We start from the raw sequence: 72089 nt of genomic DNA, 5'->3' as shown, positions 1-72089 counted from the left end.
CGTCAAGGCTGCCAGAACCGAGGCCCTCGCTAAGCAATTAAGCAAACAAGGGAAGGGGTATGAGGGGCTCGTTATAAATATGAAAGAAGCCAACAGCCACAGAAACCAAGGGGCACAGGGGATTTTTTTTTAATTTGTTTATTTATTTTGTGGTGTTGATCAATTTAGAATATTACTGAATATGTTATCGGTTAAAGCGAATTGATTAGAAAAGCAGAAGAAAAAACAACCACTGCCGCCGGTGGGATCCGAACCCACGACCTCCGAATTACGCGTCCGGTGCTCTACCTCTGAGCTACGGCGACGGCTGTCAAATCTTCTGTTTCGGGGGTATTTATGTTTTACAAGTAACCTAACTTTGAGAGTGTTCATCAGCGCCACCCACGTTCATAAGCGGCGGACGTAGAACGCCCTGAGTTACCGCAGGTGTGATATATATATATATATATATATATATATATATATATATATATATATATATATATATATATATATCACATAGAAATGTGAACGTTTTCATGAAATAAACTAATGTAATTTATAGGGCTGTAAGTATCTACTCTCCTCTGCGTTCCACCAGGGAACGGATAGGTCAAACACTGCGTATTTGGAATTTTTTCTTATACAAGGTATGTTAATAAGGAAGCAATAAAAGCAATAAAAGAACCAATTAGCTAAAATTAGATTTCGTAGTAGGTAAATTTCACGTTTAAAGTGTTTTACGTCAGGCTGTTAAAAAAATTAAGCGACGCTTGATTTCGTATTTCCATTCCTCATTATCCCACACACTCCCTGAAAAATGGTGGTTAGGTAACAATTTTTAGGCACGCAGTAGCTTTAAATATAGGAGAACAATGTTCAGGTGCACTAAAGTCCTCAGTTGCTGAAAGCAATAAAAAAAGAAAAGTTCTGTGTTAACGCAGACCTTAACTTTAATGCACCTTTTTTGGGTGTATTAAAAAGGCTTTGGCTCAATTATGTTGATGCAAAAAATGACAGCGTTTTATAAAATCCAATTGGAAAGCATAATCCGCGTTTCCGACTTTCTTGCGGCGCACGTACAGGCTTCAGTGTTGTGCGTGTTGAATTTAATTGGTCCTGCAGCTGTGTCTGCTAGCTACGAAAGCGCGCCTTTTGAAGAAACTTTGTGGTGACGATTGTGTGTCATTGCTGGCAGTGAGATTCATAATAAGGGTGTCTAGGTCCACATATTATTGGAAACTTGCTGATAGTGATTAGAGAATTGCTTGTACACGACAGGTAAGGAAGGTAAAGACCTGTCATGGAGGCACACTGGCTGCGGTGTTCTGCTACTTATCGCGAGGTTGTGGTTTCGAACTAAGCTGCGTCGGCCGTTTATCACTGGAGGCAAAAAAAAAATCGCTTCTGTACCACGATTTCTGGGCGGCCTAGAGAATTCCAAGTTGCCGACACTAATCTGGAGCCTCCCAGCCTTTCTCTTACGACGCACCTCCCGCCACTCCTTCCGCGTTCTCTGGTAAATTTGCATTGATTATTAACTTGGAAAATAAAGGAAAGAATTACGAAAACAGTGATGCAGGGATCTGACACCGATGAAATGGGGATAGAACAAGCGGCACAAATTAGTCATCAACGCGTACTGCAGCGATATAGCAGTATGCCAATACAGCCCCAAAAGCTGATGTGGCAGCTAAATAGACTTCCCTGCAAATGAAATAACAAGCACCATACGCTGCCGCGCGACACTGCAGCCACGTGGAAGGCATAGACAAAGCCTGCCTTTGTGATTGTTAAGAACTGCCAAACAAACAACTAAGCAAAAAATAAAAGAACAAATGAACGAAGGAACGAACAAAAGATGTGTGACAAGGTGAGTGAACAAATACTCACTCATGGCGCAGTTCATCTTTGCTTTCATCTGCAATGCGGTACGCCACAGGCGTCAGCCGCCTAAGATAAAGGACCGAAAATAATTTAAAAAGAAGAGGATGCTTACTTTTACTATACGGCCCCTATGGAGTGTTTTTCCGCGGCCAACAACTTTAACAACCACTACAGCTTCTTAAAAAACGCCGTCGCAGTCTTTTCTTCCGAGTACAGTTAACGGATGCAAATGCAGGCCCACTCTGCGACCCGATCGCCGAAGGGGAGAGATCAGGCGGCAGTGCTGGAAGGGATTCCTGTTTCGCTTCCACGCGTAACGAGAGTCGCGAGCCTTGAACGCAGGGCGCGCACTCGTTGCGGCTCAGGCAAGCGGTGGGCGCCGGGTGGCCGTGCGTGTTCTTCGAACGGGAGGAACAGCTTTCGCGGGTCCCCTCTTGTCGCAAGCGAAGCCTGGCTAAAACTTTCCATTACCGGAAACGCAGGCCCTTTATTCTAGTACGCACGTGCGCACACGGACGCGCCGGTATGTAATTCACTTACGCTGCGTTCCAGTGCGACAACGGACGCAGAGCCACTTTCCTCGCTTTCCGTCGCCTTTGCATCGGGCGAAGCTTTATATAGTTGCTGGCAGCTCAGTGCAAGGGTCGGCGTTCCTTTCCTTGGCGATTTGCGAAAGGCAGCCAACGTGCTGAAAGAGATGAAGGACCGCCTGCAGAACAAGGTGGTCGTAGGGGGGAGAGGTCGGAGGAGGAGGGCGCACCTGGGTCTCTACACTCGCGAACCGAGAAACGGACAAAGGGATGCGCAAGAGCTTGGCGATGACGGACGGCTGCGAAAAGACGGAGGGATGAAAGCAAAGGGTAGTTGCGTAGACCTGATCTTCTGTAGAGGCACTGATGGACGGTTGCAGGGAGGCAAGAAAGGATGACAGTGGCTTCGCGCCCCGTTGTACAAAGACGGTTGCGGAAACAGGGAGAGGAAGGAAACGCTCCGAGCAGCAGTCATTTCGCAATGTAGTGGCGTCACCGTCAAGCAAGCGCACGGCGCGAGCCTTACCTGGCGGAGGGAAACGCACCGCCACTGGGCAGGGTGAATAGAAATAAGCTGAGGTGACGGCGCGTCGATTTGGTCGCAGCCGGGATGACTGTATTCGCTGCACTTGCTCTTCCCTCATTATTTTATTTTCCAAATTCGGGTGAGCAAAAACCCATTTGTCCTCTCCAGGACATTTTCGGCTATCATAAAAATTGCTTGTAAGCCTACTATACGAAAGTGTTGCTGGGCAGAGGCAATATTCTTTCTCCTTTCTAAACGCTTGAGTGTAACTTCTGTGTCAAGAATAGGTAGATTTGTCTCCTCTATGCATTTGCATTTCCAAACACTTAACCATATCCTACTAATATGTAAATGACTCTTCTTTTCAATGCTGTCAAACAATGTGCTGTCTTGGGATCGGGCGAAGGTTAGAGGATGGCACTAAACCATATCATTTGCCTCACGTTTTGGAAGCCTTTGGAGCTTTTTTTGTCTCCTGAACAGCCATGTGCTTTCATAACTTCGCGTTACGCACGGCAAGCACATTTAGTGTGGTTGTTACTAGCTTTCCTTGATCCTTTGTAGGTCAGTGTACATGGATGTGCATTGTTACCTGGGCGCAAATAAGCCAACTTTAGCGAGTGATTCAACAAACGACTGAAATCACGTTGAGTGGAAGCAACGCTAGAAAGGTGAGCAGTTGAGATGAGAGATTCGGCATTGGGGCATGCAAGGCGCCTGAATTATGCTTATGTCCACTGGAAGTACGCGATCACCCGGGCACGTTCACTGCATTCCACCGCAGCATTTAAAAGTGCAAGGCTTGCTGCTTATCCCTTGCGCACCCTTTTCTAAGCGTACTTCGCCCCTATGGCTGCGAGATGCACACAATTCCAAAAGAGGCCACCGTATGGTTTTTTTTTTTTTTTCGCTCCCGAGCGGCTTTCAATACCGGTCTACGCAACTTTTTCCACCTAAATTGCAGTATACTGTGCGCACTGTCATGTATTCGCTCTCTTTCTCTGTTTATTTAGGAGGCGTCAATCACAGCACAGGATGACAGTGTCAATGACACTAAGAAGAAAGCATAAGAAATGCTTTTACATCATCATGAAGCAGTTCAAGTTTTCTGGAACAATTAAAATTCAGCGCGTGGCTAGTAGGTTAGTGTTTCATCCGTGTAACATTACAGCGGCGCAAAAATAATGGAAAAAACACCAAGAGAGAGAGAGCAAACATTTAATATCCAACAGAGAAGGTGCGCGCCCCATCACCCGCGGCCGCAGGCCGAGTATGTCAGGGGGAGACACCGCTTTGGATGCTGACCGGGATGTGAAGCTCTGATGTTTCTTCGTGTAGGTTGCGTTGTCTTCTTGTTACAATGGCACCGAGAAGGCAAGGCAGCTCTTGTTCGGAACGCCCGATAGCCTATTAGCAGTGCCTTAGCTAGTGCAGTGAGGCACTGCCCAGGTATTGGCTTAGTACACAAAGGCACGGATAAGAGAGTATCGGCACTTCGCTCGGAGCGTGAAACGCGATGTAAGAGGCACCACCTCCTCGTACATGCAAATCATATCGCTAAGGTGCATGGGCAATCTAGCAAATGCTTCAGAACTGAGCACAAAGTAGTCAGTTTATTTAGATGTATTGAAGGGCTAAACAAAGTGATCCTTTCATATTTTATCCACTCCCAAATGGACAGGCGAACCGAGTGACATTTAGGGCTTGTAGCCCCCTGTCTTTGTCTAATTTCGGAGCAGTGAGAAGTTCGACAATGGGAGTATCTTTCATGTCAGCGTAATTTGGACCTTTGTAACAGCGCCAAAACTTTCATGCCTCCTAAGTCTTTGACTCTTTAAAATCAGGATCAAAGCTGGAAAATATATGCTTATCCTACTTCGCACTGCCACGACGCGCAAGCCAGTAGGTAAGTCAAGTCGAACGGGAATGATAAGTTTTACGGTGGAGGCTGTTACGTGGCTCAAACCGCGGGACACATGCCGGCTCGCGCAGGTCTCCAGTTCTCCAGTTCGATGTTAGGGCTGCAGGTCAGTTCGATGCAGGCCTCTAGTTCGATTTTACCAAGACTACCATCTATCAGCGGTAGATGCAGCGCAGGGGAAAAGCAGTCGTGTTCGGGCCTCTCCGTGTTCTAGGTTGTGCTGAGGAAGCACGGTTTGTAGATAAAAGAGTGAAAAATGTAGAAATCAGTTCAGGTTGATGTACGACAGTGAGAGCTGGCCAAGTCTTACGATATGGAGAGGACGACGTCAGTACTCCGGAATCATCGAGCTGCGTAGAGCTGACACTCTCAGATGTGACGGGAAAGCCAGGGATCTTGTTGATGGACTAGCGCGACGTATCCGCTGCCTTCAGCTGTCGTTTAGTTTGTCATTACCGTGGTATCAAATTTCTGGCACTGATTTCAGTTCACCAAACGGTTTCGAGCTGTGAAGACTTCCAGAGTGAGCTATGACCTTCTCCCAATTGAAGAGAAATTCATAAAGGCCTAAAATAGGTGAAGCCTATAGGAAAATGTGCCCCCATTTTAGCATTCCTTTAAACAAGACGCAGACAGCGGCTCACAACCTTCCTAGTTTGCTCTGTGCGTCTGGCAGCGGAGAGTTGAGTTCTAGGCTTTCGCTGTATTTGCTGACTGCAACTCCACCCCTCTCCCACCCCTATCATCACCAAGGAAAAAATAACCTCCTCCCTTCAAGAACTCCATTCTGGCCATGGTCTGTTTCGCGTATACGGAGAAACCTCCCGGCGCGCTGAAATCGCAGTATATAAAATCAGTCAAAGGCTCCAATTCAAGTTCTGACCGGGGTTGGGGTAACTGCACAGCTCATTCGAACGACGCGGCTAATCTCATGCTCGACAGACATCGAGGCACGCCTCTTTTAAGTTTTATGCATTTATTTGATCTTTTAGTTTTGATGCCGCGGCTTTAGGCAGCGATTTCAGAGCAGCCACCACGGCGCGTACAGATTGGACCAAAGCGGCGTTCCTACCGACGGCCGAGTTAACAGCTCCCTACTTCGAACTGTGTACTCACGCTGTGGTGCCGCAGGGAATGCAGTTCGAAAGCTTGGCGAGAAGAGTGCGCTTCGGAAGAGAGGAAGAGGCGACACAGCAGCCAGAGAAGCTCAAGGGGGAACGCGGAAGCTTTCATGCTTCGTGCCGAAAGGAGCTAAGAAAACAAAAAGGACTTGAAGAGAGGGAAGGGGCGAATGCAGAGTGGCGTTGCCGCGCAGGGCGGAGCGACCCTTTGTGCTCAGTAATGAGTGCCCAGACGCCGAAGCTCGCGCACGCGAACGCGAGTTTGAGGCCGTAATCGAAAGCGCCTACGCCGCGAACACGCACCCTAGTCGAGCGCGCCGGCGTGCACGAAGAAGATATATACGGCAGTGGAGCGTAGAGCACCCCGCCTCCTAGATGTTTACGCCGACCGCTCCGCGACAAGTGCGAGGCTAGCGGGAGAAAACGGGTCTGAGAAATTACTTATCTAGTGCCACATGCGCGGGAATGTCGTCCGGCGACTGTGTTAATAAGAGGGCAGAGAATGCGGTTACGAACGCGGGTTACTTTTCGGGCATTTCTGGGTTTAACCCGGGACAAAGTTAACTCACACGCAGGGCTTGAATTTGCGAGGGAACTCTGCCGATACTAGAGAGATGAACTGAAAACGCTGATGGAGGAACACAAAAAAACTAGCCTCGGCTTCCGGGTGGCAGAGAATGAAAGTCTGTGGTCTTAGAATATCTGGAATCAACCCTTATAAAAATGGTCTATAGACAGTCTATACGCTTCTAACCTAACCTAACCTAACCTAACCTAACCTAACCTAACCTAACCTAACTGTATTGCATAAATAGATATTTGTTTTTTCTATTCATAGACTATATATTGTCTATAGACAAAAGTCTACTGAAGGCGCATGTCTATAAATCTATAGATTGTCTATAGGCTGTTTATAACATTTTTTTATTGCCTCTAGAATGTTCTTTAGGATTTGTCTACAGTCTATATACTTTACAGACAGAAGTCTATGTAAAGTCTATAGACTTTATAAAAACATTTATACAAAGGGAAACACTAGGAAACGTACCACAAATTCTGGCAAAGCGCATTTTTCAAATGAAAATAGTTTATGAGCAAACTTTTTTATATATTGTAAGGTTTCACACTATAACAATCATTATATCCGGAGTTCTCCCGTTGCACGTCGGCAGGCTTGCATTTTTTGGCTATTGACGCTTTTCCTATCGTCAAAAAAGTTCACCACTGGTTTTCTTTCTCAGTTTTAACTACTGGATGCGAGCAATCGACACACCTTATGAAGAACATTTTACTACGCATCGGGCGGATAGACCAGTACGTTCAATATTTCCAGAACAGTACCTTACAATATTCCACAGTTGCCTGCCAATTAAAAGTGATGCCCAAGAATCCTGGATTTTAAGAAATATTAAACGCATTGTGTATCATCAGCGTACTTATGCTATCTGAGAGCGGCTGATCGCTGGAGGAATTGTGCGTCTTGCACTTTGTGAGAGTGACGTACAGCGCTTGGCATGAATAGATTTTGTTGGACTCACGTTGCGGTAGGCATACAGAAGCGACTAAAGAATGACTTCATAAACTCGCCTTTCGTAAAGGGCAACTTGCTATAATTCGTGGTAGTATGTGAATAATGACGGCCGAGCAATAGGTCGCGAGTGGTGCGGAGGCTTTGAGTACGTAAGACCAGTGGCGTCTGATATCGCAGTGCTCGCCGCAAATGTCTAATATTCAGCATTAGGAAGAAAGCTGCTAGCGAAAGTGGGCGCTGTAGAACGCGAGACGAAATGGAAATCATCGGCGGCACGGAGATCGCCTCGGTTATCAGGCGAAATTCGGAGAGGAATGGGAAGCAAGGAGCTTCTGGCTTCCGGTGACAAAGGGCCCCAGCCGGGGTGAAAGATTGCAAGCAGGATGACGAGGGAAGCAGGAACGCGCTTACGTGAACGCGGGGTCCGGTTTCGCAACTTGTCGGGAGAGGAACTGGTCAAGGCCACGGGAAAGACGATTGGGTACACCTATGGGCGTGCTTTGTTGGCTGGTCTTCCTTTGAATGTCAGCAAGCGGAAAGGTCAAATCAGCCAGGGGAATTACGAGGAGGAGGCTTCCAATTTATCGCCAAGCACGGAATGAGTGCACTGGAAGATGTGACGACTTTTGTTTGCGATATGATGCCATGAAAAAAAAATCTAGAAGTCTAGTAGCGGTTAACAAGAGGCGTAAAGAGATGCACTGCAAAATAGATGAAGAAAATGTTTTGTTTTCTCAGAAAACTTAGAGCGAAAATTCAAATGGGATAGTCGCCGTAGGATGAGGTATGTACGTATAGGCGAAAATAAAGACTTGGTGAATTACCAAGAGAATTGTCTTTTGTTAAGAAGAAACTGGTATCTAGCCTATTTAATGCCGTTAAAATGCGGCTTTCTTGCATGCTATTTACTTTGAAAACACGGGGAAATGGAAAGAACGGGGGATGCGAGAAAGCATATAAGAATATTTGGAGCTCAATAGAAATAACTAAGTGCCAAGGTGCAATGATTAGTTGCGGCCAGTTACTTCAACAGTGTTATTTTAAGAACACATTTAAACAGCCTTGCTTTTACATTGTTTTGTTATGTGTAGCAGAAGCAGAAGCACTAGATAGAGCCAAAAAAAGCTCATACCGGAAGAAAAAGTGCTCTTACGCGTTGCGTGCGTTTCTTGACTATTCATGCAACTTGTTCGCTAAGATTGCTTTGCAATGCTTAGAAACTTGGCACGCAGAAAAGAGCACTGAAAAAAGACTGGAGAACCACGTCACTGGGGCTGTGAGCGACATGGTTTTCCAGTCTTCACGGGTGGAGGTCTTGACACCCTTGGATGCCTCCGTTGACAACAGAACACCTGTGAAGCGTCCCACATATAAGGAGCCGTGTGTCAGTGGAGATTCGGATGTGGCGCCTGGCGCTGAGGCGACAGTAAGGGTGAGTTCGAAAATGAGGGCGATGGCTGTCCTTAAAGTAGCGAACGCTCAGGCTGTTCTTCCTGCCCCGGCGGATTGAGTTCAGTATGCCAAGCAACTGGAATGGCGAGGGTTGCGTTGTTTGAGGCCGCTATCCTGAACGTGAGGGGCATGCGAGATCAACTAAAGCTCCTCTTGCAGCGATGGAGCCTCAGTCTAGCTGCCATGTACTAGACGAAGCTGTCTTCTGATGAAGAGACGGAAGTTGCTCTCAATACGTTTTAGCCCGTTTATTATACTGTCAGCCACGCAGTGGCCTCTGTGGAGGATGTTTTCTTTTTATAAACAGACCGGATGTTTCCGACCTTTCGCAAATTATAGATGGTGAGGGGTGCCTTATGTGCTGCTATTCACATAAGGCACCCCTCACCTATTCACATATCTGCTATTCACATATCAAACATTCACGGACAAACATTTTGATAATTGAAAAATTGTAAGATACTGTTATGGTAATGTTGAAGGTAATGGCCCATTCTACTGATATGTAGCAAAATCTTTCCTTTAAAACGTTTCCATCGATCGCATCGAACAGTTAAGACGGCCATAAAAAAACGAATTGGGAACGCTTTTGAAGATAGCCAAAACGTTAATAGAAAAAAAAGCAATACTGCCATCGGGTGATCAGTGGGCACATTGATTGTTATAGTGAAATCTTAGACTATATGAACAAATTGCTTTCATAAATGGTTTCCCGCTCAAAAATGCTTTTGTCCAGAATTGTTTTGTATAGGTGAACCGAACTGGGTGATTTGTGTATACAGGTATGCGCTTGTTAGACAGTGGCAAAGAGGGTTCTTTATGACTTTTTATAACGTTCTGCACGCGGATCGCCAAATCGTACTGCTTGGAGATTTAAGTTGTGTTTCCAATGATAAAGACCGAGTGCTACATATGCGTAATGACCCTAGTCCTGCTAATTTGTTCTGTGAACGCAACCTTGTTGACAATGGCCGACAGGGATAGCATACATTTCACGCATTTTCAATATTTCACGCATTTTCAATATTTTTGAACCAGTGGGTAACTAAAAACATTTACGCCCGAAGCTTATGTGACTTTTTACACGCAACCGGGCTTCATGCATTTCTGTAACTTATTCTACCTTTCGTTACTAACACCACGTTTTATGCCGCGCGACATACTCAGCGTCACAAATAATAACAATATTTCTCAAACGCTCGGCTTAACAGGATCTACGTGCCTGCGGGACTGATACCTAATTTGCATGGTAAGTGGGTGTGGCCGATTCTCTTTAATGATCATTACAAACTGTCTGCTCAGATAGGAAGGCACCGCCGCGGTGTTCTACATCCTCGGTTGGAGTTCTGAAAGCGGAATAATTGCCTCCCACTAGGATTAAATTTATCAGCGTGCAGTCTCTTCTTGTTTAAAGGATACATGGGGATCTCTCAGCCTTCCAGAGGTAGAATCTATTTTTGAACAGGAGGCTTAGAACTTGGAAATTGAAGCATCAGCACGAAACATATCTCTTAAGCGCCTTCACCTTTATGAGTTTGGACATACCTGAAATGACCTGCGTGAATTAGAAAGAATTAACCCGGGAGACTATGTTGATGTTATAAACAATATTAAAACACAGTTACAATAGCTTACTGCAGAAAAATATCAGGGGGCCTTGATTAGTTTTTGAACATGTAAGTTCCTTGAAAAACTGCTGTCTCGTCAGGCACTCAGTGACGAAAGGCCGGCCATTCTGTAAAAGGGCGTGTTGGATAATCGATGTGGTGGAAATACTTGTAGTGACATCCAGAATATTGTCGGGGTTACTATGACTATTATGCGCATCTGCAGCGGCCGCGTTTCGGTGGAGGGGAAATGCAAAAGGCGCCAGTGTGCTGCGCGATGTCAGTGCATGCTAAAGACCTCCAGGTGGTCGAAATTATTCTGGAACCCTCCACTACTGGACCTCTTTCTCTCTTTCCCCTTTCACTTCCACCTTCCTCCCTCTCCTTACTGCACGGTTGACGTGTCCATAGAGAAGTAAGAGAGTTACTACGCAATTTCCTTTCCTATAAAAAAAAAGTTACTAAAAAACCACTAATTATGCTCATTTCCTTGGAGGCAGTTGTAGCCAGACCTGTGGGCGAAACTTCAGTCGCTTCTATGATGGGTTTCTTGGAAGAGCCTCGACCTGTAATCGTAGGTCCAGTATGCTTGGACGAAGTCAGATCGGCTATTTCCGATCTACAGGGCCAGAAATTGCCTGGGCCGGATGGCTTGAGCAGCGAGCTCTAAAAAACGTTGGCTCCTTACCTGGCGTCAGTCTTGTTGAAAGGTTTCATAGTTGCTTGCAGTGCTGGCGTTTACACCAACTTTTTCTTCCGCTCATACCCTGCTAATTCCGAAAGTACAAATTAGAACTTGTTGATGATAATTGAAAGGTACTGTCCCGTATTATTGTGTAACGTAGGCTGCGAAATAATTGCGAAAATCCTTTCCTCCCGCTTGCCGCTAGTGGCATTGGACTATTAAGTCCAATGCCACTAGCGGCAAGCGGAAGGAAAGGATTTTCGCATCAAGGCCGCATCAAGCATGTGGTATTTCAGAACGGAGTATCGAAACTCATATACATATTGCTCATTTAGTGTTGGAGCCAGTAACAGATGAGGCCGGTCAGGTATCTCTAATTCAGATAGATCGCGTGAAGGCCGTTGATAAGGCGCGCGATTATTTTTTGTTTCCCGTCTTGGAACGTGAAAACACTTGAGATGCATTGCTTGAGGGTTTATGACTGCGGCACAAACAGCTTACAAGGTTGACGGTGAATGTGAAATTAGCAAACCCAAACTGTCTAAAGTCGCCTGTCCGGCAGGGTTGCCCATTCTAACCTCTGTAATCCGCATTATATCTCCAAACCCTTAGGCCTTTTAGGTAATCAGATCCACAGCTATTTGAAAATTCTCACTTGATCAATCTGAAATTAAGACTGTAGCCTACGCTGATGACGCTGCCCTCTTCTGTTCACATAAAAAGCACTGCGCTGGGAGCTTTGCACTCAACTGCGCAGTTCTGTGAAGTTTGTGGCGCGGCTCTAGATTTGTATATATCTAGTGTTATGGCTGGGTTTCTGCCGTTCGCAACATAATTTAGTGGTTATTGAGCTGGGATTCTTATTCGCTACAGGTCTCTGGGTTTCCCTTCACAAGGTCCCCAATAATGGGTCTTATCTAGAGTCACAAATTCTGTCTGTAAGGCATCGAATGCAGGCTCAGATGGGTCGGGAGTTCTAAATTTTTGCAGGGCCCTACTTTGCAAAACATTGGTTCCAAAGCTCGTCTATGTATTGCAAGTGATGCATTCTGCGAGAAAGAAGGTACAAGCGCTGCACAGACTTTTCGCAGCCGTTGTGTGGCGCTCTCAATGGAAGCCTATGCATCGCGACAATTTATTTCTTCCTCTATAATCTGGAGGTGCTCGCCTTGTTACCTTGTTTATTCACCAGCTTGTCTCATGGTTTTTGTTTTCAAAACTGGCTGCCACCCTCTTCTGCTAGCTGTGGTTAAAAGGCTGATTTTTTGCCCGTCTTATTTTTTTGCAGCGACTAGTCATGGCCGTGAAGGAGCTTTGTGAGGTTTCTTGGAGGAGGTAGCCGATACATGTAATTTCTTGACTGGTCGCCTTTCTTTGCGGTATTTGTTCGACCTGTCAAGAAGGCAAATGACAAAGGTACTAACAGAGCCTCTATTCCCTGTACCCGTGTATCGGCAGCCTTTATTTGGGTTTATGAACTCTAGTGTATTGAAGCGAGTTCAACGGATACATTTTCAAAGGATGTATATTGAATGGGCATGGAAGCACCAAAAGAATGAGACTCGCGCACGCTCTTCTTCGTCATGCCGTTGCTCGTCTATCCGGCTGCCGGCCGGGCGCACTGCCCAAGGGAATCCTATCACTGCGCTTGCAATCAACGCCACAGCTTCAGGAGTGTCCAGTGACGCCGTCGCACTCGGAGCCGACATTGAACTACAGCGTACAGATCCTTACATTTGGCTTTGCGTAATCATAGTCCACTGTATGATTTCCCACTCCTGCTTGGGCCTTTTTGGCTTGCATTGTTGTACAAATAAATAAATACAGCAACAAATGATTCTTCTGTCCACTGTCTGCTATGCTATGATTCCGCTATCTCGATAACATACTTCATTGGCGCCATAGTTTTAAAATGGAACTAAACATTAAAATGTAAATCTATGAGAGTTTGTCGGTCTAATGCAACTTGTCAATCTCATTTTCTACATAGTCATTTCCTTCAAGGGTAACATCGAACAGATACCTCGGTGTTTATATAATTAACACTGTCCTATAAATTACACATGGAATACACAGCATCTAAAGTGAACAAAACGCTGCGTTACCTTCAGGAAAACTTCTCCCTTGCTCCATCTTCACTAAAATCATTATTATACACCGTCTACGTGCGACCACAAATGAAATAAGCTTCATCTGTATGAGAATGAACAGGTCACATTGGCACAGATATTCGAAGCTGTGCAGAATCGCGCAGCTCGTTTCATTTTGGCTAACTACCATCGTAAAACTAGCGTGACCCAAATGGGCGCATATATAAACCTCATGCCACTAGCTACCCGCCGAAAGCACACCCCCTTTGCCTGTTCCTTATGATTTTCTACCATAATTCTCAACTTCGCTCCACTTAGATGCAACCATCACCCTTGATTTCTTATCTCCTTTACCACCAACGAAAGGTCGCAGTTGCCCATTGCAATGCAGTCGCATATGCGCAATCATATTTTCCACGAAACTGGAAAGATTGAAATCCCTACCCTCCTCATTAGCAACCATTAATGATACCATTGAATTAAAAAGCTTCGTGACATCTGTGATTACCTAATTACCACATTTGTATTTTTCAATATTTCATTTATTGTTCTCTTTCGGTTCACCTCTTGTTATTATCATTGTTCATTAAAATTTTTTATACTGTCCTAAAAGAAAACAAAAGGTCGCAGTAGCCCATTGCAATGCAGTCGCATATGCGCAATCATATTTTCCACGAAACTGCGGAGATTGAAATTCCCTACCCTCCTCATTAGCAAGAATTAATGATACCATTCAATATAAAAGCTTCGTGACTTCTGTGATTGCCTAATTACCACGTTTGTATCTTTGAATATTTTTTGCGAAATCAACACTACGCTAGTCGCCGAGCCATTTCGCGGAGCCGAGGAAAGGCCATACTGCGCATGCGCGAGGAGCAATCACGTCACACGGCGCACAGCTGGCGCGCCGCCGCCGTCGCTGCTCGGGTGACAAAGAGTGGCCACCACCGCCGCGCTCGCCAGTTGCGCATGCGCAGTAGCGGCGCATAGCTAGCGTGCTGGGGGAGCCGCCGTTGCCGCGCGCTCTCCATCGCCTCTCTCTCTCTTTTTCTAATCAGACCAGAAAAAAAAAGCTTGGTGCACGATGGGACTCAACCTAACATCCTTCTGTTCCGAAGACGAGCGTGCTAATGGCTGCGCTACTTCCTACGAACGCATATGTAGTTCTCCTTGCCTAGGACGCTAGAGAGTGTGTGCAGAAACGCGTCGAATCAGACGGATGCCTCCCAAATGCCCTCCAGTCTCTCCAGCATTTAAGACTCACAAACAATTGTATACTTGATTGACATCTGATCCACACATCAGTGACACAAGCAGCAACAGCGCTCTAAATGCTTTCGCCTGACCGGGGGGCACTTTAGGTCAACAAAGTGCCCCCCTGAATTTTCATTTATTGTTCTCTTTCGGTTCACCTCTTATTATTATTATCATTTTTCATTAAAAGTTTTTTATAATGTCCTAAAATGATTGTTAGCGTTAATGTTCTTGAACACAAAGTGGTTGATCGTTCTTTTTTTGTTATAAGCGGCCCTTCCTCTATTAAATGTGCTTTCTACCCTGAGGATATGTGATCAATACATACATATATAAATAAAATCTTCAGCAAAAACCTTCCTTCCTTTCTAAACTCAACAATTCGACTCAATTCATCAAGGGCAGGCTTCGCGCATAGGGGACCTTTGTGCTGTGGTAGATGAATTGCCGCCTTTGTAACCAACCAGAGATGATCGATCATTGCCTTATGTAATGGCCGTGATGCACCGGGCAATGAAAAAGGACATTGAGATCTCGCTTAACACAATAAAGTTCCCGCCTGTATTTAAAGATTCCAGGATTCCGTACGATCTGTTAGTGCTGATTTGATTTTTAGCTCGTGGAAGAGCCGCATGGTCTGTCACCGTGCAGTACCGCCTCTTTCAACTTGTCTGTCTAGAAAACACTGCGGCTTGGGGCGGGCTGTTCAAGGTGCGTACGATCGTCTTCCTGAATGGCCGCCGGTTCTTGACGCTTATATATGCTTACGCAATTTTGATATGCGAGTGGTGCGAAGTGTATGAAGGCATGGGAACATGTGTCGCCATTGCGGAATTGTACTCGTGTATGGAAGGGATTTGGCAGGTCAAGCGAGATTTATTTGCATACAGTAAAGAAAATAAAACTGCGGTGATTGCCGATTGTCTAAAGCCAAGACAAACGAAGCTGATACGTCCAAGATTTTTCGACAAAAATTGTGAGCATTGGAAAGTTGTAAGTTACTGGTTATTGAAATTTTGAGGGTAACGATGCATTATTTCGATGTGCAGCAAAAACTCTCATTCGGAGTTTTTCTATCGCTCGAATAGAGCAGTTAAGACTGCCGTAAAAAATCAATGGGGAAAGTTTTTGACGATCGCAAAAATGTTAATAGCAAACAAATACCACCCTGTGGACGGGAGATCTGAGGATATATTGATTGTTATAGTGAAATCTTACAACATGCGAAAAAAAATGCGCGGATAAACTCTTTCCCGTTCAAAAATGTTTTTGTCCAGAATTGTTGGGTATGCCTGCTCGCGCCGCCGCGGTTTCGAATCCCGATCGAGGACGTAAGCATGGTGCTTTTTTTTCTGTTCCAGGCTCTAGTGTGCACACATCGGACACCGAGTTTTCGATCACATAACCGTTGAAATCCCTGACACGTTAATAACGATCAAGAGAATGTTGGAGCTCAGTAGAACGGTTATTACAGTTGTTGTTTCTTAGGTTCTGGTGTTTTATAAATAAAAGAGGCTGTTGTGATCACCCAGCGTCCTTATATAGACATTTCAGGCGAGCCCATCCAGCTTGTGCTCTTAGGAAAACTGAATAGTGTAGGTCTTTTTGGGGCCTTGTTGGTGTTTGTCTAACAGCACAAGACGCATTTATTACTAAAAAAAAAATGGATTTAAAAATTTAACATAGATTTCCGCCATCAAATTCAAACTCGTAACGTAAGTATTGAGAAGGACTTCAAGGTCATCCTTTGTAAGTGGACTGCAGTGCAGTCTAGCCTCAGGGATCCGCGTGAAAATACTGCCTTAATGTCGCCGCAGTCTTCTAGCGAGAGCAGCGTTTGATGGCAATATGCCTATTGCTTTCTGTCGGAACTTTCTAGCTCATAGTAGTTTCCTTTTCATTGAAAGCAGCATGTTATCATAAGAACGCGGAAATGTGTAGATAAACGCCGACTTCTGTTTGTCCTCAGTGTCCCCGTAAACAATGCTCATGGGTCACCGTCAGTATGAAGCTGCTGCTTGGTCTACTGTACTGTAGTCAGTGACTAATATAAAGGGCTGATTAGAGCCAAGTATGTATTCGATCTTTTAGAACCTGGCAGCTAGTGGCACGTGGTAGGAAATTTATTTTTCGGTCCTTTACTTCTGTCCACAGAGTTGTTTTTCATAGAACGCGCGCAGAAGCACGCCGGATTCCTCATGTGGATCAGATACTTGCGATGCTATTGATTCATATACTTTCTTATAATTTATAAATTCTGTGATCTTGAAAGACAAGACCACAGAATGCGGGTGTGCACATTTGTACACTAACGCAAAAAGACAGAAAAAAAATTAAATACATCGCGTGAGGCGTAAGTAACAATAAAAGTACTCATTAGAAAATAATTTATTTGAGTGATGTCATCGCACACGACCATAACATAACAAACTGAATTAATTTACAATTGTCAATACAAATCCTCGAGTAGATCAGCAGTCAGAGAGCCGCCCCTAAATGAATATGAGCCTAAAACAATAAAGAATTCAGTGCTACCACATTATCAGCAAGGCTGATAAATTCTGTAACGGGTCCAGGAAAACATGAATATTTATAGGAGTTCTTCCTTGTTAATTGTTTTAATGCGATAAAATATACCATGCTGGTAGCACAATCATTAAATTGACTAGTATTTTTGATGTTTCAATATTTCAGTGTTCATGGATCAACAGGAGAGACTTTCAAGAAGGAAATGCAATTGCTGCAGTAACACAAGTAGGCATTTTTCTGTAAGAAGATCAGTAATGAATGTGTGACGACATGAATTCTAAATAAATCTCATTGCTTTACTACTAACTCTTTCTAATGCGTAAATACTATCCTTGTTTAGGGCTCCCGATCTCTACAGCATATTCTGAGGTTGGTCGGAAAGCAGCGTCACACAGCAAGGAAAGGTGTTGCCGGCGTAGCAAATCATAGCGTGTTTCAGGCGCAGCCACCATTATTTTTGTGCACGCTGTTCTGTGGCTCTACCCAGAGTTTTCCATTCTTTTCCTCATTAAGGTTGCCAGGTTTATACCGTCGCAAGAGAGCGTCACCCGTCAGCTGTTCAATCTGCAACGCTTATTGTGCGATGCCTGATCCTGTCATTGCCCAAGAGGGCTGGTGTCCGTGTAAGGTGTCATAGGTCGCCCAGCCGTCCATGCCTCTCATCACAGCCACGTGACATTACACGCGCCTCACTGCTCCGGAGCCATCAAGGGACACAAAGCGTTCGACGCTGTTCCACGTCATATAGCACCTTCGGAAGTGGTGTGCTAAATATAGCTGCTCTCCCTGGCAGGTAGACGAAACGATAGTGACACCGGACCTCGGGCTGTATACTGTAACGTGCAGTTTCGTTGACCTTTCATTTGTTCCTTTGTCGTTTGCATTGTCCGCCACGGCGTATACGTCGCCGGGAAGCAGTGAACAATGACCGAGGGACAAAACAGGCGAAAACGAAATGAAACGTTACAAAATGCCGCCACATACCTCTCACGGGTCATCACTGCACGAAACGTGCCGCATCTTGCATAACCACGCATGCCGGATCTTTCTTGAAGATACCTCCTTGTAGCTGAAAAGATGTCTGTAGGTGTTAGGGGGGATGAAAAGGGATATGTAAGCATCGATTTAGTGGAGCAACACCCTTCGCGGCGGCTACCCAACTACTCAAGGAGAAGGCATCTCCTGCGCCACTGACATTTGCAGTGGAGCACAATGCCCCGGGAACGCATTATTTTCATTTGCAGCAGTCGCTTTCACTTGAGGCTATACTCCGTTTCATACATAGCTGTCAACGCTGCAAAAGGTACGAAAGTAGTCCACTTCAAAAAACAAGCAAATTGTATCCGTCCGCCCCACGTCGTGGCTGAGTGGTACGAAGCGCGCGCCTGTCTGTTCATTTTACAAAGGGCCAATGTTCGACTCCCGGCTTGGCTGTTTTTTTTTCATTTCTTTTTATTTTTCTTATAATAATCATTAGGTAGAAAGTCGAAACTGTCAAACTCTAATGCCTACTTTGAAAAACACTGCCCTGTTTACTCGCGCTGTTTACTTGTTTCGAAGGGAAAAGGCAATGCATTGGCGACGGATGTGACTGCGAAGTGCTGTTCTCGGGCGTTCAGTGACTCTTTTGCATGCGGCACACAATAAATCATTAATTGTGTAGCGATAGAATTCAATGCGGCGTCGATTATTCGGAGCAGCCTCAGCTAGCGCCAACCCGGCATTGAATGGCGTACTCAGCGGCTTTAAAGTGAGCAGCGTCTGATTCGGGAGGTCTCTTCTTTGAGCTGTTGTCACAAGGAAGATTCTTTGAAGTGCTTCCGTTCACAGTAATGTTTTGCATTAGATGTCGGATTCGGTGTGTTATGGGTGTAAGCTAGTGCGGCGAGATGGGGATTGTTGAAAGCGGTGTATTTGGGCCCTGAGCAGAGATTCCGCTGCGCAGGCCATCGAGCGCAACACGTGGTGCCGTATGTTAGCGCCCTTGCCGCTGCAGTTGGCATTGTTATTGTGAGAAGCCGACGACGAGGTTCTATGGTTCATGAAGAGGGCGCACGAAGAGGTTGACGAAAGGAGACAACATGACCGGCCGGCCTAGCTGCGAAAACCTGATGCAGGAGGGGCCGGAAAAAACCCCAAAAACTAAGGCACTCTGTTTTGAAGAACATAGAAGAAAAAGCAATCTTTTTTGCAAAATGAAACACTTTGATCATCATACTATAATATAGACCAACATTTATTTTAATTTTAAGATCATTACTACTTTTACTTTTGATGCACTACATTGCGATGCGGGCGAGGAGCGCGAACAGGCGCCGCAGCCTTGGCCGCGTTGACTGCTATCTATGAAACGGAGTATAGAGGTTTAATTACGGGACATGCGTAGACGTTTAGCCGCCGCGATGGCTCAGTGGTTACGGCGCTCGGCTGCTGACCCGAAAGACGCGGGTTCGATCCCGGCCGTGGCGGCTGAATTTCGATGGAGGCGAAATACTAGAGGCCCGTGTACTGTGCGATGTCAGTGCACGTTAAAGAACCCCAGGTGGTCGAAATTACCGGAACCCTTCACAACGGTGTCCTTCATAGCCTGAGTCGCTTTGGGACGTTAAATCCCCATAAAGCAAACCAAAACTACTTTGAGGTTTACGGGACGGATGCTCCGTGGTGTTTTATCGATGACTTTGACTTTGAATCCATTAAACCTATGACAGGTTGTAGGTCGTGTACAAAAAAAAAAAAGAAGAATGGAGATAGTTTAGCTACGCGTTATTAACCACATGAAATCGGTTGATGTAAAATGAAGCATCTCGCGCATGCGGCCTGCCGAATAAACGTAGCGGTTGGGGATGAGGCGTAACGGAGATCATGCGTATTAAAAACAGCGCAGATAAGTAGGGCTGACGGGAATCGACCACGAGGGAGGCTCAGAAAAAATCTCAGTGATATCTGCTCCTGGGCGCATGTTTATGTAGACTATACTTTGATATTTGGCTGCCTCATTCCCAAGGAAGCGTTGAGGTTCGTTACGTATATCGAGTTAGTGAAAAGTTTCTGGCGTTAGTTTGTTGACAGCCTGGAGCATATCTAGCGGTAAGAAAGCGTTCGCTGGCGTCAGCGGTCCAAGAATCTATTTAAATACGTGTAGGCAATGTAAGAAGCGGATCCTGTGATTGCCGCCGCAGATGAGTCGAAAAAAAAAAAAAAGAGATCTCTCAAGCGCAACCGACAAGCTTCGCGAAGCGGTGCCATGGCTCTTCACTTATATTGGCGCATGATTTATACGGTTGTTATGACTGAGATGCTATTTCTTTTTTAAGGTACTCTTATTTCGTATGGAATGCTTCACCCAAAAAACCCGCGCTCTTTGGTGTTTTTCCGCATTACTCTGCATGACCTTTTGGGGAATTACGTAAATTACGAGTTCTGGTGACTCTTACTATGATTTAATTAATTACATGAGTTGGTAACAGCATGTTCCAAATGATGCGAGCAATGCGTGGCGCATCACACCACCATTAAGCGTGGCTAGGACGGTGTCGAAGCTGAATGTTTTCAGTAGAGGCAATCTCCCGTTCCAACTTCGGTCCAACCCTAAAATTTTGGTCAGCCTCGGAAAAAAAAAGGCAATTAATAAGGGCTATATAAAACCGCTTCTTGTCTCTATGACTCACTGAAAATTAATGATGAGAAACAATAAAAACATTTTTCTTTTCTTTTTTTGCAATGAAAGATCAAATGATCGCAGGACGAAACGATGAGTCTTGAAACAGAACAATAGAGCTCAGTATGCTTTTTGATATGCTTCAGAGGTATGCGCCCGGCAATGTGGCAGAAAATTTACGTTCTACGCGTGCTACTCCGCAGAAGCCCAACACCAGGTCAGAGGAAAGCTTGTACTCTGTGTATCACGGGTGATCGAACCCCGCATTTCCCGCATACGAGCGGATGCTCATAAACTAGTCCACCACTACAGTCGAGACATACGTATCTAAAAAAAAACGCAGCCAGTCAATACGAATAATTTATCATATATGTTCCCTAGATTCCAAAGCACAGAAGGTCTGCAGAAAGGCGTCCACTGTGTGTACGGGTGCTTAATGTTTCATGTGGCCTCTCTGAGGCTGAGGCCTTCATTGTCCCTAGGGTGACAATGAAGGGAAAAAGTGACAGCCGTATAGCATTCGGCTGTTGCTATTAGAAAACAGCTCACGAAATCCATATGGCCTTTTTAAATTACAAGGATTTTTCACCCCCTAAAAGAGCAGTGTTTTTTCGTGTGCACCATGTAAGCGGTGTGAAGCCATCCTTCCGAATAGCTGTATCCACAAGACGCACGAGCGCATCTTGCCGAGTTTTGCTGTAGACTTTCACGGTTGACTTAGGGACGTGCAGTTTTGTAGTCCAAGCAAGTGCTGTTGACCTACTCGTTTCTCAAAAACTGCTAAACGCGTGCGCAGTTTGGGGCCTCATCAGCCAAATCTTTCTCGCTGCCTTGAATTCATCCATAATTGTGCAGCAAGGTTTATTCATTCCGACTGCTCCTTTCATTCTAGTGTCACTGATCTGAATTCAAAACCTAATCTTCTATCCCTCGTTTCGCGGCGTAAAATAGCCAGACTGTGTTTTTTCATAAAATTTACTCCTCACCACTGGAAAACTGTGTCAACATGTCTAGCCCCCCCCCCCACCTTTCTAACCGTTTTAATCACAGTAAAGCAGTCTGTCCACCATCAGCACATACCACCGCGCATCTAAACGCTTTCTTCATCCACACAGCAAAGCACTGGAATCGCCTTCCTGCCGACGCAGTTCATCACTCTCATCCAGCCAACTTCTGGGCATTCATTAAAATACTCATGACTGACACTTCGATACACCGGGCTAGCGTGTCGTTCCTTGTAGCATGTGGGACCTCTTTTTACTCTCTGAATGTGAGATTGCTGGGAAAGTGCCTGTCCGGGTAGCCTGGAAGCGGCCGAAAGGCGTGTGGAAGTTCAAGCTTATGGTCTTACGTCACCTTATTCAGGCGCCCAGTATTTTTTAGCAAGAATATTCACTCATTTAGAATATGAATTGGACTGGACACATAATCGATTTCTAGCAGGGGGTGACGACCAGGAGCGAGACCTCGAGGGGCCGCCACGAAATTGTGCCGCAATGACCATACCACTATTTCTGCAATAAGCGTCTGCGTTGCTTTCTTCATTCACATGAAACCATCAAGCATTCTGAGGAAGAGTTCCTTCGCGCATTGCATGCTGATGTGGATAAATTGCTCGCACGTGTGCGGTATCAGTAGTGTTTGCGATTATTTAGGATTAATATTCCTCGTGAAAGAAAGATTACTGTTTGAAAGCCACTATGCGTTTGAAGAACGAAGTGACAAAATCCAGCTGCGGTCTTCCGAGCTGTTCAGCACTCTATGCTGGCATAAATAATAAGTTCGAACAGCGTGTATGTCTCGCAATATAATATGGAAGACTCTCATGGCATAACTCTTTTGGGCACCTTTTCTAATCAGGTATTCTGCTGGCAGATGCCAGAAACTCTGATCGCACACAGGTTTCAACCACACAATTACAACAACAAATTCAGTAATTATTCGTTAGCATCCAACCAATCACCGAGATACGGCAGCGAAGAAAACCTAAACATCTTTCTAAAAGCCTGAGCAGTTGAAGGAAAATTCGTCCGCGCCCGCGACTTGAACGTGTCACCACCGCCTCCCCAAGACAGTAGTCGTACCAAGTTACCTAAGGAGGGCGGCTAGAAGATGGCCAGGCGAGGACGAATTGATGAGAAATTCGAAGCTCTTGCAGCGCACGCCGCTCCCAGCCGGGCGCAATTATGCGGGAGCGCGTGAAACATGCGCCGCTGGGTGACGCGTTCCGGTAGGCGGTTACGCGCGCTGCCCGCCTGCGCGGTTTTGGTTTCTGTCGTTTGGGGGCCAGAATTCCTTGGACAGCAGTGGCGACGAGAATCAAATTTTCGAAGATCGACAAACTGATATGATATTACTGACGGCGAGCAACACACCTCAGAATAGTACAGGATTCTTGGACATCCATTTGAGTTTTCTGGCAACTGTAGAATATTGTAAAGTACTCTGTGGGAATATTGAAGTTAGTGCTCCAATCTTTCGATGTGTTCCGAAATCTTTCTTTTAAATCTTGTCCATCGCTCGTATCGAGTAGTTAAAACTGCCATTGAGAACCAGTGGAGAACGTTTTCGTGTTAATAGCAGAAAAATGGAAGCCTACAGGGTTCTTCAGAGCGAGCTGTTTAAATATTTCTAGACATAGGGTCGTCGAAATAGAAAGAAAATCGTTTCAAGAACAAATTTTCAGCCGTGCGGATGTCAGAAATTTTGGGAAACATGTTAATTAGCAAGATAATTACCAAAAGTGCGTTTATTAACTTTCCATGTAACACAGTCTGTTGGTTAGCACGAGTGGCGAGTTTCTAGCCACGCAAAAGACGGTGCCCTATCAATTTGTGAAATGAAGAAAAAGTCTTGGAAGCCCTGCAATGCGAAGAAATCTCGTGCTTTTTTTCTGCAAAAAAACAAAACAGAGAGCATGAGTGCGCAGGAAGTTGAGTGCAAGCGCTAGGTCCGCTGGTGATGCGTTGGTATGCCACCGTCTGCGGTGTTGTACCGCAGGCAAGTACGTACATGCTTTTTCAACGTTTATTGGTGCAAGAAAAGGATAGTCATCGCCAACTACGTTCAGTCTTGGTCAAAAGTCATAAGGCCCCAGCGTTCACCTGTAGCGAAATGAATGTCCCTAGAATGCTCTGTGTTGCGGATCATCCAAAACACAAGCCAAGCAGGAAGCTTCTCTGCGTCAAGAGGAAACCTTCTGGTAGCATTTCAAGGTCCTTCTGGCTTTAATAGTGTCGTAATGGCTCTATTATTGGGCTGAAGCGAAAAGCCTTTGGCCTTAAGACTTTTCAGTAAAACTGTACATCGCCATTGTTTTGAGAACGGTGATGTGAAACAAAGTGCGTGCCGCAGTTCCCATGACGTCTGCCAGGTCAGTGCATCCCTGTAGTGACTTCAAACCCACCCCGAAGAACACGGTAGAGCGGCCGAGCCTTCTGGCAGTCGACGCGGCTTCCACGCAGGTCGGGCCAGCTGAAGAAAGTTGGCGGCGAGGTAAGCAAGAACGTCTTTATGTACACTACTCACATCTATTTGGTACAAGAATTCGTCATCGGAGCCAACATTAAGACGGCTTCTCAAGACGGGACTCGCTCGGCGACGGTGGGCGAAGACCCGCTCTCTGCGCCTCTCTCCCCGCTCTTCGCTTCCCGACTCCGCTCTCGCCCTTATACTCTTGGCGGTGCACCACATTGCCTTTGGGCGGCGCCAGCCGGGATTTGTGACGCTCCGATTCTGCCGGGTTGCATCAGCCGTTTCCGCAGCTGCAGCGGGACGCCCGCCTGGAAAATGACTCCCGGGCGCTAAAGGATTGCAAAACCGGGCTCCACGCGCCCGCCGTGGCACGTCTCGGCGTGTTTTCACCACTGGTCGGGGCGTCGAGATGGGATGGGCTGTGGTGGCTACCACTGCGCCTGGGTTGAACAGGCAGCTGCAGGAACTCGTGTAAGAGCATCGCCCGGAACAACACGTTCAAATGGTGCGGACAGTTCGAACTGGGCGCCGTAAGCATTACCACACTACACTAGTGGACGTAGAAGCGTTTACACTGAACTTCACGTCCAAATCGTGCGCTCTGTTCCGACTTTGTGCGAAAAAAACACAAATTTCCTCGCGGAGCAGAGCTTTAGAGAAAGAGTTTTTCTTCGTTTCAAAAACCGATACGGCACCCTCTTGACAGCGGCCAGGATCTGGCCCTTAGCCTTAACCGTCACAATCCGCTAATTAGAATGTTAGTAAGCAAATGCTGCTAAATATTTAGCTATTCTATATGGTTTTCGGAACTGCAGACTTTTGCCGCGGTTTAGTTTTCTACTAGAAAAAGTTGGCTCGTCGTCGACTACCCTTTTTTATAAATTTCTGAGTGGTCGCTGAAGCAACCGGTATATGCGCACGCAAACGCGCACACGCACACACGCGCGCGTGCATGAACACACATAGACTTGGGATACGGCGTACAGAGGTAAGCGCAAAGCGCATTTGTATTGGTATTTTATTGCGCATGCCGGAATGCAAACCCCAGAATTGTACGAAGACGTATAGACGAGGACGCACACTAAGAGCTCACCCGCGCACTAAAGGGAACACCATTCCTCACGAGTATTTGCCCAAATACGACACTGAGGTAGCCGCCTGTTACTCGCACGCTTACAATCACCCCTTCAACTGCGACGTTAGCTCGGCGGCGGTGTAATCCGTGTGGTGAACGCTAAGTGGCGATTTCCATCTCGGTTGAAGCGGCCGCACTTTCATGAAGCCGAAATGCGAAAGCGCAACTTCCCCGAAATTGTGCTGCTAGCTAAGAAACCCAGGAGGTCAAAAATAAGTCACCCCTCCTGTACGGAGTGCCAAAAATAGCAAGGGGTTGTTATGATACGCAAAAATGTACACAAACGAAAATGCTCGTTCACGCACTAGCACATTGGGCTGCCGTCCGTAGGCAAACTCGTTTCAGGGAATGTTGCCTCGGTGACTGCAAATGTTACAAATCTTTTCATGTCAAAAATTGATCCTCATTGCCTTCATTTTTCTTATTCAAATTCGCCCTCGGAAGAAGGAAGCCTCTTTGCGTCACTGGCTGCATTCCGGAAGCAATTTACTGCTCCATAAAAGCAGCCCTCCGTGAACACTCCGCTTCCTTTCTACGGCCATAGCGGCGCAGTGGGTTCTTTATCTGGATTCCGCACTTTCTTTTAACGCTGGCTTTCACCGCTCCTTCCTTCAATTTTTTTTCTCTCCGTGCAAGGGTCGTTCCGGGCCCTTCCATCCTAGTGTCGCATCCATCTGGAGGTGCCGGCATTTTTGGCCGTTGTACACCGATGCGAAATGCCTCCCAGCAGCAGTGATAGTGCGAGCCACACACTGCTGGCGTTTGCTTGGTCGTTCGGACGTCGTAGCCTGTGGATCTATGGCACGGCGCCAGCGTTGGCGGCTGACTTGCCTCCCCTCTCCTACCTCTTCCTTCACTGCCACCATAACACCCTCTCCTCCCCCACACCACTGCCTCCTACACTATACGGCCTGACATGTCTGTATTTTGAGGCCCTGCGCTCTCGTGCGCGCTCCCGCTGCGCCCCCGCACGCCGCTTTTATGTCCTTTCACTTATTTTTTGTCGACGTGCGAACAACCACAATGGGCGAATGTTTTTCTTTTCGCTTTTCTCTTTATTTCTGAGCGAACTCATACGAAGCAAAAGTTCTCAAAAGATACAGGCAGTTTTCCTTCCTAACATGGTCTCCTTTCCTGCGTGGTATTTGTGGGGTCTGTAACTCTTCTTTTTGCATTTGTTGCCGAAATAGATCGCCTTTCGAGCTCTCCCCTAGAGCACGCCACACTTCCTGCCGACGTATTAGAAAAAGATCTCTTCAATGCAGATGCCGCGTCGTACTCCGTTGCTTCTTACGCCGCAGTGTAATGAGTTGGGATCAACGAACGAGCTGGCGCTGCTGACGCAGCTGTAACGAGGGTGCGCGGCGGTGCTTGGTGGCGACGGATGTCCTTAATGCTGGCTCAATTTCCCAACCAAAACTTGGCGCCTCACTTCGCTCACAAGTGGGATGCATATTTACTTTGACGGAGACGCGCTGCACTGGCAGATATGCCCGGAGTAATTATGCGGCCATTTGGTTCCTAATCAAACGGTCTTTCACAACGTCCGAAGGCCGGCGCTAATGACAGAAACGTTACACGCAAAGCACACATCTCGCTTTAATGAAGGAACGTCGCAGACACGTGCGAGTGTTCCCTCGTGTAGGCGCAGCGGGCAGAAAAAAAAAGAAACAGAAATGGAAACTTAATTCTGCCCTTTCACTGTTTCGCCCAGTCTGCGACAAGAATTGATGACAGCTGAAAAGAAAAGAAAGCTGTGTAGAAAATGAGGTTGCGTAAAAAACTCACTGTGATCTCCTCGCATTTTGCTTGGTGCTTGCTTGTGCCATTTGAAGGAAGAAGCCTTCCAGCATTGAGGCATTTGCCCAGTCCGGGAGGGACCCTCAGTCAGGGGATCCTGCAGAGGCTGCCGTCAGCCTGCTTGATTTAGATGTTACTGAATGAGTACTGCACGTGGAATGAAATCTAGTTGAGAGGGCGCGAGTGCACTGGATCTTGCAATGTATTTATTTGTCGATTAGTTCATCAAGCCTAAGCTCGAGCAAATTGCGCAACTTAGCAGCTTATGTGAGGGCGAAAATAAAATTATGCGGGCATTCTCTTATGCGACTCAAATGTAGTGAAGTTACACACAATTTAGTTCTTTGAGGTGCCCAGCTCAGACTACTTACCGACTTATGCCAACACCCCCCTATATCAATAATCCATGATTTCAGGCCTAACGGTAGCTTTTGAACGGATGGAATCAACGACATTTAGTCATTTAAGTGCGAAATATGTTGGTTACTTCAATGCAAGAAGTTCCAACACAGCGATGAACCTAATGTGAACTCAAAACTAAAAGGCAATAAAATGGCTATCGTTGAGGCGAGAAAAAATAAATTGCTCCATCGCGCCATCTACTGTAGCGCTTTTTATTCCGGCATTGATGGTATTTAGCCGGGCTTACAATTTACTGTTGAGGACAGAAGTTGCTTTGACACAAGAGTACGAACAGGGTCAAAAGTGCACTATCTCTAAATGAACGCTTTATGGACACTGTGTACTAACTATAAGAAGGGTTTTTAGTTCACTGATTGCACTGCTTTTAAGCACCCTAATGCTGGGGATAGAATAATGAATGCGGTCGCCATTCCGCACTTGCGAAGTTTAGGAATCGAAATGAAATTTAACCCTGTTCACAACATAGTGACTGCAGCGATGGCGTAGAGGTAGAGCATCCGCCTCGCGTGCAAGAGGGCCGGGGTTCGAATCCCGGCGCCACGCAATTCTCCACTGGCTTAAAAAAGAAACTCCGCATGTCGATGGAATTGTATGCTTGGAGTGCGGCCTGATTTCGGTGACCAGAACCGACAACGCACTTCCTGACCAGAACAGGATTTGACCACCCTGGTGTAGTACTTGGCCACAACCTGGTATGACAAACCAATTAACCCTCGGCCCTCAGTCCCCAGCGGCTGCGGAGCAACTGACCAAGGCGGCGGTCAGATCTGTGACGCAGCGGAGGTTGCTAAGAATCTCTGGCTCCGGACAGGCCGCCATTGGAAACTGAACCTGGCAACGTTTAACGCAAGAACCTTATCAAGTGAGGCTGGCTTAGCAGTGCTGTTGGAGGAATTAGCCGGTATTAAATGGGATGTCATAGGGCTTAGTGAGGTTAGGAGGACAGATGAGGCGTATACAGTACTAAAGGGCGGGCATGTATTGTGCTATCGTGGATTAGCAGATAGGCGAGAACTAGGTGTGGGATTCCTCATAAATCAGGATGTAGCTGGCAACATCGAGGAGTTTTACAGTATTAACGAGAGAGTGGCAGCTAATGTAATTAGGCTTAATAAGAGGTACAAGCTGAAGGTGGTGCAGGCCTACGCGCCTACATCAAGCCATGACGACCAGATAGTTGAAAGCTTCTATGAGGATGTGGAATCGGCAATGACCAAAGTAAAATCACAGTACACTGTACTGATGGGCGACTTTAATGCAAAAGTAGGTAAAAAACAGGCTGGAGACAAGGCGGTAGGTGACTATGGCATAGGTTCTAGGAACAGTAGGGGAGAGTTATTAGTAGAGTTCGCAGATAGAAATAATTTACGGATTATGAATAGCTTCTTCCGCAAACGAACAAACAGGAAGTGGACGTGGAAGAGCCCCAATGGTGAGACTAAAAATGAAATAGACTTCATACTGTGTGCTCAGCCTGGCATCGTAGAGGATGTGGAGGTCCTCGGTAAGGTCCGTTGTAACGACCACAGATTGGTAAGGTCTAGTATTAGTTTAGATTTGAAGAGGGAACGGAGGAAACTGGTGAAGCGAAAGGCTATTAACGAGTTAGCATTAAGAGGGAAGGTAGAGGAATTCAGAATGTCGCTGCAGAACAGATTTTCCGCTTTAACTGAAGAAGACGACCGTAGTGTTGAAACAATGAATGAAAATCTCACAGCTATTGTTACAGAGTGCGCCGCAGAAGTAGGTGGTAGTATGGTTCGAAAGGATACCAGCAAGCTATCTAAGGAGACTAAAGATCTGATTAAGAAACGCCAAAGCATGAGGACGTCTAACTCCACAGACAGGATAAAACTAGCAGAGCTATCGAAGTTAATAAATAAGCGCAAGGTAGCAGACATAAGAAAGTTTAACATGGAGAAAATCGAGCATGCTCTAAGGAACGGAGGTAGCATAAAATCAGTGAGGAGAAAACTGGGCATAGGTAAAAACCAGATGTATGCGCTAAAATACAAACAGGGCAATGCCATCAGCAATTTGGATAAGATAGTTGAATTAGCCGAAGAGTTCTACACAAATCTATACAGTATCGAATGTAATCATCTATTTACTGAGGAAGGCAGTCGAGCACAGCAATGGGACATCCCGCCAGTAACGAAGGAGGAAGTAAAGAAAGCCTTAGGAGCAATGCAGAGAGGGAAAGCAGCTGGTGAGGATCAGGCAACAGCAGATTTGTTGAAGGACGGAGGAGAGATTGTGCTACAAAAACTAGCCACCCTGTATACGCAATGCCTTCCCTTAGCGAAAAAGAGGATGTGCTTAAAATGCATTTCAAACATATTGTATTAATTTCATATTCATTTCCCATTTTTTTGTCCCTATGCTTAAACTGCAGTACGAATGCTTTCTAAGTATAATAGAAATAATATATTGAACGTTCTTTAAAATACGTGAAAAGTACATTTTTGCCTGCTTAGCATATTTATAATGCATTAAAGATATACCAAAAATATACATTAAATACATTAGATTACATTAGAAATACACAAAAAATATACATTTAATGCATTAAAAATATATTCACCTCGGCTTAAAAAATGTCTACTGGTCGGATTCACGGATGAGCCGTGTTAGTGCTTCAACTGCAGAACAAATTGTACAAGCGCAGTATCACCAATCACGATGTACATGTGATTATAAGGTCACGTGACGACATGGGAACGGTAAAGATACCTACCGAGCAGATGAGCTGCTCAGCGAACAACAAATGCTCCGACAAGCGCCATACTTGGCTTGCCTTATACCGGGTGTTATTTTTTATAAGGTCCAAAATTTTTAAAGAAAGGTAAATTCCTTTAGATTTATTTTAACCATGGGGCTATACTAAGGGCTACGGCGGACGCCAGGTAAGAGGCAAACTACTTTAATTAGTTCGCTGATTAACTGACTACGTTAATTAACTTTTATAATTTTTCGTTTAGGGGATATGTTGTATTAGCAGAATTGGAGATCGTCTTCCAAACAGTCCAGCCAAGAAAAAAAATTAATGAAAAAATTTTTTGCGCGCGTTACGAAGCGAGAAAAAGTCACCCTGGTAGGCAGCTTCACACTGTAACACAGCGTCTATGAGCGCCTGTGACGTAGCTCGCTCCGCCCTACGCTTTGTGTCAGTGCGCTTTTGTTCCAACGCGGCATTCCGTGAGGCCGCGGAGCGAAGCGAAACAAGCAGCGATAGCGCAGGCCGCCCGTCCGAGCTTCAGGTGATATCAGCCGTGTGACGCAAAGCGCAGGGCGGAGCGAACTACGTCAGAGGCGCTCACCGCCGCTGAGTTACGGTGTGAAGATGCCTACCAGGGTGACTTTTTCGCGCCTCGTAACGTGCGTGAAAAATTTTTAATTAAAATTGTTTTTTCACGATTGGACTGTTTGGAGGACGATCTCCAATTCTGCGAATACAACATAACACCTAAAATAAAAAGTAGAAAGTTTATTAACATATTTAGTTAATCAGCGTACTAATTAAAGCAGTTTTCCTCTTGCCTGGCGCCCGCAGTAGCCTCCAGTATAGCCCCAGTGCTAAACTAAATCTAAAGCAATTTACCGTTTTTTTTTAATTGTGGACCTTCTAAAAAAAAAACACCCGGTATATACCCAGCGAAAGCGACGCACTATCTTGCCCGTTGAGGCCTTTTTTGCGCAAAGACTGTGGGCCCAAAACGTATCTCAGAAGTTTCCTACTGGTCGCGTTCGAATCGGGAGGCGATATAGAAGAGAATTGCTAGTCGAAACTTGCGTCCGAAATAGGTCAGGAGTCGAACTGTCAACCAACAGATACACGGGCGTCTAAGGGAGCCGGTCGGCCTTCCCGGTCGTGGTCCTTTTCGGTGGCATATTCGGGCCCGGAAATACCCAAGGCGCCTTTGCCGGTATCATGCTATCACGTTCTCCTCACGTAGTGTAAATAAGTGATGAATACCTTCCTGCTAGAAGTTACCATAAACGAAAGGACTTCAGAACAGAAAAGGTTTGGTTTGGTTTGGTCTATGGGGTTTAACGTCCCAAAGCGACTGAGGCTATGAGAGACGCCGTAGTGAAGGGCTCCGGAAATTTCGACCACCTGGGGTTCTTTAACGTGCACTGACATCGCACAGTACACGGGCCTCTAAAATTTCTCCTCCAAAGAAATTCGACCGCCGAGGCCGGGATCGAACCCGCGTCTTTCGGGTCAGCAGCCGAGCACCATAACCACTGAGCCACCGCGGCGGCGAGAAGAGAAAAGGCTTGATCAGGTTGGTAATTTATTGCAACACAGTAATCATAGCGCGGAAACGACGCAGGCGTTCTCGCCCCGTCTCGTCTTTGTCCTACGTTGTTCCCGCGGTATGTTACTATGTTGCAACGAAAGGACGACAGGAAAGGGAGAGTTTTCACTGTTCCCTGAAACGCCATTTCGAGCTCTAGATTATTTCACGGTAGCTTGAAGTGTAATGCAAACATGTTTACGCGGACTGCCTATTTGTTAGAATTTAAGTATACCTGGACGGATTAATTTCGTATTTACGAAAGTACACTTTAAAAACATTGCCAACATCAAAATGCGATTTGCCGAAACTCGATTTCGAGCATTAGGTTGTTCAACGGCAGCTTGAAGTGTGCTGCAAATATGCTAAGGCGGACAGCCAATTTGCTAGAATTTAAGTATTCTTTGGACAAATTAATTGCGCATTTACGGAAGTACACTTCAAATACGTTGACAACACGCAAATGCCATTTCCCGAAACGCGATTTCGAGCACACGACTGCTCAACGGCAGCTAGAAGTGTGCTGCAAATACGTTTAAAAAGACTTCCCGTTTGTTAGGATTGAAGTATATTTCGGATGAATTAATTTCATGTTTGCGAAGCCGCCGCGGTGGCTCAGTGGTTATGGTGCTCGGCTGCTGACCCGAAAGACGCGGGTTCGATCCCGGCCGCGGCGTCTAGAATTTCTTTGGAGGAGAATTTCTAGAGGCCCGTGTACTGTGCGATGTCAGTGCACGTTAAAGAACCCGAGGTGGTCGAAATTTCCGGAGCCCTTCACTACGGCGTCTCTCATAGCCTCAGTCGCTTTGGGACGTTAAACCCCATAGACCAAACCAAACCATCATGTTTACGAAAGTACACTTTTAATAGATTGACAAGATGCGAAAACTGCATACATATACGTTTACAAGGACTACCCGTTTTTTAGAATTGAAGTATACTTTGGATGAATTAATTTCATATTTCCGAAAATACACTTCTAATACACTGACAAGATTCTATAAATGCATACATATTTTTTCATGTATTTGAAAAGTGCTCGAAGTATGCTTTAAGTGAGGTATTTTTGGCATAATTTAAGAATATATTTCGAATACCAAGCATGACATTTCAGGAACGTATTTCCTACATATTTTTAGTGCGTTCATGAATACAAAATATGTTTAAAATACAAACTAAATAGCCCACCGCATATTCCAAACGTATTAGTTTTTGCTAAGGGTTTGTGACCTCGAGAGTACCAGAAGCTTGGAAAAACCTAACATTATCTTAATTCATAAGAAAGGAGACGTCAAGGACTTGAAGAATTACAGACCGATCAGCTTATTGTCCGTTGCCTACAAGGTATTTACTAAGGTAATCGCTAATAGAGTCAGGACAACCTTGGACTTTAGTCAACCAAATGATCAGGCAGGCTTTCGTAAAGGATACTGGACAATAGACCCCATTCACACTATCAATCAGGTGATAGAGAAATGCGCAGAATATAACCTACTCCTATATATAGCCTTCATTCAGTGATTACGAGAAAGCATTTGACTCAGTGGAAACCTCAGCTGTCATGCAGGCATTGCGGAATCAGGGTGTAGAAGAGTGTTATGTGAAAATATTGGAAAATATTTATAACGATTGCACAGCTAACATAGTTCTCCATAAAGTCAGCAATAAAATTCCAATAAGGAAAGGTGTCAGGCAGGGAGACACGATCTCGCCTATGCTATTCACTGCCTGTTTACAGGAGGTATTCCGGGGACTGGAAAGGGAGCAGTTGAGGATAAGAGTTAATGGAGAACACCCGAGTAATTTGCGATTCGCTGATGACATTGTCTTGCTAAGCCACTCAGGACAAGAACTGCAAAGCATGATCAATCAGTTAGACAGGCAGAGTAGAACGGTGGGGCTAAGAATTAACATGCAGAAAACCAAAGTAATGTTCAATAGCATAGCAAAAGAACAGCAGTTCACAATTGGTAGCGAGGTGCTGGAAGTAGTTAGAGATTATGTCTACTTAGGGCAGGTAGTGAATGCAGATCCATATGATGAGAGGGAAATAACTAGAAGAATAAGAATGGGGTGGAGCGCATATGGCAGGTTCTCCCAGATCATGAATGGCAGTTTACCAATATCCCTGAAGAGAAAACTATACAACAGCTGTGTCCCACCGGTACTCACCTATGGGGCAGAAACGTGGAGGCTAACAAAGAGTGTTCAGCTTAAGTTAAGAACAACGCAGCGAGCTATGGAAAGGAAAATGATAGGTGTAACGTTAAGAGATCCGAAGAGGGCGGAGTAGGTGAGGGAACAAACGCGGGTTAATGAAATCTTAGTTCAAATCAAGAGGAAGAAATGGGCTTGGGCAGGGCATGTAATGCGAAGGCAAGATAACCGCTGGTCCTTAAGGGTAACGGAGTGGAATCCAAGAGAAAGCAAACGTAGCAGGGGACGGCAGAAAGTTAGGTGGGCGGATGAGATTAAGAAGTTTGCGGGGACACAGTGGCGGCAACTGACAAAGGACAGGGTTAATTGGAGAGACATGGGAGAGGCCTTTGCCCTGCAGTGGGTGTAGTCAGGCTGATGATGATGATGATGACAACATAGTGTCCTCTCAACAAAAAGTGCGGTTGTCATCTTGACACGTACTTTTGCGACTGCTGCATTGGTTTATGCTCATTTGTGCACTCTTGTGGGCCTTTTTACGCCTGAGTGCGTGCAAAACCAGGGAGGCTCATCGCGATTATTTGAGGACTGTCGATGTTCAGCCGTTCGACCTGCCAATCCGAATGCAATGCCGTTTTTGTGCGTGAAATTTTTCTCCAATAGAGAACGCATTGAAGAAAGTGCAGACACCGGGAAAATAGAATGAGGACCACTTTAAAGACAAAATCACGATGCACTTCCTTACAGCTAGGCTGGGTGTACCAATATGTTCTCACGGAGTGGAATACTCTGACTGTGCCAAACTATCTCCACGGAACGTCGGTTCTTCAGTTTTGCGCGGGTTTGAATACCAAATTAAATGTATAACTATTCCTTTAACTGCAAACATTGTTAGCTATTATACCATTATGAGGTTGCATCTGTCACTATCACAATAAATTCTGACGCGTTTGGTCACTCATTCCTCTAACTAGGATTCCAACTAATATCATCGGTTGCGGAAACCTCGTTTTTGTGTTTTTTGCAGTAGCTCGTTCGGAAGCGAGTTACTAAGAAACTTCCACCATATGTTCCAGGCAGGTGTTTAGGGACCATTCCATTCAACGAAATATCCAGGCTTGCTGTCATCTTTGAGCACACCGGTGACTTTACGCGTCAAGCAGCGGCATTTTTGTCTCTGTTTATGAACTCACTCACTCACTCACTCACTCACTCACTCACTCACTCACTCACTCACTCACTCACTCACTCACTCACTCACTCACTCACTCACTCACTCACTCACTCACTCACTCACTCACTCACTCACTCACTCACTCACTCACTCACTCACTCACTCACTCACTCACTCACTCACTCACTCACTCACTCAATCGCTCGCTCGCTCGCTTGCTCACACGCTCGCTCACTCACTCACACTGACAATAACACACTTTTTCACTGACCCACTCATTCACTTAGTCATTCACTCACTCTCTTTCACGCACTCATTCAATTATTCGCTCTCACTCACTGTCATACAGGTGACGTAGTAAGGGACCGAGTCAGAGAACCAGCAGCTGTCCTCACTTTGGGAAAAATGCAATATATGCCATGCTGAAGGGCATATATGTAGATGCAATATGGACTTTAACGCTAAATATCCACAAAATAATTTCGTTCTTCTCTCTGTGCTAAGTTAACAACATTTATCACTATTATTCGTACAGAAGAAAGCTATCGCGCGAACAGAACGAAATGAGCATATCTTCAGAAATTTAGGCTGGGCGACTAATAAGAATTGCCCTGTCATGGTCGTATAAGCGTCCTAATACTGTGTCGAAATTTCCTGTTTACATACTGTCTCTTTATGGCTGACATTAGAAAACTCATGAAAAGTCACTCAGCCATTCTTCTATCTCGTTAGCGTGCAAGAAAATAATTATCTAGCCGCAGTCCTGTGATATATTTTTACCAAAAACTCTGACAACATCTAAATTTGCCAGTGACGCTCAGGCAGCAGAGAAAACGCCTGCGCAGCTTGGCGTCGATTTTGTGATACCTACTGCTCACTGACCTCCTCTGGCTTGGTTGCACTGACGTCATAGCGGCGCCATCTTGGGCATCCATAGCTCGGAAAAACGTTGCCCGTTTAACTAATCCTCTAATCGCAGCCTGTTCCGATGGCACTGCGGAATCTATGTTTGGACCACCATTATAATGCAGTGACGTTACGTGCAACGCATCTAGAGACACAAAGTTGTGAGTCTTTTCCCCTCTCTTCTCCGCTTTCGCTACTTTTTTCTCATCCTGACGTGTAGGCAGCCCGCCAGACTTCACTCCTTGCTAGTTTCCCTGGCCTTAATTCCTTTATCTTGCCTCCTCTTCTTTCGCTGCCTTCTTCATGTGCGCTATAGATATTCGCCGTCTGCTAAAAACGCTCTTTCCTGCTGACAGCGTTCACTTGTGCCCTATCTTTTATTTTGGTGTTGTTTTTTCTTTTGAGCGTGATCGCTTGCTGCAGTGACTCCTCACTAGTGAACCGATACTTCTGCTCAACATTTCGGCACATGTTCGATGTCTGGCCGCTCGCGCAACGGGAAACGGCGGTGCTAGCAGAAAGGTGATCGAGGGGGTCTCTATGCTCTCATAATGCTCGCTTCGGACGTGACACGTCGTGCACAATACCTCGCTACTGGCCCTGACAACCTTCACGTGTCTGTTATCGTGCCCCGAACACCTGCAACCATCCAGGCGACACGCACTGCTCGGTTCCTGCAACAGCCATCGGATTTCTGTTTCTTCGCCCTTCACGTTCCTGTCTTTGCCTTCCTTCGCTTGAACCCAGACTCTGCGAGGCTAATGACTGGCTCGTCGTGGAGTGATTAACGTTCCCCACGGCGGTGAAGTGGCGCGCTACTGAAATAGCACCCTGCCTTGTTTGGCGTCGGTGACTAATAAATCCACCGCAGCTGTCGGCACTCCGCATTCTCGAACAACGCGCCGTAATTTATAATCAGCGGTGTCGCACGACACGGGTAAACAGCGCACAGATGTCAGAAACGTGCTCCCGCAGAAGCTCGCTCTTATTAGGAATCCGCCACGCTCGCGCATAGCGGCTGCTGCGCGTCAAGCGACTGGCGCGACGCGTCTAGAATTCAAGTAAATGCGCGCAGATATATTCGATGCTTGCGCGGCGAAGACAGAGTACAGCACTGGCAAAAGTGCGAGCACGCACGGACTGTGTGATCGTTATTTTAAATGCACACGAATGTGCGCGCTAGAGAACGGACGGTATTGCCCAGTCGACACGTGGTACGCAAGACAAGGGAGAGCTCGGAGAAGGAAAAAAAAATGTTTTAACCTCGCCTTGGCGGCTATACGGAAATCCTAAAGCCGAGGCGAGTATATATGTACTTCGCGAGCAATATGGCTCGTTCGCAGGGTGCCGGTAGGTAGAAACTGGTCCTTCTCTCAGCAGAAATGAGAGAGCTTACGCAACGCTTTTGTCCCTGGACGTGTTGCGACAAATCTCGCATTGTGCGCTCTGAAGAATAGCTGGATCGCGCATGGATACGACTGGTTACCTTCAGACTAAACGGATGTAGTAAATTGTGCGCGTCGGGCAGCCGTATTGCTCAGCGAATGGAAGTGCACTATCTGGTATATAACAGAAGGCAACATGAAAAAAAAAAAGAGATAACTTAAGGCCCCATTGGTGAGTTGCAAAGTAACTGCGGCAAGTCACTGGCTCACTCTCTTTTGGGAGAGGGTATGCTGCCGAAGTTTTAAGTTGACGTTTATCACTAAATACGCGGTATGCTTACTCTTGAGAACAGAGGTATATTTTCATTGCAAAGCACAGTAACGTCATGGAGTTAGCAACGGCTGGAGGCTTTCAAACGCCGCAGCGCAAATAATTAGGTTAGAAAACGGAGGAGTTCAAACTTCGGTTAAAATCTTTGTTACTGCTAGAAGTTGCAGATGTTTTTAAGAGTTAATTTGTTTTCGGTGCCAGTCTTAAGTATTCCGTAGTTTTGGTGATGGAAATCTACTTTCAGGAACGGGCCAGAGGACAGCTTGCTCTCATTTTACTCCTTTCGTGTATAGAGTGTACAGCTCCAGCCCAAGGACAGCTGCAGGCTTCTATGCGAGTCTGGCGGTAATTCAGCGCTGTGCATATGGGCGCTCTGCTCATAAACTGCGTGCACGTAAATCGCCTGCTATTAGCACTGAACGCTCTATGTATGAGGGGAGTTGCCTGCACTCGGTTTGAAAAGTACATCTTGTGGAAGCAGGTTACTCCGCACGAGAGAAACGTTGGGCGGCACACCCTAAACGCCGGCCTTGTGCGCATCTCCGGAGTCGTGTTAATGCTCCCCCAAATACGTGTCTCACCGAGGGTAGGCAATTAAGGCTAGCTCTTTTTCGCTCGGCAACGCAGCAGAGATAACGCGCTTACTCTGGAAGCGTGCTTCGTAAGCACTGTCTGTCGTTGCCCCCTTGACAGTGACGCAAATGCTGCCATAACATCGCCTTGCTTCCTCCCATGAGAGGCCTCTTTCGCGGCTCTCTGTTTAGGAACACGCCTCACTCGGTGGCCATGGTAACTTGCCTCAGTTGATTTTCGTTTATGCATGTTGACCCTACTGGCCTTACACAATCAGCGCGCACTGTGGCTGTTTGGTAACAGAGCAGATGAGACCATCCACGAAGGCGTCGGGAATACGAATCTCCTTAGCTGTACGAAATGCGCGGTTCAGCGGCCTACTGCGTGTTTGTGTTCGAGCGTGTGTGGGTAGTAGGAAGCATTTAGGCTGGTACAAGTCGTGCGCGGCAAACGCGAAATGCTCAAGGCTTGCTCTAGGGAGGCAAGACAAGCAAGCAAAAAGACAGCAGTCGCCGCGCGTGAGAACGTAGAATCGATTGTCGGCTGAATGGCCCAGCGTTATTGATGAGCATTACAGCATCTAAACCAGTCACTATTGGCGCCATTCTTACAAGAAGATCAATAATACGGCTATTCTTACGAAAAAGGCACAGTTCATGCTTTTTGAGAGGCTGGACAAGCGTCCGGGCTTACATGGCCATAACGTGCTTCTTCCGCTTGGAAGTGCCCATTCCCTGTCATTCATCATGCTATTCCGTTACGCTATAGCTGTGCCGTTTCATGCAGTTTATCTACAACAGTATGATTTATAGGTGCATAATGAACTGCGCATCAAGATACACTGCGAATGTTTTCTTCTCCTACATTATGAATTTTTTATTCTCGCAAGTTGGTTCGGCCTTGAAACTAGGCGCTCATAAGAGAAGAAAAATGGCTGAGGCTTAGCTTAGGTTAAGCCTAGTCAGATGCGAAGCATATTGTCGCCGAGTTGCATATCGAGCACGCCGCTTGGCTAGACGTTCTTAACGCTCTTCATCAGTCTCTGTAGCACGCCGCAACTTTTGCTTCTCATTCCAACGAGCAGCCCTGTCTCCAGGAGGCATCTCTATCCCGTGTACGCCTAGCAGAGGTTGTGTTGTTGTTGTTGTGACTGAGAGAAGGATGAAAAGGACTAAGGTATTTGTTTGGGCTAGTCGGTACATAGTTAAAACTGAAGGCACAGCGCACGAAAGACAGGACTAAGGTAGGGACAAACACAGCGCTGACTTGCGACTAAAATGCTTTATTGCTCGCACGCAATAAATAGGCGAAAAGGGAGCACAATCAACAGATACAGCATCAGTGATGATTGTCAAGAAACACAGCAAACAAAGGCACACAATTGCAACCTACACTAGCGTACTTAACTGTTGAGATAGTCAATTTCTTTTTGTGTTAGCGTGACGGAAGGCTTGCTGACGCAATTGTCAAGACCCCGGTGAATTAAAAGAGCTTCAACTATTTCCCGCGTACGTTGGTCCTTATGTTTATACACTATTGTAGTACGTTTGAAAAAAGGGGTGCATTTACAGGAAAGCCAATGTAGAGCCAAATTGCTTTTGGGGGGTGGTTTTAGGGAGCGTTTATGCTCACTTTCGCCTATTTATTGCGTGCGAGCAATAAAGCATTTTAGTCGCAAGTCAGCGCTGTGTTTGTCCCTACCTTAGTCCTGTCTTTCGTGCGCTGTGCCTTCAGATGAAAAGGAAATTGCACGGGCCTGCTACTGGCTCGAGGCAAGCCACCACCGCTGCCACGTGCAGATAGAGGAGAGTTAAAAGATCAGAGGAAGGAGAGAGAGGAAAGGAAAGACGCGCGTCGCAGCAATAACTGCGTCCGCCGGAGCGGACGCTGCTCAAAAAACAGATAAGCGGCCGAAGCCGCGCTCGCCGAAGCGAGAACAGAACTGACAAGCGTCCTAGCAGAGGCAGGCGCACCCCCTTGTATACCAGCATCACGTGTTCACTACAGCGCACCTAGCGGCAGAAGCAGGAAACACATTGGTCGCGACGCCTCGCGCAACGGCGCGAGCTGGGGCCCCGTTTCTCCTATGTCGTTACGTCACGCATCACGTGGTCCTCCTTGGTCGCGATGCCTCGCGCGACGGCGCGAGCTGGGCCCCCGTTTCTCACCTGCTGTGACGTCACGCACCACGTGGTCATCCTTGGTCACGACGCCTCGCGCGACGGCGCGAGTTGGGCCCCCGTTTTTCATCTGCTGTGACGTCACGCATCACGTGGTATGACATGGAGGTCACAAAAGGTCAATGGTAACGACACAGCCGCGCTCGAGGAGCTGGGTTGGGCTATTTTAGTATGCTTCGCATAAAAATCTTTCAACAAATGCTGTCCTCCAAACTACCAGCAGTTCAAGGCTAGCACACACGTCTTTTGTGACACTTGCGCAGGTAAATGGCGGCAGTTAACGTCATACTGACGCTGCAGTGCTGACGTCCGTTTCTGTGCAGGTAGAGAGGATCGTCATTGCCACTACGTGTAGGCACAGTGCGCCTCATAGCTGCAGTTCGCAGGAGTAGACGTGATGTCGAAAGGGCGGTTAATACTCTTGTCGACTTCGGATTTTTTTCGCAGTAACAGGCTGATTCGCGCTACAGCCCCATGCCTCATCTGATATGGCAACTTTTCTGCGCACCTTTGGACACCTTCGTCCAAAGCTTATCTCCCATTACTGTCTTCCCTTTATTTCTCTCCCTTTGTTCCTCTTCCCACGTATAGGGTAGCATACTGGGCCTCACCTAGTTAACCTCTCTGCCTTCCCATTTTTCTGTTTCTCTCTCTCTCTCTCTCTCCGGGCTCCTTTCTTTATTTTCATATTTTACATGAGCTTTACGAACTCAAGATGAACTTGTAATTTGTATCCTCACAAACTTCTTAATCTCATCTGCCCGCCTAATTTTCTGCCGCCCTCTGCGTTTCCAGGATCAACGGTAATCTCGCCTGCGCATACATGCCTCGCCCAGGCCCTCTTCTTCCTCTTAATTTCGACTAGGATGTCATTAACCTACGTTTGTTCCCTCACCCACTCCGCCTGCTTCCGGTGTCTTAACGTTACGCCTATCATTTTTCTTTCCATAGCTCGCTGCCTTGCCCTTAACTTAAGCTGAACCTTTTTCGTTAGCCTTGACGTTTCTGCCCCATTGGTGAGTACCGGTATGATAAAAGTGTTGTATATTCTTCTCTTGAAGGATATTGGTAAATTGCCATTCATGACCCGAGAGAACCTGCCATATGCGCTCCACCTCATTCGTATTCTATTTATTTCCCTCTCACGATCCGGATCAGCGGAAACTACCTGCTCTAAGTAGACGTATTCCCTTACCACTTCCAGCAGCTCGCTATCAAATGAGAACTGATGTTGCCTTGCTAGACTGTTGAAATGTACACTAACATTTTTCTACATGTTGATATTTACTGAAAAAAAAAGAAGCACTTTACGCAATGGAAAGCTGTTAACGTTTCAATCCCTAGTCAGTGAAACATTTAGGCTAGAAACAATACTATTTATGAGCTTCTTTTTTGTCAGCCTGAAAGATATTCAGTGCATGACTGTCCTGTTATTTAAAAAAAAATTAAATCTAGTGCATACTTAAAAGGTAACGGAAGCACCTCGATATGCTGCAGTTGTTAGAGCTGGAAGCCAGTCGGAGAAAGGAAGTTCTTGGTTGCATAAAGTTTAGTTTTGCCAATCAGCGGCTGTTGTATTTGTGGGTTAATTTTATATTACCATATACATTATAGCTGCAGATGACATTGATGAGTTTAGGACATTGTCTTCATTACAATATGGTTTCCCATAGCCTCAATTGGTTCACTTTGTTTTGAATATTGTGTATTTAGCTCTGTTCTTTTTTTCGTATGCACTTTGTTTTATTAATAGCTTTCTGCCATCGTACCCACTTGCTCGTTCAATGTTTCTACGAATGGTGACGTTCTAGTACATATCTTTGTGTTTACTTGCAACGTTTTTCGACTATTTTTGTGAATTTAGTCGCTTTGGTGTTGGTATTCCTAATTATTGTATTGTTTCGCTTTTTTGAATCATGCATTTTTTTGCAGATGGTTTTCGTTTTGCAATCATGCGTATCACTTCTTGTAGGCGTGTCTATGTATGCGTTACGCCCCTTATTGTAAGAGTTTCATTTTATATCTATGTACCACTCCCCTCAATAATTACCTGTGGGCCATGAGGGTATCATAAATAAATAAATAAATAATTAAATAAATAAATAAATAAATAAATAAATAAATAAATAAATAAATAAATAAATAAATAAATAAATAAATAAATAAATAAATAAATGAGTCGATCCCTTCTCTTCAATCTGATTATTTCTGCTTTGTTTTAGTTCAGGAGGAAAGACTGAGGGTGCGTTTTTAGACGTCGCTTTCAAAAGCACAATGGCACATCAAGCAACCCTGATTGAAGAAAGCCGTCCATAGAATTGCAAAGTTTGTTGGCAGTGAAATATTGCTTATTTTTCGAATGTGTGTCATAAGAGAATTGAAACTTTAAAACGCAATTTAATGTCCTTGTCATTCAAAATTCTGTTTCTTTGCGACACTGGAAGCTCAATGCAAAACAAAAAAATTTTCAGGTGTTTTTCTAGAGTGCTTTTATATTGACATTTAAGAATAATGTGCATTTTAGTGAGCCTAAACCGACGTGCCTGCTGCTCTGGACCAGAATTATAACTTTGTCCGGTGAAACAACGCAAATGACCTTAGTTAGAACATGCTTAAATAAATAAGAGCACTGCAGTGGGATTTGCTCAAAAGGAGGAATTCACAGTTTTATCTGTTATACAAATATAAATAATAGAAGAAATAAAAGAAATAAATAATAATGAAAACAAAATTCTTCACCGCGAATAATGAGGAGCAAGGCATGGATAGCAATTTCTTAACCAGGGACATTTTATGACGCTATAAGTTCACCCGGAAGTCAAGAATGCGTGTTGTCAATTACTTGGTCCTAACCAGAGCAGGCACCGAAGCTCGTTAGTCCCTGTTCGTGCTGAAGGCTGAAATATTACGAAAAAAAAGGTACAGCTGTTTTATGGGGCTCTTTGATTTCTTATGCTGAATAATTTTACAGCAGAAGATGTAACAGCTTTGTACAAGCCATTTAGTAGAAGCAATTTAGGTGGTAGAAAGGCATCCGTGTAACGCGTAAGGTGGACACCCCCACTACGTACCTCAAAGCGCGTGTCAGGTGTCCACTGACCCAGACAGCCTGTTAGGCGCATTTCCTTTCTTCAAAACAACGGAGGGTTTAGACTCCGTTGGTTTTGAGGAAAGGAAAGGAGCGAAACTGCCTCAATTTGCGGACACCTCCGCCACTTCAACGCAGGTTTGAGGTGTCCACTGACTCAGTCAGCCACTTATGCGCCTTTCCTTTCCTCAAAACCAAAGGAGAGTTCAGACTACGAATAAGACAACACTGGGAACTAGACTGGACTGTCTAATTTGATTCATGCAGGGGGCCGTAGAGTCCGTGAAGTGTGCCGGGAACGCGATCGAACCGAACACCGCTCTAGGAAGAAGGCCGAGTATGCACGTTAGCGTATAGACGATAAAACGGGCCTGTGAGACGCCAAACCGGGTAGTCGCCTGTGAAACGAAAAAATGAGCGTGCCACTCCCGAATTTTCGGTCGATAATGCCAAACAGCTTTCGTTGATTAACGCGCTAAGCAGTTAGGCTTAAATCTAATAATTTTTAAGTTTGGTTTGGTCTGGTTTATTGGGAAAGCAACTTAGGCTTCGGATTTATTGGGAAAGCAACTTAGGCTATGAGGGACGCCGTACTGAAGGGCTTCGGAAATTTCGACCACCTGAGGTTCTTTAACGTGCACTGACATCGCACAGTAAACGGGCCTCTAGAATTTCGCCTTCATCGAAATTCGGCCGCCGTGGCCGGGATCGAAGCCGTGTCTTTCGGGTCAGCAGCCGAGCGCCGTAACCACTGACCCACCGCGGAGGGGCATTTTTTTTTTAAGTTTGAAATTGAAAGAAAAAGAACAGAGGACATATGTTTCAGGGTTAATTTCTATTTTCCATCCTTTCATAGGATGGAAGATCACAACCGATTGCCAGCGAATTTAAGCAGTGACGAACTTAAGCTTGTCGAGGAAGCACCTGATAAAATTGGGGCAGTTCGATCTTTCGGTACATAATCTTTTATGTTTGGTGCTCTGCTACTGCCAAATTGTTAACAAAGCTACCCGCCTATGGCATTTGTAAATCTATGAGAGATCACTTAGACAAGTCGCTTTATGACTGGTAAGTACAAAGGGTATTAAGTAATTGCGATAGAAACCACACAAAAAAAAACAAAACAATTCCGTTGTGTGTGAAGGTAATTACCAGGAACAGAAAATAGTGCTTGCGGTTCTTTTAACTATATATATAGAGACCACTTGTTGCAGGGAAGACTAATTTTCAAAAACAGGGTTTTCGGGGTAAAATATGGCTTTCCGGGCATAATGTTGCGACGGTTGACGGACACCCCAAAGCTGATGAATTGTCTTAAGTTTAAGCCGGTGAAATAGTTTCTTACAATTAACTTTTTAACAATCACAGCTAGGCAGCTGGTTGCAATTAGAGATTTGTAGCCGGTCGTTTGTAATAGCTATATCAGTTTTTAGAATTTCGAGAACGTGATTATCCTCGGTGCTGTGGGTCGACAAAATCTGGCTGCATCGTGCCAGAATGCATGCGTTTTTGAAAAGCAGGCAGACAAAGCAACCTTTCCATTGCACGTAACTAGTCAAAAAAGCCTGATTTAGTTGATCAACAGTGCCAAGGGTAACTGCGTTTTTTAAATTGTAAAAAGGGATGTGCCTATTACTAACGGGTTAAAATCTCTAATTACTACAAGCGCCTAACTCTAATGTTAAAAAGTTATCCATTAAAAATTAGTTAATCAGCTTACTAGCTCAAACGATTCACCGCTTTTCGATGTTCGCCTGCACTGGTTATACTATGCTGAAAAATCCATTATTTTACCTAAAAAAACCTATATTTGAAAATTATTTAGTCTTCTTTGAAACATCTGACATCTAAATATCTTGTACTACTGACCGTGAGGGCACTTCTGAAAATTGGGTTTTCCGGATTTCAAATATTTACCACTTGAGGCCTCTCACAACCGCAACCGAGAGACACTGTGTGTTTTTCTTTGCGTGTGAAATAAGGTATATCTAGGCCAACAATAATTGGCGGGGTGACAAATAATTATTTACTTTCATAGAGAATAGGCCTTACACGATATGCGCCACGACACCAATGCAGCGGTTTTTGCGCAAATCCCCAACGTTTGTCCCGTTGTGAGTTTGCAGTTTGAATAAAGAAACTGCGCCAAAACTGCTACGCTCTGTGTCGCCCTAGTCTGGAAACAGGATATTTCAACAATCCCTACACTGATATACTATTTTAAGTGGAACTTGAGGTTGGTCAGAACCTTTTGTGCTTTAATGTGGGTCTCTTCTCGTGTGTCTGATGTTGAACTTCTTCATTGCAGGTTCGTTCTTTTTACATATGCACTCTAAAACAGTACATCATCTTCACGAGATACAGTTGATATTTGCTTGATGGTGGAGTGCAGTTTTGTTACAATTTGCTTTTGTTCTACATTGGCCAGAATTATGCTTTTTTTCGGTTTTCCACTTTTTTAGCGCCCTATTTGCAGCTCTTACGAGTTAAACTAATGAATAATTGGGCAATGCCTGAAAGAGTACACAAATAAAATATATAGAGGCCCGAATCGTTTAGGTATTTATTTTTTTACCACGAAAGCAAATATTCCCTCTAAAAATGTTTTCTGCACCTCGCTGATCTTCGTGGTAGTTTTTGCAGTAAAAATTGTTGTCGATCGTCTTCCTCTCATTCTTAACCGCGGGCCGGGGAATAGACCTTTCCACAAATTGCACCGCCGCGCCATCCCCTAGCGGATCCGCGCAAAGCATGATGCGAGAAAGGAGCGGTCGCCGCCCGCGTCGTCTGCTGTCAAGCGTGTTGCTGTGTTGTTCCGCCGTGTTCAGGCGTTGTGCGTCTTCTCGCGCGCGTTGTAAATGTTGCAGCGCACTGCTATGGTGCTTATCTTTTAGTCTTTCTGCAATTAAGTGGGGATTTTTTTAGACATTCGACATGTCTGCAGATTAGAATCGCGGTGGCGGTCAAAGGTGCTGCGTGCCCAGCTGTAGTAACAACACGAGAAAGGACATCAACATTTCATACCACGTATTCCCCGAGGACAGGAAGCTGAAGCTAGAATGGGTGCGCAGGATAAATCGGCAAGGTTCGCAACGGCGATTTACCCTGTGGAAGCCTTCGAAACACCACAAAATATGTGGTACGCATTTCAACACTAGCGGGCGCAAGGGATACATGGATCGTCTCTCCACGATCTTTCCACACCGAGTGTATGCGGAACGGACGCCTGCTGTGATTACGCAGAGCAATGGGAACATGCGAATCTCCAACTTCGGCTGGTGACCGGGGCAGAGGGCGTCGCGACTAGGTACGGCCAGGACGCCACAACCGGCAGCCTGAAGGCCGCCCGTAATGATGCTGCATAATTTTCGTTTTTTTTTTTTTTTTTTTTTTGGGGGGGGGGGGGGCTTTTATGAATAAAGTTATTCACCACCACCATGGGCACATGAGCGGCGAGGGCTCTGTGTATACATGCATTGGGAGAACGCCGGTCTTTGCGTCTGCTGGTGCTCGGCTGGTGATCCGTGGCCGCGGAACGCAACATCCGACTGTGTCACGCTTACTGTGTCAACCAACTGTGTCATGTTTAGCAAATAGATCGTGTTCTGTCTAAGGGAGTGCTTGAAGATTATATATTACAGCAGTTAACATTTACCGCGTCAGCATGAAATTTACCTAGGAGTGCGCCGATGAGGATAACTGCACTCATACTGTTGTTTACATCGCTGCGTACGAACAGTTAGTACTCGTTCTCATGACATAAAACGCAATCGGCGCTTTAGTTCTATTAATCAACCTGTTTTCTTTTTTACCGGCTGTAGCCGTGCTTGTTTACGCAGTGCGATAATGTGTGGGAAGCGATGATGCGATCGCACGCCTGAGAAACACTTAACAACCGCGGGCTGTTGACATCGCGCAGGACCGGCGCTTCTCGTTTTTTGTCCCGGCTTCCTCCGACGTGACCAGCACTTTATTTTAAACTACTTTATCCAGAAGTATGTTTGGCGACCGTTCGCTTTAATTGAAACGGCCTAACTTGTTATCCACAAGCTAGCGACGGCGACGACTGCTGCTGGCCGTAAAGCACGGCTCGGCAGTCTGGGTCACACCGGCGTTTCACGTTCATCATATGCGTGCCCAGCGATGTAAGCAATAATTAATTTCAGGTCACTATTGCCAAAGCTACACTCGGTGACCATTTTCATTCGCTAAAGCTAGTGATTCGCTCATCACGACCGCCGCAATCACAGTTCATATCCTACGGACTCGCTAGGCCTAGTCGTCGCGGAAGGGAAGGGAGTCATCGTCGACTGAAATTAATTTGGCAAGCGCTTATCGCTGGTGACTGTTCAGGTTTGCACATGTGAAATATGGCCGTTCGTTTCGCTCATTTAGAAGCGCGAACATATTTGCACCGCCGCCTCATCACCGTGCTTTCGCTCAGCCGCCGACAAGGTTGACCGTCCGCCGATCGGATTCGTCGGTGTCGTTGGCCTGAAAAACGTGTCCCACTGCAGTCATATTATAGTAAACTAGATATTTCACTATAATCACATGCTGCTGTTGACCGTGATAGTGTAGTTGTCGGAGCAGTGTGACCACCGCCGTCGTCATCGTTGTACACTGAAAACGAGCTGAGGCTTTTGAATGCGCTTGGAAGGTTTCGTGTAGTACCGCGCGCGTCCGTCGAGTCCGAATGTCATTCCAGTTCTCGAATGTCATTCGACGCAGATGTCATTCGAACGTTCCCATGTAGCACAGGTATAAGAAACAGCGATGGCGACGAGATGGCAGAGGAAGGCTTTCCGGTGAGCAGGCGCAGTCGGAGAGACGGACGAAAAGACGCGAGCGCGGCGCCGCGGCACTCCGTTTTCCCAGAGTGCTTTGCGCGGCCGCTTGGTGGCGCGGCGGAATTTGTGGAAAGGTCTATTGGGCCTCATACACAGCTCGTTGTACAGTCGAATGTCGTGGTGGTTGTCTGGCGCGGAACGCACAGATGTGGCCGGAAGCTTCACGACTGCTGCATCTCGTTGCACTGAGATCTAACGTGTTGCTGTCTTTAATGTTTTGCAGATAGCGCTATACCCATACAAAATTTTTTATACAATCTATAGACTGTCTATAGACTTCTGTCTGTAAAGTCTATAGACTCTCTGTGGACAAATCCTATAGAGTAGTCTATAGGCAATACAAATGCTATAGACAGTCTATAGACAATCTTCAGATTTATGTCCATGCACTCTTAGTAGACTTTTGTCCATAGAAAGTCTTTAGACTATCAATAGACAAAAAAGAAATATTTATAGGAAGGCAACAGAGTCTATAAGAAGTCTATAGACTGTCTATAGACCATTTTTTTAGCGGTAGAGTAACGACTCCTACGGAGGTGTCAGAAAAACTCGTGGAACCAAAGCGCCGAACTTCGATCAACTGTCCATCCAATTAGCCAGCCAGAGGGAGACGCGCCCTGTCACGTCTTCGCGCATCCGGCGCACGTCGATAAGCCCAGCAGGGAAACGAGGTCGAGTGCTGTAATCTCTGCGCTTACTCCAAACTCAGTGCCACCACTCGCGCAGAGTGATTGGCTTTCGTGAATTGGCTCTCTCCTCGGCTGTATACTGTGCATCACATGCAGTGTGGTCCCGAAACAGGCTTGCACAAAGCAACGACTGCGAATTAATGCCGCTCTGAGCAGCATTCGAGGCCCCTGTTTCTATTAGCCCGCCTGCTCTCCGTGAGCGGAAGTCATGAACCGCGCGAGCGCGGCCTTCTTCCCTCGTCTGCGCATCTGCGTGCTATGGGCATACGCGCATGTGTTCGAACGCATTCAGACAACGGGCGTAAGTCAGGCAAGGATTAGGAGAGACAAAGATATAAGCTTAACAACTGACGAAAACAAACAGGAACACGAAGAAATTGGAAAATATACATGCACGAAGTCGTACCTATTCATGGATTTACCGAAACCGAGATTTTGACAAGCTGCTGCAAATTAATTTCGCAGGAAGCAGCGGAACAGGAGACCTGAGATGAAGAACAAGATCCGAAGGGAGAAGTGGTACCTCATGTTCGTCACTTGTCTTGTGTTGCGCTGATCGTCCCAAAACGAAACGTTGGATGCGCATTTGTAAAACGCGTAATGAAATGTCTGAAGTGAAACTCTTGCGCGATTACGAATTGCGCTTTACTCCAGATCTGTGATCATCGCAATCTAGCGTCACCCAAATGAAAAGGTCTTTAAACCTCCTGCCACTAGCTACCCGCCGTAAGCACTTCCGCATCTGCCTGTTCCATAAGATTTTCTACTCTAATTTTCAACTTTGCTCTCGATGGATTCAACCGGCACCGTTCATTTCTCACCGTCGTGATCATCAACACAAGGTCACAGTGCCTCATTGTAACACAGTGACATGTGCGCAATCCTATTTTCCGCTAACCTCTAAAGAATGGAATTCCCTACCCGCATCATTAACTAGTATCACTGATACAATTCAATTTAAAAGAATACTTGCCACTCTGATTACATAATGATCGCTTTTGTATTTTGTTGTAGTGTTGTGTTCTCCACCTACTAGTATTGTTCTTAAACTACTTTATTAATCTGTTCCGAGTTAATTTTGCTCACTTCTTTTTATCTTGCCTCAGTTGTTCTATAGTTTTGTATGAATCGTGCTTTGTTTACTTTTTTTCTTGTTATCAACTGCCCTTCCCAGCTGAGATGTACTTTGTACCTTGAGGGTGTCACAAATAAATAAATAAATAAATAAATAAATAAATAAATAAATAAATAAATAAATAAATAAATAAATAAATAAATAAATAAATAAATACGTAAAATGCTCGAGAGGCATAAGTAGAAGCCCAAACAAAACCAATATATATGTTTTCTTTATTCTTATATCATATTTATCGTTGGCGTGGAGCATCACTGCTTACAAAAGTTGCGCTCCACTGTAAAAATACCAACAGGCGCTAGTGTTGAAAAGCCACCGCTTTCTTATTTTTTTTTTCGGGATGTTCTCGTTAAGACTCGCTAATCTTTTATTACCAGATGGGATTTCAGGGCTAACGAATGATCAGTTCTGTTTCTGGTATTGCCGGGGATGTTTATCGCGACATTATCGCATATGTCGCTGTCACTCCATGACATCGTTTTCCAATGCGCTCACAAGCCCAACAGCCTAAAGAAATCATCTCGCCTACATTCGTACCAGCGCGACGTGCAGGCGGTATGCCTTATGATGAAAAAATACTTACCTGACACAGGCTTATCGCAACTGAAACAAATAATATACATATATAATACTGTACATATACTTGCTCCACAGCTCCTTGGCCGATTGCACCTTTCTTGACTTGTCAAAGGCTCCAGGAAAATGAAGTTCCAAAAGCTTCATCCTAAAGCTTGGACCTACCACTCGATAACATACTAACAACATACTACATTCAAACCATAATTATTAACGCTAAACAAACGTTAGGGTATCTTTTTTTTATTCGAGATGTTTGCCGTTAGGCACAATGAGAAAAGAAGAGAAAGTTAATTAGAAGTACTGCAAGCAAGCCTCACTTCAAAAGTGTCAAAAGTTCTCGATAAAGCGATTATCATGTGTCCACTTGCGATAGTCGCCTGCAGCGTCCCATCGCAGGCCTATCTTCCTTAGGAAACGTCGTCTCGCGGAGCCTGTAGCCGGGCATGTCCACAGCAAGTAATTTTCGTCACACTGGTCTGGCGCAGCACCGCAATGGGGACACTTGTCAGTCACTTCTAAACGTTTGTCACACCACCGATTACGCACAGGAGGAGTCAGAGTCGCTACTGCCGAATCCAGCGCACAGATACCTCCTCCTCCCGAGTGAGGCTACGGGGGAGAGGGTATGAACACGGAGGAATTAGCGAGCCTGTTCGCTGACGCAAAACCTGTTTCTCAAAAACATGGGGCAGGAACGGATTTGGGGAAATAGGGGAAGGTGGCGGTATATCGGATGTGTCAAGGTGTATCATTGCATCCACATGAATATTATGCGGATCCTGGGCATGGCCGCGAATCCAGTGTATACGCACAGGACAGGGGTATTTTGTGCAAAGTTGGTGAACGGCTTGTGTAATTTGGAATACGCGCTAGACAGCCTTAAGCTGCCTAAGGGCGGCAAGGGAGTCAGTGTAAATGTGAACAATATCGAAAGTGGGTACGAGTGGAAGGGAAGCAATTGCATTGTGCATCGCTTGAAGCTCCAAGGAAAGGGGGGAGTAAGTAGTACCCGCGCTATAAGTAGCGCGGGAGTTAAGATGAGGATGAGAGGGACTGCAAACTGCGGTAACTCCCGGCAGCGCTGTGTGTGATGCATCGGTGTATATTGTGCACCCTGAAGGTAGATGCGCGGCTGACATCGGCGTCGAAGCAGAGGAGCGATTGTCTGTGAGTTGACAGTATGAGCATTGAGGAAGAGTCTGTAAACGATGAAGCTGAAGCGACATCTTGCGTGCTCTGTTTGCCTGACGCTGGTCGACGATTTCACTTAATGTATCAAGCTGAGCGTACTCTTGCATAATGGGTATGGGTGCGATACGAGGAAGATAAGTTATGGCGCGCATAGTGAACGTTAGGGTATATACTTTCAACTTATGGTCTGCAGTGGAGTTATTGAAAGCGGCAATTTAAATAAAGTTTTTCGGCAGTAAACCAGTAAATACTTCTGCAGGTATGGTGGTTTAAACTATCTCTCTTTATATCGTTCACTATAACTGCAGTCGAAAAGCAAACATACCAACCATGAAAAAGTCCGTAAACCTGCCGTCTCATTCTTCTCACCGCGAATCCACCCGGTTATATATTCGATAAAGCCTAGTAGAAAATTTCTACCCATTGCGATAGGCTCATACGCTCGCCTTTATGCAGCTCGATTTGAATTGCCACTATTGTCACACACTTGAAACAATGCAGCGTGAATTTCGATAATGTAATTTTTTATCCGCAGTACCTCGCTGAAGCAAAACTGCGTTCATTGCATAACAGCACCTTTCTCAAGCGCCAGCAATTTTTCAAGTATTAAGTAAAATTATGCACTGAAGAACATGGCTTACCAGTGAATATAAAAAAAAAACTGCACTGCTATTGTACAGAGTGCGCCAATTGCTTTCTTTTTATACTGTTTAAATCCGCTCCTCCAACTGGGATTCTTTGTTCAGTTTTGCGCGAGTAAACTTAATAAAAAAGTTACGGCGGTCACTATCATATCTTTAGAAGAGGTACAGAGTTCCAGTATTTTTTTATCGCTAGTTTCTTTCTTGCAGAATTTCGATATTTTGGAACTATGAAGTCTTTTTTTGGAAACAGAGCAAGACTCCTTTTCTTGTCTTCCCTTAGCGTGAGCCATTTAGGGTGTTCTCTTCAGCAATTTCAATACCATTCAACCACGAGTGTACTGGAAATATGACCTTTTCAGCACAAAAATGTATTTTGGTACGTTTATAACAGGACACATTATGCCTCTGGCATTGAAATACAATGCTTCGGAAAATTTTCTGACAGAAAAAGAAAACGCTACTTTCTGCAAGTTATATTATGTTATACCTGCGAAGGTTTAATCAGAGAACAAAGAAGACTCACAGGGCAGTTACGAGTGTGTCAGCCGAATGTCTGAGCATTCGCGGAAGAACGTGCAATTACGATGATATTGAGTTCGGTCTTGCGGTGCACCATTCGTTGAGTTCAGACCAGTGACATTACAAGGCGTGTGGCTGCAGACTTTTAGGCAGAATACGCCTGACGGCTCGAGAAACATTCATCATTGTCCTCTCATGCGTGTTCAATACACCGATGTAATAGAACCTGCCGGTCACTAATGGTTAGCGGGCTTTTTACTTCTACCCGCGAGTAGGCTCAGTGGCTATGTTGTGGGGATGCTGTGCGCTTGGCTCAGTGCTCCTATCACGGCCGCGGTGACCACATTTTGATGGAGGAGTCTGCTAAAACACCCCAACTGTTCTGGGATGTGACTGTACAATAACTTGGGATACCCGAGGTGGGGGAAATTAATCCGCTGTCCGTCCCTGCGGCTTCCCTCTTGGCTCACGTGGAGCTTCTGGACTTTAAATCCAAAAATGGCACGCCATATTAGACCAGTGCTTAGCTGCTGCAGCAGTAAGTAACACGAAACATTATGTGAACAAATTGCAAAATCCGGGAATCTGGCACCTCATTGTGCACACTGTAAATGCATACTACTGCCAAAAAACACCAAGGTAATAGGTAGGGCTCGAAACAGACGGGAAAGAGAAATTATCGAAGCTTTCACAATGCACGTTGCTCCGGATAAGCAATGCGTCAGCTCCCCTTCGGTGATGTTTGGGGGAACTGAATTAATCTATCTCAAGAATAGCAATCTTCGGCTGTTGTAAGCGCGTGTAGTTTTTACCTGTTTTCCTTTTTTCCTTCATTTTCATTCTTGTCAGCGCGTGCGTTCCTCCCTCTTCTGTGCATGATATGACGTCAAATGTGTGTATATAGTCATGTTCCTTTTCAGATTAAAACAGTTGTTAGAAAGCGCTTCGTCCTGTGTGTTCGTCCTTTTTCCGTGGTTTTTAGCGCTAACCAATTCCTTCAAGTAAATATGAAAAAAAGCGTACATAGCAAGATGTGCGAAACACGGACAATAGCTAACAATGTAAAGGGTCCGATAGCTGCTGCAAAACATAACAAAGATGAATGACAATGTTTTAAAACGTCCATCACTGTGTTTATTCAAGAAACGCAATGTGGCACGCATTCGTGTCTGCGATTTGGCGCTTCCTTTTCATGAATAGCGGCACTTCACAAGTGCGTTTTTTTAGTGATGGTTCGTATCTTCTTTTACGGGTGGCCACATCATATGGTACTCAGATGTCACACTATGCGGCTATGTTCTCTGCATACACTTGAAAGCTGCCGCTGTTCAACTTGTTATTGCCTCAAATGCCATTTTTTCGTAGCCAGCCAATACGTAATGGGTACATGCCCATTACGCAAATTACAGCACAAACACCCCAGAACAGAAGCAAATCAACCAGGCAGCATGATGTTGATCGCGCGCTGTCGTGCATTATGCGAATAAGGCTGCTTCTAACATGAGCCTGGACAAAATTCGTCTTTATGAATGGTGTCCCTCATAGGGAACAGACATTGTAACTGAAAAGTGCCGAGGGCACAAATCATAAGATACTAAAAATTCATCTGTAAACTACCTCGTACACTCTAAACACGAATACGCCTACATGGGAGTGAAAAGTACGTAACTTGTCTTCTACCGCACTTCCTTTTACAAAAGGGAGTGCGCGAGAGGACCGCTTATTTCCTTTTTACTCCTTTCTGTTAACAGTGTACAGTCGGGGACAAAAGTCTCCGGACCATGTGTTCCTCTAACGAAGCCGATAGCTCTGCTATTAGTCGGCGGCTGGAGTCCACACTAGTGGAGGTAAAAGTTAAATGTTTGTTCTTTCGTCTCGACAAGTGCGGTCTCCTGCCGCTGTCTGAGAGTAGAGCTATAAGCTTCGTTTGAGGAACACGTGGTCCGGAGACTTTTGTCCCCGACTGTACTTCCGTTTACCTACCCCCTCGCTGAATTTCGTTGTGTTGCACGATGTAATTTGCTCCGCACTACCAGCTAATAAGCAAAAACCAAAAACAGAAAAAAAGCGAAGTGATACGGAAGAGAATATTTACTAATTGTTCTTTACCGGTGAAGGAGCCACTAGCGAGCTGAGATCTGTGCGACGTTAGAACAGGCAAAAACAAAAGTTCTCTTAGTGGTGCCAGATTTAATAAAGAGGGCACTGATATCACTGAATACGTAAGACGACTCAACGGAACTCGGTCCGTTCCGAGCTTCGCATGTGCCTTTTCGATTTAGTCTTCCTTTGCCGTATTCTATTGCTGTCTCGCTTTCCTGATATTACCTTCAGCCGCTGGACGCCGAGCGGGACCCGACGAGAGATCAATGCCAATATAAGCGGCGTCGGCTGCACGGGGAGTGCTGGGCAACGTCGTTCCAGACGCACGAGACAGGGTTTGGCGTCTTTTATTTAATCTTGCTCAGTTTAGCTTCCCGAAACACCGAGCTTGCAATCCATTTCCTGGTGCCTGATGGTGCATTGCGCCGGCAATATATTTGACAATAGAAGCGCCAGCTGGTTGTAGGACGGCGCTTCGCAGCTGGCTGTACCAGTTCTCGAAAGAGGCTGGTTGTCAACCAGGGCTCAAGAAAACGGAAGTGTAAGCACTTCCTTAGAACGCGAAATGCGCAAATATGAGAAGGCACGACATTAAATAAATATTGACGGAGGGCTCACTGTGTCGCGAAAGCAGGATGACAGCCAGATTTCGACAGAGACCTCCACGGAATCCAGCTTTGTTAGAGGGCTCCATTCTCGGCACATCCTATTTTTCATTGCTGTCAGAGGAGAGCGCGTTCGTGGAAATTCGGCAGCGTAGTTTTCAAACCAGCGAGGAAACCGCTCCCGATTCGCGCTCATTTTGCTTGGAGTCAACCGGCGAAGCCGTCTGCAACGTGGCTTTCGTAATAGAATTACCAAAAGCGCGAAACATCCCAATAGAAAAGGATCGATAACAGACTTGCAACTTCCCTTAATACTAAACTGTCTCACTCGCCACAGCCGTGCGGCGGCCAAAATTTGGTCAGTACAAACTTGTAGCGAAGTTTACGGAACGGTATTTGTCACTTGACAACTGCCTCTTTCAAGAGCTTTCAAAGCCCGAGTTGGTTTGGAAAGCTCCGCCGCATGACTTGCTTCCCTTTGTTCCTTCTGCCTGATAACCGCAGTATTAAACACTTTGTCTTCGCCGCTACACGCCCGCGCTCCTAGTGGAGAAACACGACTATTTCGCAGCAAGTTGGTACTGCACAAGGGTGCACTGAGTCTAGCTACGAATAAATTTGGTATTTTGGCTTCGCTACAAACAGCAACCCATTGAAAATGTGAAAGCTTTTCAATGGAGCCTACGCCGACGCAAATGCGTTGCATTTAAATAGGGTAATGTAAAATCCGGGCGGTTAGGGCATTTCCGGTGCTGGAGTGTGCTGCATTGAGCTTCACGGATGCTTAGGAATTGCGCCAGCACCGCGCAGCTTCGCCGTGGCCACTGCATTTGCGCGCTCAAAGTGGACTCACGCTGCCTCTGTACCACAAGCAAGCAGCAGGCGCAGCGAACGCCGCACTGAGTTTTCATGAGCGCTGTTATCAAGATACTCGAGAGTAAGGGCCGCTTTCTCTCGCCTTCCTTTTCCAGGCCCAAGGCAGCGGCAGAGAACGCCGGCGGTGGGGCGCCGCGATGGCAGAGCGCATCCACTCTCCTGCCGCATTAACGGTGGCCTGAAGACTTTTGACCAAGACTGTAGGTTGCCTAGGTCCCTAACGTCAGCTTAGCACCCCAAAGTTGGCCAAGTAGCGAGATTGATGGCTTCACGCTTACGTAATGCTGCTTATGGTTAAGTGTAGCGTTATCCTAAATTGCTCATTCGATATGTGGGTTTCTCTAGCTTGAATCAAATAATTCCGTACATTTCTGACGTGAACGAGGCACTTTATATTTTTGTTCATCACTCCCAAAAATTGAAACCGCTTCCCATTCGTTTGTTGTTGCGGACTACGCTCTTGTAACAAAGTCTTCAAGTGCACTCCTGCTCCTTTAAAATAACTCTGGATTTCATTCACCATCCTTTTCTTTTTCCTGCCTTATTATGGTAACCTGTTTTACAGTTTTGATTTTCATTTTCTTCATGTAAATATATTTTATTTATTGTCTATTTGCATTCTCGTCTACCTCGCTATCAGTGCATAACTTGACTTGTGCCCTTTTCAGGCAAGCAGAATAATACGTCATGCAATAATCATGAAGAAGCATGCCTTATAAATATCTCGCCTTATAATTATTGTTACGAAAGTCACTGTACGAGGTCTGTTAGAAAAGTATCCGACCTTTGGCCGAAGAAAAAAAACTGGCATAACTGGAGCGTTAGAAACCTAATAACCTTCAAATTAGTCTCCTTGGGGCTCCATATACATCTCCCAGCGGTGCTGCCATTGTTGGAAGTATTCCGAAAAGGCCCTTTTCGGAATGGAATTTAGCTCTGCTGTCGTTGCAGCCATAATGTCTTTTCTTTTCTGAAATCGCGCTCCTTTCAATGGCCTCTTGATTTTAGGAAACAGCCAGAAGTCGTAGGGGGACATATCATTAGAGTAAGGAGCCTGCTGAACTACAGGAGTCTGGTTTTTCGCCAGAAAAGTCTGAATCAAATGCGAGGAATGTGCAGGAGCAATGCCGCGAGGGATTCGCCAATTTCTTGTTGACCTCAATTCCAGTCTCTTGCGCCGCACAGCGCCACGTAGGCGATGGAGGACATCTCTGTTACTCTTTAGTCATTCTTTGACCCTGTGGGGTGCGTACTCGTGGTGTGTCACACAGAGGGAGTCAAAAAAGCAGTCAGCATCACTTTGACATTGCTGCGCACTTGGCGGGCCTTCTTTGGTCTTGATGACGTGGAATGCGTCCTCTGTGACGACTGTGATTTGGTGTCCGGGTCGTACCCGTACACCCAAGACTCGCCACTAGTGATTACGGCGTCGGTGAAGTCAGGGTAACTGTTTGTGGAATCCAGCATCTCCTTTGAGACTTCAACACGAAGCTGCTTTTTCTCCACTGTCAGCAGCTTCGGCACGAATTTCGCTGCCACTCTCTCCATGGCCAAATCTTCGGTGATAATGGAATGTGCAGAAAAATTGCTGATGTCCACCTCTCCCGCAATTTCTCGGATAGTCACACAACAGTCCCGCATCACCACAGCGTTCACTTCGGCAATTACCTGGTCATTTCGGCATGTTGATGGCCGACCGGAGCGTGGCTCTCTCTCCACGGATGTGCGGCCGTCTTTAAACCAGTTGCTCCACTGCTTAATCTGTGTGCTGCTCATAGCATCATCACCGAAAGCCGTCTGAACATTTCGAATGGTTTCCACTTGGCTGTCGCCAATTTTCTGGCAAAATTTGAGGTAGTACCGCTGCTCCTCTCGCTCCGCCATTTTGTTTGCAACAAAAAACCGACGAGAGCACTGCGCACTGCCTCACTCAAACGCTGCTTGCCAGCGACTGACGCTATCGGCAGGCGGGAAAAAATTCGTGCATGCGCCCGAGGGTTCAAGGTTGACTGCTGTAAGCGCGCTTGTTTCATATCCATCAGGTGTTCGCAAAAAAAAATAAAGTCGGACACTTTTCTAACAGACCTCGTATAGGCACCCTGCGCATCTAACTCAAGCGCGACGCGCGCGCCACTGGCGGCGGCACGCGCGTCCCTGTCAGGAAGGCGGGGGCAGTCCGACAGCTCTCGCTGTGTTGCGCGCGCTGTCGCGAAGCAGTTGTACGCCTCCTTCTCGAGCACAAAATGACACATAACAACAGCAGGACACATTGCTGTGTTGTAGGATGCAATTATACATATATAAATTCGCCTCGTACAAGATTTTATGGATTGCCAGCGCGACATTGGGAGACGGCCCACCCTTCGCGACGGGCAATACGCGCGCGCGGTTTCTGGTGAAACAACGGTCAAACCCGTGCGGAATACGCTTGCTTGACCTCCTAGAGAGGTTTTTGAGTCATGGCAAATTCAGCAGACTCGGAGGAATGCTAATGGCTCTCTGGGAACCCTTCCCTCTTCTTGCACCCACGATTTCCGGTCACTGACTTGGCTGTGAACAATATGTAAGCTTAAAAAGCCACGCCGAAACTCGCCCGCAGTAACACCTCAAGGAGCCCAAATTTTGCGCAGTAAAGAATCGTTTACCTTAGTTCCAGTCATGCGCCGAATCCTTGCTCGCTTCCACTGCGCCTTGTCGTCCAGCGTCTTTTTCGACAGTTAAAGGCACGTTTTCAGGGGCAACGGCAGCATGTTCCTGATAAATCTTTGCTCCACATCTGAAGGACTGGGTGATAATTTTCTACAATAAACATATATCTAAATGTCGAATATTCAGGACACTTGAAATTAAACAAAGCTTGAAATGAAATTCCGCTTCTTGAGCACAAGCTTTCGGCAAGAATCCTGCATGAATTAGCTGGGATACTCCTTTTTTGCAGAATCCAAATCAAACAGTTTGACGTTATCCGCATGATTTCAGTGCGCACACCGAAGGTGCGGCAAAAGAGAATGTTATGAAGTCAGGTTTGCGTCGTTCGCTCAAAAACTGGAGTTTCCTAATTACCTTCAATGTTATGCCGCCTGGCCGCCTTTGAAAGTTTAGGGTAAGCCTTTTCAAATGCAGGAACCACCCAGGCTTGCGGGCGGCTCGTTTTGGAGAGCGTTTCACACCGCTGCAAAAACACAGCAACGGCAGCAGCGGGTTTACATTTGCCTGCCTTGCAACTGCAGCTCGCGGCACCAAGCTATACTGGAAGATAGCTACATAAAAAAAAAAAAAACTCAGTGAGAGTGCAGCGCTGACAGGCATTATATAGAAATATTTCTTAACGTTAATTTGATCGTTTTCGGTGGCGCAGTGATGCTTGTCTGCGCAATGCACCGAGCTGCTACTTCGCTCCCGTCGCACGACTTCACCTTTTTCACACTATGTACAGTACATGGCCTGCTTCAAAAAGCTTCGTTCTTTTCCTGACGTTCGCTCCTCGAAAGAATTTTCCAGCCTCATGAATGAATAGGTGAAAATCCCGCCTCTACGAGCAGCGGCACCCGCTAGCAGACGCCATCCCTTCGCAGTCGCGGCGCGAGCCTTCCTGACAGGGACGAGGAACTGGCCGCGCGGGGGAGCTGAACGCAGCCTCGACGGTGGCGGTGCCTGGCGGGTGCAGGGTGCCTATATTCAATGCAGTGTGATTCAATGCAGGCAAATATAATTGGACATTACCTGGAAGTCTAAGCATTATATATCAGTGGGTGAAAAGTTGTGTTAAAAAAAATCAACCGATTAATTGGCTTTACAATCTTTCAACAGGAAAAGCACCTATCTGGTGGCTTCCGAGAGAGAAAATGGCGCCCGTGTGAGTATTCTAATGGCTTAGCTATGAAGAAGCAGCACAGATACGGATGGTCGCGCGTGCGAGCAAGCAATGAACATGTGCCTGGTTGCTTTGCGATAGATGATGCGTTACATTGCACGAAGCGTCCACGTCTACAATTTCTAAAAAATTGGCTCAGGAGACTTGTTCAGTTGCGCTACTCTGAGGGCATGGGTTCGAAATTTTAACAACGTTGAAATTCGGGCTTGTTGGTTCATACTTCAGAGCGATAGCGCAAACAGGACAAGGGACCAAGAACGAGTAGACACACACAGAGCGCTATTTTGTGCGCGACAGCTAGAAAACAGTCCTTCAGAGCAGAACGCCGCACCAATGTTACTATGCGATGTCGCATTCAGAATCCGCTATTGGTGCAACTAAGTAATTTTCAGAGTTTGAAATCGCACATTCTGTAGACAAATTGGGAGTACATGATGCAGAGTTACTTTATATCAGGATGCATGCTAAATCACTTTACTGTCACTGATTCTAACAGCATTCCACGCCACATATCCTTTCTTTTCACTAGCCTCCGCGGCGGCTTAGTGGTTATGGTGCTCGACTGCTGACCCGGAAGACGCCGGTTAGATCCCTGTCGTGATGGTCGCATTTCGACGGAGGCGGAATGTTACTGTGCGATGTCAGTGCACGGTAAAGAATCCTAGGTGGTCGAAATTACCGGAGCCTTCCACTACGGCGTTCCTCATAGTCTGAGTCGCTTTGGGACGTTAAACGCCATAAGCCATAAACCAAACCTTCTTTTTACTGAGTCTATAAGTAGGTCACGCTAAAAGATGCCTAGTAGAGGCGGTTCTCCATTTGCCGCTTTGAGTCTTAGTACGGCTCATTTACCGCTGTTTTTCCCCAACAAGCATGTGTGAACGCCTTGGCCGGTAGGTGCTGGCACGCTTTCGCACAGTTTTAAGCATGAAATGCTTTTTGCTCCCGTTGTCGGCAGTGTGGTGACTTCACGCCGAGACCGAGGGCCAACATCCAGGCACTGAATTCCACTCATCCGGGCAAAAAATTCCACACATCCGAGAGCTGAAACGAGAGCATCCGGCCACCGTACGAAATTTAACCAGACTCATACGTGATCTGTTAGGGGCTTGAGAGATTGCCGCTTAGACCAAGAGGGGAGATCCAGGGCGAGAAGGGCTTTGGGCGGAAAAACTGCTTCCGCGCCGTCCCCAAGGATAGCGCCGTGGTCCCACACTCACGCATGTAAAAGACCGGCCACTGGGCCTTCAGCTCATGCCATTTCCCCCTTTGGCAGGCAGAGGTATACACGCTCGCGGAGTATTCGAACGAGCTGCATATGCATTCTTGTCAGGCCGGCATCTCATCGTGTCCGCGTACGCTTCTGCATCGTCCTGGATTTCAATGCCGCCACCATCACAACTGTTTAAGCCGAGCAATGGAGCCTGATGAAAGGAGAGGTAGGAAGCGTCTTGCGGAAAGCGATCGGTTTGGTTTGGTTTGGTTTATGGGGTTTAACGTCCCAAAGCGACTAAGGCTATGAGAGACGCCGTAGTGGAGGGCTCCGGAAATTTCGACCACCAGGGGTTCTTTAACGTGCACTGACATCGCACAGTACACGGGCCTCTAGAATTTCTCCTCCAAAGAAATTCTAGCCGCCGCGGCCGGGATCGAACCCGCGTCTTTTGGGTCAGCAGCCGAGCACCATAGCCGCTGAGCCACCGCGGCGGCTGGAAAGCGATCGCTTTGCAAATGATACGCCACAGCAAAAGACTGCTCGCCCCTGCCAACAACGCCATGATTATGCGGCCGCTTCCAAAAGCGACAAGGCCGCCACGGTTCGCGGCTGCCTACCTATGCCCGCACTATTGCAGGCGATCGCTTCGACGCAACAAGAAGAGTGTGGTGTGGTGTGTTGAACACTAGACCCATTTCAAGATTTTGACTAATACCATCTACAACCAATGTGTTATGCCCGTAAACATTTAATGCTTACTCTACTTTCGGTTACGGGAGAGGCAGATATATTTTCACGCTCCGGACGGCGGAGACGCTTGGTTTATTGGGGTTTAACGTCCCAAAGCGACTGAGGCTAGACGCCGTAGTGAAGGGCTCCGGAAATTTCGACCACCTAGGGTTCTTTAACGTGCACTGACATCGCACAGCACACGGGCCTCAAGAATTTCGCCTTCAAGAAATTCAGCCGCCGCGGCCGGGATCCAACCCGCGTCTTTCGAGCCGGCAGCCGAGCGCCGTAGCCACTGAGCCACCGCGGCGGGTTGACGGCGGAGACGCGTCCTGGCACTTCTATCCCCGATAGTTCGTGAAAAAGTTGGCTGGCCTTGCGGTGCAAGCATATTGTCAGGTAGTTGTGACTGCAGTTCGGGGAACAGAAAACAGCGAGAATCGCTTCTAAACGAAACTCTTCATTTGGGCTGACTTGCGCCAGCAAAGAACTTAAGCACTCGGCGGCGGCGTAGCAACAAGCGTGCTCGGCGGTCGTCGAACAGAATTCCGCCGCTCTCAGCCATGCTCTTTTTAAAGCTGATAGCGAACTTTCGATATAGAGCTTGGAAAGTTACTAGAACACTCTGGAACAACGTAGAGTCGGCTCCGCCCGGATGCGATCAATCGAGATAAATCTAGGCGTGTCTTGCGTCACAAACAAAGCGATAAAGCGGCGTGCCGGCAGCTTTGAAGAATGAACAAACAAACACTACAAGCATTCGCGGCATTACTCCCTCTCAAAGAAGCATCGACCCGATGCTTTACTACATAATGCGGCCACAAACAACTAAAACAAATTGTGTAAAAGTAAACACCAGGGGTGTAAACACAACGTGCTTTAGCGCGCATAATAGAGCTTTAGACGGACGACATGGACAGCTTCTGGTAGTACGCGGCATCGCTGGGATGCAGTCATTTCGTCAGGAACGACTTCATAGTCCAGTTCACCTAGCCGACGAAGAACCTTGTGCGGGCCGAAATAGCGGCACAAAAGTTTTTGACTCAATCCGCGGCGATGAATGGCCGTCCAAACCCAGACTCGGTCTCCTGGCTTATATTTAGGGTTATTCGTTTTCGGGTTTTATATTTTTTCAAATTCGGTGGGTAAAAATCGGGCGTTATTTTTCGGCTTGATAATAGGGGAGAAATCGGGTTTTTCGTGGAAAAACTCCGAAGTTCGCGTTTTATCGGGTTAAATTTGCAAACTAATAATTTATTCCATTTGCTCTATCCGGTGGGTAACAATTAGGGCTATATTTTGGGCTGCTTTCAAGAAAGTATTGCAAAATTAGGCGTTTCTTTGGTAATTAATTATTACTCGCAGTGAGAGGCAACGGTCAGTTTTGAGAAAAAACATTTTATTCACGAGGGCTGGTTATCGACGTTCTACACGTCCTTATTAACATACATAATCATCTGCATGCGCAACATCTCGGTTTCCATCCGAGACCTGTCTGGTCTCTGCAGGTATCTTAGCTGAGAGAACGTTCGCTCAGCGTCACAGCTGCCATTAGCTAGGCACAATGATGACAACGCTGCATTTGCTAGCCGCCTTGCCGGCCGCCTTGACCGCCTCTCGCCTGCGCGCCAACTGGAGGCACAGCAATTCCGTGGGCACAATTGTTTCAGAAATCGGGAAAAATCGGGTTTTACCCGATATTTTAGGAACACGTTCGGGGTGCAAAAATCGGGTAAAATCGGGTTTTACCCGAAAACGAACAACCCTACTTATATTCCGCGTTGCGTCTTCGTAGGCGTCTGGCATCGGTCCGCTGCTGGCCTTTGATCCATAATCTGGCAAATCTTCGGGCTTCTACGCGTTGAAGTTAGGCGGCGACGTCTACGTTTTCTTCGGACGAAAGTGGTGTCATGTCAAGTAGAGGCGTCCTCCCGACATCAAAGCGAGGGCGCGAGAGGTTCACTGACCTGGCCATCGGCTCTGCACTGCACGCCCCGCCTTGTCCCCTGTTTTTGGCGTTAACTTACCTCAACTACGCGAAAGAGAACGCCTTCGTCTTCTCAGACGTGAACGTAAATCCAGTAAACTGCGATAAACCACAAGCATAGGCCATATGGAAAACAATGACGCTGTTTTTATTTTTCGGCGTAAAAATAAAGGAGAAATTGGCAACTGGCACACATAGTGAGGTCGACTGCGAGTTCGTATGCCCTTTCAGTAAGAATGAAGATGGTTGTGAAGTCGGATGACCTGCACAAAAGCGCCCGTGTGCGCGCAACCATATTGTTCTCCTACATATCCATATTACAAAAATATGTGCACGTGCACATGAGTGCGGCGGCTACACACAGTCGCTAAACCTAAAAAAGTCCTCCTGGTAGACCAGTGCCAGCACGGCCAATCGGCAGAGGATGGCTGCAAGGAGAAAAGACAGCACAGCATCAATGCGAGCAAGGAACAGGAAACACAATAAAGGGGAAGGGACAGGCAAAAGGGAGAGGAAGTATCGGACCGGTAAGTCACGCGTAAGTCTTACTTGTCGACAGCGCGTCGTGTCGCATCGTGTGGGAGATGGACAGGACGACCAGCGTCGTCCTGTCCATCTACGTCGCCTTCTTCGGACAGTGCGCCAATACCACGTCGGGTCCGCGTTCTGGATGCCTTGCATGACCTTCCTGGGGACGGGGTACTCATTGACAGGGCATCCGTGCCGAGGCGCGTCGTGTCCACCTTCTCGACTTCTTCCGACAGTGCGCGATACCGCGTCGGGTCCGCGTTCTGAATGCCTTGTACGACCGCCTTGGGGACAGGGCAGTCCTCGTCGAGAAGCGTCATAAAGGACTTCAGCGTTACGTCCACCTCCTCGCCTTCTTCGAACACCACACGATACGGCGTCGGCTCCACGTTCTGAATGTTTTGCATGACCTCATTAGGGACAAGGCACTCATCGATAGGGCACTCCTCGTCGAGGGGCGTTGTGGCCAACTTCAGCGTACTGTCCGTCCCCTCGCTTTCCTCGGACAGCGCGCCAGCCCACGTCGGGTCAGTGTTCTGGATGCCTTGCATAATCTCCTTGGGGACTTGGTGCTCATCGGCAGAGCATTCCTCCTCGCTAAGGGTCGCAGGGACAGGCTCCAGCCTCCTGTCCGTTTCCACGCCTTCCTCGGACTCGTCGCCGTCGACGGGGCCGTCCCCAATGCCGGTTGAGGAGACGAGAACACGCTCTCCGCGCCAGCCTCGCCATGCACTACTGACTATCTTCAGTGGCATTCTGGTCCAATTCGAACAAGTATGGCTGCGCTATCTTCGTCTTTTTCTGTAGCGCCTCGATGATCGTCGTCGTCTTCTTATCTCAGCATCTGTCGGCCAAAAATTTTATTTCCGCAGTCATCGTGATCTTCCAACCTCAACAGGACAAGGTGTGCATGTTTTGTAGCTAAACCTGTTATACGGAGACGCCGGGATAAGCCTCACTTCACCATGCATTGGCTTCGAAAAAATGTGCCTATATAAAAAGGTTGCAACCTCATCGCATTGACGCCATTATAAAGTTTTCGTTTCTCATCAGATTTTTCATCCTCGAAGCCCCCAGGCGCACAAAAGCCCAAAAAATCTGGGCAACTGTTTTTAGTATGCATGGTTTCCCCCACGCGCGGCGTTGCGCTGAACGTAAAGATTAACGTGGGGATTTCGAATGTTCGGTACATCCCACTGATATTTGACTAGCGTGGAAAATTGTGCGTGTTGGTACATGTCTTGAACAAATAAATAGCAGCGCAAGGACACGAGGACTAGACGAGACAACAAGGACGGCGCTGAACTTCCAACTTTTATTTCCAACGAATCGTGCGAACATATATGCCCTCTGAACAATCCGGCGTCATCGTCAGTGCAAGCGCAAATATGTCCGCTCTTTATCAGAAAGAGTGATAGAAGCGGAGCTAACACATGCTTCTCCCCGATTATATATCAAGTCCGATTCAATGATTTCGCGCGTTACACGTTGATTATTCTTTTTTCTAATGACGGTGCTAGTAAGATCTAGGGAACATTCTTCACACGTAAGGCAGTGGGCGGCCAGAAAGTCTTCAAAATATTTTCCTTTAAGGGCATTATCTACGTTTTTGGCATGCTCCCTCAACCTGTCATTCACGCCTCTCCCAGTTTGGCCGAAGTTGGAAAAAGTTGGAAGTTCAGCGCCGTCCTTGTTATCTCGTCTAGTCCTCGTCTCCTTGCGCTGCTATTTATTTGTTCAATCCACTGATATCCTCAACAAATTATTCCGAACTGATATGGGTCCCAGCCCATTCGGTGAATCTGGGGAACGAGGCAGCCCACCATAAAGCCCGAGGTTTCGTTGACCGGGCGTCTGGCTCCCTGAATTTCACGAAGGACTCCATGATCACATATCATGATCTAACCAATCATTTTAAACTAGAGAGACTGAACAGCAAGAGGTTACGTGGCGTCGTCTACAGACCAAATCGATACGCACCCCATCACTCCTCGCGCACATTTATCCTGATCTACACAACCCGAGCTGTAAACACTGCGGCCAACGAGTCAAGTACGATCATATCCTATGGGATTGCAAAATAGAGCCACCTACGTGTAATCTAGTTACCGCTCCTTCTCTCGAGCGGTGGGAGACCATGCCGCTAGCTCTGACCCCAGAACACAAGTTCTGGCGGTGGAATGGGCTCACAACGTCGTCGAGGGCTATGTACTCTCGACCACTTAACGCGACCTCTTGGCACCAAGCTCTTTCCGACGAACAAAATGTTCTACGATCAATTCATATCTCCGGTTGAACCTTACCCGGTGTTTCAGAGAAGTCTTTAGTAATTTTCAAAAATAGTAGACTTTTTGGGGTAAAAATGTGGCTTTTGTTGCGTAGTATTACCAGTGTTGGCGAACACTAGAAAACCGGTGAGTCGTCTTTAGTAGTAAGCTGGTTGACTAATTTTTAATAATTAACTTCTTGACTAGTAGAGTGGGGCTCCTAGTTGTAATCAGAGTTTTGTAGCTGGCCGTTAATGATAGCCGTATCAGTTTTTAAAATTTCGAAAACGCGATTATCCTCGGCACTGTAGCCCGACACGACTTGGCTACATCGTTCCAAAATACATGCGCTTTCGAAAAGTATGCAGGCAAAGCAACTTTTCCGGTGCAAAAATAAACACCGAGTTTGGAAACACAGCGCGCGTAACAGGGCTTTAGACGGACGACATGGACAATTTCTTGTCGTACGTGGCATTGCTGGTATGCAGTCATTTCATCAGGGACGACATTATAGTCCAGTTCACCTAGCTGACGAAGAACGTTGTACGCGCGGAAAAAGCGGCGCAAAAGCTGTTCACTCAAACCACGGCGGCGAATGGGCGTGTAAATCCAGACTCGATCTCGTGGCTTGTATTCCGTGTGGCGTCTTTCCGCTGCTGGTCTTTGATCCGTAATCGGGCAAGTCTTCGAGCTTCTGCGCGTTGAAGGTAGGCGGCGAAATCGACGTTATCTTCTTCGATAACGTTGGGCAGCATGGCGTCTAGCGTGGTCGTGGCCTCCCTGCCATGGACGAGACTGAAAGGCGCCATCTGGGTGGTCTCCTGCACTGTGTTGTTGTAGGCGAAGACGATGTAAGGCAGGATGATGCTCCAGGTCTTGTGTTCGGCATCGGCATACATGGCGAGCGTATCGGCGATGGCTTTAAGGCGAAAGCCTGTAATGCCTCATACTGTCATTAGCAGCCGTGTCGGCAGCCGTGTCGGCAGCCGTGTCGGCAGATGAGTCCACGTTTCGGTTACGTGCCTTATATGGGCATATTCCAATCGATTAATTGATGGCATTCGAATGATATCGAAATGCGATTTAAGGCATTCATAATAACTGCATGATAATTCATGACTAATTGAGTAATAATAGTTAATCAATTAACCTAATTATCCTTTCTAGCCAGACGAGATAAATAAATAAAACCGAGTAGGAAATTGGTCGAGTTCGGGAATCGAACCAGGGTCTCCGGAGTGCAAGACGAGCACGCTAACCACTCCGGCATGCCAGCTTGATCGTTTGGAGTGAACAAAGGCGCGTCTAGTAAATACGGCGTCTTCGTTCACTCCCATCTTTCTCCCTTCCCGTTAGGGCCAGGTTCAGGTGTCCACCGAGATATGCGAGACAGATACATTTCCTTTCCTCAAAAACCAATTTACCGACGAGCAAGGCGTGCAGCCGAACGAGCGATGGCGTTCTGTGGACTCCCTGGCAACGTTGCAAGACGCTGTCGCGTTCCACTCTTACAGGGGAAGCTTCACATCTTAACAACACATCAGTGACACAAGCAGCAACACCGCGCTTAACCCTTTCGGCCCTGGCGGTGTCAATTGACAGCACAACACAAATATTCCGCTCACGCCTCAGTAACAGAAGAAAATACTACTAAATTTTAATAGAGTAGTTCCTTAGGGATCCCTGTTGCTATCGGCATGGCTGTTCACGCCCTTCAATTGAGCTGTGCGATCTAAGGAAGAAGAAGCAGAATCATGGGAGGCATGGATTGAAGAAGCCGAGGTATAGCAAATTTGTGGATTTGTATCTCACTAACCATTCGTTCTTCTGCGCTCAGATTTTTATATGTTGTGTGAAACGTCTATCCAAGCTCACATCCCCGTCGTAAATATTATTGAATGCGTAGACGCTGCGTTTGAACACATTTTTGACATGTACGATATTGACACCATCAGGGCTCAACGGTTGCGAGCGGTGGCCATTGAGTGATGATAGGTGATCTTTGTAGAAGAGAATCTGCTAGCATTTTTGCGGATGCACTTATACCAATGACCTTTTTGGACTGCTGACATGAATGTTCATCGCAGAAAATGGACGAAGGAATAAAATTATCTTTTTGATAAATTGGAAGAAAGAAATTTTCGCTATCATGCAAGGTGAATATTCGGATGGAGCCTGGAAATGACCATGCGGATGTCAGCGAACAGCAACCGGACCAAAGAAGTAGCGAGAATTCGTAAATTCTTAAATGCAACCTTCGCATTGCCCTACATCCCATAAAATTGCTCGCTTTCAAGTCACTCATTCGGCCTTAACTAGGATATGCATCCGCTATATAAAACCAACACAATGCTATGCTCATAAACGATCTAGAAGCAGTCCAAAATCGCGCTGCGAGGTTGGTCCATTCTTCTTATTATGATGTCAGTTTTTAAACCCTAAAACTAAATCTGCAATACCGCCTCTTTCTGTTCGTCGTCGCATAGCCACTCTATTACTATACCGCAAGCCCTACTGCTCATCACATAGTCGTGCAATCATGCCAGCAGCCTGCACATCTCAGCGCACCAGACTCTCGCGTCAAGTTTTCCAGAGTAAAAACGAATTCCAAAACATCTAGTGTCTCCATACCTTCAATTAAGGAAATAAATTGAAATGAAATGAAACAAAATTAAATTAAATGAATTTGAAAGCCGATCTGCCAAATCCACCTCGAAATTAAATATTCTAATGCACATCTTCCCGCTTTTCATCCCCTCAGTACCCTTTTCTCCGCCGTTTCATTGCGGGAGCAATCACATTCTGGTATCAAGTTCAAATCAGCAACGAATGGTAACGTGTCCTTTCGAGACCCGCAACACATATGAAGGGCAATTCGTATCGAGGGTATGATCATTGACAGCTGCTTTTCTTGCCATGGCTCCGCGACGAGCTGAAGCTCATGCTGCGTAAATATGAGGAGGCCAGAACAAAGTGCAACAAGTGCAACAAGTGCAAAGTGCAAAGTGCAAAGTGCAACGATGGCTAAATGCCAGTTAACATCCTAACCTTAACAGCTGGTAGATTTTTTTTAACTGCCAGAGCTACAGCGAGGCAATGAGAAATATTTTGGAATAATTTTTACTAGCTTGCGTTCCATAACCGGTGCTATAATATCCATACAGTGAATTTTTTTCCCTTTCGTCAATTTGTTTCGTTGCTTCTCGCCAGTATCAAAATGCAGTTGCGAGAGAAAGAAAACATGACAGTCTTAATATGAACAAACCTCGCTTGGCGCACTAAAAAAGTGAAGTTAATTCCTGCGGCAATAACATACAAAATATTTACATCATATTCTCAAGAAAAATCCATCCATCTCTTAGCTGCCATTGATGTGGAATCGGTAGAAACGTCAAAACACAATGTTTACTAATGAAAGAATTTGGAAGGTAAGTGCCTGAGTGTAATAATTTAGTATCACTAAAGGGATTAAATTTTCTTTCCCCACAGAGCATACGAAAGCGATTGTTTGATACGTACCTTCCCAGCATTTGCTAGTTTGAGATTTTTTGGAAGCAAGACTATGCTCAAAGCAAGATTTTATCAAGAAATTTCTCGCGCTTTATAAAACATGCTGTTCAGAAGGAGTTGTGTTCGAATGGCAAACACTGGCCGTTTCTTGCATTTTGAAAAGTTGTGCCACGCTAACGTATGAAGTAGCCACTCACGCGAGAGTTGAGTAGCGCGGGCGGGAGTCCATTAGGAATATGTGAGATTTTCATTACAAGTGAATGCTAATCTTTTAAACTGATTCATTATTTCGATTGCCACGTCAGAATGTAAGTAAACAGACTTTATACAGGCAGTCTGGGATAGGGATTCTAAGAAAAGTAAATCCAAACGTTTCCCTCTCATTGTTTTTGTAGAAACTTTTTATGTTTTGTTAGGAATTACACGATGCCAGCTTTCCTTCAAGCCTCACCAGGAGATACTGCAGGAAGGCAACGAACACTCACGACTCGCGTCTACCGTAAACGAAGCTTTGCGCACTGCAACTGTCCGTAGGCGAGAACACCTAAAAATACAGAAGTGTAATCTTCATGCAACAGAATTGAAGATCAAAGGCATGCTGGAAATCCGTCCTTGGTTGCTTTTGTCTGAAAGATCTAACGCCTGCTTTAAAAACAAAGCCTTCAAAAGAAGTGTAATGTTCCGTTTTAATCGAAAGTATTATGCAAACATTTGAAATTGGTGGTTTGTATGTTTAACAAAACAGGCTGCTTTCCTGTGTGAGTGTGGTTTTTTTTACGACTACACGCGCCAAAATCTTATGCCTTACAATTATAACTTTTTCTGGCACGCATGCTTTTATACCATAAGCCAGTTTTTCAAAACGCAAGCATTTACCCAACCTACTATGTTTTGTTAATTATACTCTCCTTTTCGACTTCACGTTACAATTCATCATGCATGTTGGCATTCGAGACTACACTTTCGACGATCAAACTTGCGACGATCAGTTAGTTCGAAAGCTCGCTGCGTTTAACTCATGCCTTTCGATTGTGTTTGGTGTTGACAGCTCCTGCGGGAGTTTTTTTCGCGTTTGTGATTTATTTTC

Source organism: Amblyomma mixtum, chromosome 3, assembly GCF_055824585.1.
Source record: "Amblyomma mixtum isolate Tamu chromosome 3, ASM5582458v1, whole genome shotgun sequence".
In the NCBI taxonomy this organism is placed as follows: domain Eukaryota; kingdom Metazoa; phylum Arthropoda; class Arachnida; order Ixodida; family Ixodidae; genus Amblyomma; species Amblyomma mixtum.
The sequence above is the reverse complement of the archived record's forward strand: the minus strand, read 5'-3'. Positions refer to the sequence as shown.